At 38.0% G+C, this 72,089-nt stretch overlaps 1 long non-coding RNA gene across 1 annotated transcript; it reads left to right on the top strand.

Moving 5' to 3' along the window:
* The first annotated feature begins 41,786 nt into the window (after positions 1–41,786).
* LOC124869287 lies at positions 41,787–65,754 on the top strand. The gene is made up of 3 exons (XR_007038552.1): positions 41,787–41,865; positions 59,106–59,169; positions 65,708–65,754. It is a non-coding gene; the product is annotated as an uncharacterized LOC124869287 (long non-coding RNA).
* The last annotated feature ends 6,335 nt before the right edge of the window (positions 65,755–72,089 follow it).

The raw sequence follows: 72,089 nt of genomic DNA, 5'->3' as shown, positions 1-72,089 counted from the left end.
TTTGGAGAAGGAAAGGACACCTGATCAGTTCTGTGTTGCATAGAAATATTAAAACACTTCTTGTTTTCTAAGATATCACCAGCTAAAAACTTTTAAAACTTTTGAGAGTAATTGGTTTTGTTAAACACATTTCCCTTGGTAAAACAAACCTTTAAAATGAGTATGAAAAATTGGGTTATTTAGAAAGAATCTGATTGGACAGTGGTACCACACAAAAATTAAACTAATCTCATGTTTCCTAAAAGACTCAGCATGAAAAGGCCTTCAGAACCGTGGAGTTATTTTCCACCACAGTAACACGTTTTTTTTAAGCATGCTTTTTCTTTATTTTAAAACAGATCTGGTTTTTGTTTTGTTTTTGGCTTTTTAGCATAATGTTTGTCTGAAGCTTCTTATGAACTGTGTTAGAAGCAAATATGATCTGAGGTAAATTAGGAGCTGTGAACTAATAATTTTAAATCTGCAATACAGCTGTGATCAAATTGAGCCAAACAAAAAGTGAATTATAACAATAACTCTCAGGATTGTAGTTATTATTACAAAGTTACAGTACAAAGAATTGGCAAAAGGTTTCAGCATCAGTAAATTTGGATTCATTTAAGAGAAAACTGTTGCTGTGCTTCTAAATACTTTGAGATCTTTTTGGACTATGTGCACTCATTTTTAAAAAGGATCCTGACGATTGTCATAACAAAATTGATCAATTATAGCATTAAAAGATATGGCTGAGAAAACATATTCTGAAAAGAGATTGTTAAAAATGTCTTTGAATTCTTGAAGCTTCAAATTTGGCCATTTGTCTGTCTTTGATGTTTTGTGTTTGTTTTGTTGGAATTAATGTTTGTTTATTTGTTGCATGAAACAATAATCCATGTTTAGAATAATGTTTCTAAATCCCAGATTGATTAAAACTTTGAGTTTTCAGGAGAGTTAAGAAGAGAGTTTCTGAGGCTGCCAATCAGAGGTTAGTTCTTCCTGACTCCGCCCACCTACCAGGTTGGTTCATGCCTTTGTTGTCATGGTGACGCTCAGCACCTCCCTTCCTGAGTTTTAACACTGTTTAAGAGACAATAGAATCAAAATGCTTGTAGTGATTGTTGCCTTAAAAACATGTTTGTTTGTTTTTTGTATAATAATTAAGGATGTAGCATGACTTTTAGATTTATGTGTTTTACTATTAAAAGGTTAATGAAATAGTTTCAACTAGTTTGAAGAATTAGTTTTGCAAGCAGAATCATTGGTGATTTATTAGATTGACAGTTTCCCTGGTACCATTAAGCTAGCTGACAGTTCAAGATATGCAAAAGTAAGGAATATATATTTTTGATAAAGAATCAAAGTCATGACTTTATACTTGGTGGGAATTATTTATTAAATTCAAATTTGTAGGGTTTATGCATCTGAATTACATTAGATGTCCATTAATCTAATATTCATCTTTGTACAAGACAAATCAGGATGATATGTGACTAATTTCTAAGTGAGACGTTGATGAACTGAATAATTAAAGTTTGTGTTTTGTTGTTAATGGAACTGAATTGCAGGTAAAAACATCTGGATTTTCTTTATGTTGCTTTCGTTAAATTCATAGTGACACATAGTTATGTCAGAATTCATTTCTTTGGTTCTATGTAATGTGATCTTGGTTACTAGAAAATTTTTGTACAAACTTTTTGCTGGATTGTCGCATGGGTTGGACCCTGCGCCAGAAGAGGGGAATGTCAGAATAAAGTAACATGGGGTTCTAAAAGTTTTAGCACTCATGGGAAAAAGGGTAGCTCATACCTCCAGTGAGGACTTAGTGACAATGCGAGAGAGACGTTGTACTTTGTTTATATAAATGGTGCATAGCTCCCTGAGACCACATTCTGAAAACCTCTCTGAAATTATGGTGTTGATTCTTTTGTGAAATCTCCACAGATTAGACCATTTTTGAAATTCTTTTTGGGTATTCTGAAACTATGAAATATTGACCTGTAATCAGATCTTCCACAAACATCATGTCACATTTTTGATATTCAGAATATTTAGCTGATGGTCACTGCTAGTATATCAGGTGAAGTCAGAAGATCAATTCTTTTGATTTTGTTGGATGTTTTGATGAAGTTCATGTAGTTAAGCACTTAGGTTTGAGAATGGGACTTTGAATTGAGAATTAGCCAAGCATTGTGAAGGCCCTGTCTATTGTTCTCACTTATATGAGATTGAGACAAAGGACACAGGCAAATCTCAGTCCTTTTGAAGTGTTGTGTGGCAGGTCTCCTAATTTGGACATGGGGATATTGCCAAGAACATTTTCTTCCACATCTTTGTGTGAAGATAGGATGTTGTTTTACTGTCAAAACCTGTCCACTGTGTTTTCTCAAGTTTCACAGATGGTGAAGGCTGCATTACCAGAAACAGCCACTTCCACCCTCCAGTCCTTTATTCCTGGCGACTGGATTCTGGTCAGAGAATTTAGGAGAAAACACAGGAAGTCCAGGCGCTGGAATGGCCCATATCAGATCCTACTAGACACCCAGGAAAGCTGCAGGAAAGCTCATCTGGCTTCCAGGACACAAGTCATCTTCTAACTGGATCATCCACAGCTGAAAGGTGTGAGGACAGCGGACCACCACAAGACAAAGAACTAAGCTGATCACTGGCGAGTGATTGAAGAGGTGGTTGAAGAACACTGTTCTTACAAGGGCACAACAATCCCTTGGGCAGTGCAACGTTATTTCAGAATCTACTTAAGGCCATCGCATTGCCTGAAAGTTAGAAATCATAAGGTCATTTGCCTCACTGCACACACACACCACAGTGAGAGATTCTTTCCTCCCACTTTGACAGCAAGACTGACTCTGAGGAGGAAGTCTCGGATGCTTTTATCTAACTTTTATGTTTATTGCTTGATATTTATCATTATGGTATTATTACAAATTTGAATGTGTTCATTTCCACCGTTGCTTAGTTGGACTATGGAAGCCTAACGTCAAGCAGGTTAGAGTTCCTGTTTCTAAATATATTTCTAGAGGAGCTTCCTATGACCGCCCACCTGTACCAGACTGGTGACAGGCAGCTTGAAGCGCAGAAGCCACTCAGGAGAGGCAGCAGGATTTTTGTTTTTTGTTAAGTTGTTTATAATTTGTTTTCTTTGAGAAAAAACTGTTTGCTTTCAGTACCAGAAGAAAGGACATTCCACTTCAAGGTCACGATGCAGTTAAATGGAAGGTGGTCTGTTCTGATGCTAATGATTGGTATTGCAAGTATTTTTATAACTCTTGTGTTCATTTTGGGAAAGGTACAGCAAAGACAATGTGTGGTTAATCTGACTAATAATACTCATCAGCGGATTCGAAGAGAGATTCATCACTTTTCTGACTACTATGATCATACTGATAATGTTTGGTGGCAAATGATGCATCACAACTGTGAGGAATTATAGTGTAAGGGAAAGCAGAAATGCTTGTAGATTTTCTAGTGAGATTAATTTAACGTGTGCGTCTACGGGAACTCTTTATAGATTTTGGGGTAATAGAAATCCGATTAAAGATCCAGATATTTGTATTGCTCAGGAGGAAAGCACACATTATTTCCTTGGAAAGATGGAGGGTTGTGAAACTATTATACCAGTTTCATGTGCCTTGACCCACATTAATACATCTAGACCTTGTCCTGTCAGGACTGATCCTTATACTATTTCAGAATCTTTGGCTCCAGATCCTTTTGTGTTAACTTTTAATCTTACTGCTTTATCTGAGGAAGGTTTCACTGTTCTAACTACGGAGCAGCAGGCTATTAGAACGGTGAGTTTGCAAATAGAATGGCTTTGGATTATCTGTTAGCTGAGAAGGGTGATGGTTTTGAAGAATTTTCCTTTAGTTGTGATTATCTTGTAATCAGAAGAAGGGAGTGTAATGGAAATTCTTGCAGTAAGCATTTCACAGTGTATAACCTTTTTTACTCCTCAGAACATCTGTGTTAGAGGAAGAAGCTGTAAAAGCCATTATCAGAAGTTTGATGGTTCAGACCCATCTTTAGGACAATGTCAGGAAGGACAGTTAGGTTTGTTCCTAGATAACCTTGTCACTGTTGAACTGACGAAGGGTTGGGGTCATGAACATGGACTCTTTGCAGTTGAGATAACATTGTCTTGTTCTGGTATAAATACTGTGTGTAAATGTTGATCGGGGCTCTGTTCAACTGACTTGCTTGGTGACAGAGTCATTCAAACGCTGAATGCCTTTGAATAAAACTTATTAAGACAAAGTCCGGATTTTGTCTCTTCTTGTGAGTCAACTTCTCTCCACTTTGATAAGAAAATTCCACAACACATCCCTGTCGGGGGTGCTGGATAGTGCCCCATCAGCAGACTCCATTATTCTGCTGGGGGACTTGGGAAATGACAGTGACACCTGGAGAGGCATGATCGGGAGGAATGGCCTCCCAGATCTGAATCTGAGTGGTGTTTTGTTATTGGACTTCTGTGCTAGTCACGGATTGTCCATAATGAACACCATGTTCAAGCATAAGGGTGTTCATCAGTGCACTTGGCACCAGGACACCCTAGGCAGGAGATCGATGATCGACTTTCTTGTCGTGTCGTCAGACCTTCGCCTCATGTTTTGGACACTCAGGTGAAGAGAGGGGCTGAGCTGTCCACTGATCACCACCCGGTGGTGAGTTGGATCTGCTGGAAGAGAAGAAAGCCAGACAGACTTGGCAGGCCCAAGCGCATTGTAAGGGTCTGCTGAGAACATCTGGCAGAACCATAGGCCAGGGATGTATTCAACTCCCACCTCCGGGATGTCTTTGACTGGATTCCGGGGAATGTTGGAGACATAGAGTCCAAGTGGACCATGTTCTCCGCATCTATTGTCGATGCTTCGAGGATCTCCTCAATCCTGCCATCACGCATTCCCTAGTGGAAGCAGAGGCTGGGGACTTGGGGTTGGACTCTTTCATCACCCAGGCTGAAGTCACTAAGGTCGTTAAAAAGCTCCGCGGTGGCAGGACTTCAGGGGTGGATGAGATCCAGCCTGATTACCTCAAGTCTCTTGATGTTGTGGGGCTGTCATGGTTGACACGCCTCTTCAACATTGCGTGGTGGTCGGGGACAGTGCCTCTGGACTAGCAGACTGGGGTGGTGGTCCCCCTTCATAAGAAGGGTGACCGAAGGGTGTATTCCAACTATAGGGGGATCACACTCCTCAGCCTCCTTGGTAAGGCCTACGCCAGGGTATTGGAGAGGAGAGTCCGGCCGATACTTGAACCTCGGCCAGGAGGAGCAGTGTGGAACACTGGACCAGGTCTATACCCTCTGCAGGGTACTCGAGGGTTCATGGGAGTTTGCCCTTTCAGTCCACATGTGTTTTGTGGACCTGGCGCAGGCATTCGATTGTGTCCCTCGTGGTGCCCTGTGGGGGTTGCTCCAGGGGTATGGAATCGGGGTCCAGTCTCGGTACAAGCGGTGCAGGAGTTTGGTCGGCATTGCCAGCACTAAGTCGGACCTGTTCCTGGTGGGTGTTGGACTCCGGCAGGGCTGCCCTTTGTCATCGGTCCTGTTCATAACTTTTATGGACAGGATTTCTAGGCACAGCCAAGGGCTGGAGGGGGCCTGGTTTGGGGACCAGTGGATTTCTTCTCTTCTTTTTGCAGATGACGTGGTCCTGCTGGCCCCTCTAGCCAAGACCTACAGCATGCTGTTGTGGAAAATTCTTTTTAATGCTCTGACCTTCTTTTCACCCCTCTCACCTATGACCTCAGTGTTTGGTTACTTAGAGGAGATGGGTTCTAAATTCATTATCAGGAGAGTTTATGGTTAACATTCCCTGAAGTGTTGTATCTCAAGGGATGGTAAATGGGTGCCCTCATAAATAACTTTGTTACTTCTGACCCAGGGAGGGTCTAGGGGCTATATTTCCAAACTCTTTTAAGTTGAGAAAACACCCACATACTGGTATAAGTACTGTCTGTAAATCCTGTTCGGGGCTCTGCTCCACTGACTAGCTCAGTGACAGGGTCTTCAAATGCTGTATGCCTTTGAATAAACTTATAAAGACAAAGTCCAGTGTTTCTCTTGTTAATGAGTTGTCATCTGTCCCACTTTGATCAGAAAATCCACAACAATGCACTGGGGCAGTTCACAGCCGAGTGTGAAGTGGCTGGGACGAAGATCAGCTCCTCCAAGTTCGAGGCCAAGGTTCTCGACCGGAAAAGGGTGGCTTGTTCTCTTCAGATTGGTGTTCCTGCCTCAAGTGGAGGAGTTCAAGTATCTCGAGGTCTTGTTCATGAGTGAGGGAAGAATGGAGCGGGAGATTGACAGATAGATTGGTGCGGCTGCCACAGTAATGGGGGCGCTGTGCCGGTCCGTTGTGGTGAAGAGAGAGCTGAGACGAAAAGCGAAGCTCTCGATTTACCGGTCGGTCTACGTTCCTACCCGCACATATGGCCATGGACTTTGGGTCATGACCGAAAGAACGAGATCCTGGATACAAGCGGCTGAAATGAGTTTCCTCTGTAGGGTGGCCGGGCACTCCCTTAGAGATAGGGTGAGGAGCTCGGCCATCCGAGAGGGCCTCGGAGTAGAGCCGCTGCTCCTCCACATCGAGAGGAACCATGTTGAGGTGGCTGGGGCATCTATACCGGATGCCTCCTGGACGCCTTCCTTGGTAGGTGTTCCAGGCACGTCCCACCGGGAGGAGGCCCAGGGGATGGCCCAGGACACGCTGACGGGACTATGCCTCTCAGCTGGCCTGGGAATCCTTGGGCTCCCCCCGGAGGAGCTGGAGTAGGTGTCTGGGGAGAGGGACATCTGGGTATCTCTGCTGAGTCTGCTGCCCCCACGACCCGGTCCCTGGAATAAAGCAGAATACGACAAGTACGAGTACAAGTACGAGTACTTTCACAAGAGACTGTTCTGTCATCTTAGCTGAATATCTCCTGTCGTTTTACTCTAATCTGCTAATCGATAGTTTAACAGCATAATTTCCAAATAACTTTGAGAACTGGTAAAAGCACAGGGTCACATATTTAACAACACAAATGAAAGGTGTATATATTTTTTGACCCCCTGACACAGTGGTCAAAAATTACTACTGAACACAGACATGTAACACTGTAAAGGGGAGTTTAAAGTTACCAACTAACAATGCAAGTTATACCTCTAACTACTGCCAAGACTTGAGCGTTGACAATACAACTTTATTCTAAAACAAAATCTTATGTCCATCCACTTCCATTTGGCTATACAAATGGACTGTTGGGCAATGGCTTAAAAGCATTCACAGATAGCAGCACATTTTCTTGGATGCTGCATTGATAGCCTTTATCACAGCTTGTTCATATAAAACAACTGCACTGTCCATAGGCAGTTTGAACTGTTTTAAACACTTTAAGGTTCAGTATAAATGCAACAAAAACTATTTTGTTAGAAAAGCAGGGAGACAGCCTCAGGAAACCTTTCGTTCCCTTCTTATTTTAGTCAAAGCAGTTATTTATCACATTGGTGCTTGAAAACTAATTTTCAGTCTGCACGCATCTCCTATCTTGTCTTATACCCAGATAAACATTTTTAAGACATAGCATATTTTTTTCCTTATCAGCATAAAACAGTAAGAGAGTCAGAGATAATTGCATGCCACAGCACTTGATTCTCTGCACAACAAACGTCTTAAGCTACTTCAATTAACATCAGTTAGGATTAAAAGGATGATCACTTTTTTTGTTTAAAACTAGTGACAACTTTGTTCTTTTCATCATGAGGAAGCATAATTATTTCCAAACATGGGAAGTAAATCTTGAATTGATATCTTTTTCTATACTTTTTTACTGAAGGTGTTTGAACACCAAGACTATCCTGCAATATATTACAAAAACTATTTATATTTGGGTATGATTACTTACTTTTAACTTGTTAGGCATACATATCTTGAACTTCAAAGTCCAATTTTGTAATTCAAAGCAAATTTAAAACAACTCTTGAGTTAATGGCACTCGCCCCCATTAAAATCTTTGGAACAAAATCAAACTATAAGCAGCAGAGAATGAATTGATTATTTTTGGCTCGCGAATAGAACAGTTTAAGCACCTTCCAGTGTTCAGAGGAATCAATTTATTTTATTTTTGCTCATAATTAATGCAAGGGGCCTGGAAAAACTCTTACACCAAGCCAGCCCAGAAGACATATCTCTTTATAGATTTAGGTTTAAGTCAGTCTGTGCTCTGATATAGCTAAAAGAGTGAGGCAAACCTTTTTTAGCTTTAAAGCAGAACATCAACAATAGTGGTTCCAGTGATTTTTTTCCATTCAAAATCTCTTTCAAGCATTCCTTCTTTAAAAAAAAAAAAAAACAATCTTAGTTGATTTATGTTACTTGGCTTCCTTGTTATATATATATATATATATATATATATATATATATTTTTTTTTTTTTTTTTTCTCGCAGCACTAGAGGTCTTTATTTTTCAGTAGGCAGACAGGAAATAGGGTGAGAGAGAGGGGGAAGACATTCGGCAAAGATCTCCAGGTCCAGGACTTGAACAAAGGACAGCTGCTTCGAGAACTGTAGCCTCTCTACATGGGTCGCACGCTTAACCCCTACACCACCAGTGCCATGCCCTTTCCTGTTATATTTAGTACTGGACTTTGTATGCATTTTTTCATCTCAATAAAGTCGTTATGCAATGTAATGTAAGTTATGAAAACGTTTGTGATGCTTCCCAGTACGCAGACATACTTGAGTATTTTCAATAAACTTACAGCTAAACACCGACTTTACTCAGTTAATAGTATGTGAAAATGTATACAGGTAACTTCTGCTGACATATTCACTCTGAAACCCTTGTAGAATCCAGCCAAGAATAAAGAAAAAACATGTCTGGTCTTTCTCCTTCTCAAACTATGACTTTCTGAAAAATCGTTTCTCAGGTGGCCAAACGTCCGCCGCCACAACCCTCACTAACTCCTCTGAATCTAAACAGATTTCGTCTAAATGTCTCTAACACAGTCTGACACAAGGATAGGACTGTTTGATTAGTGAAGTGACCTTATTAATTCATGATCAATTTGTTTTCTCACAATGTGGCTGAATCTGCCAAGCTTCAGTACTATCCTTAGTCAAGATGCAAAGATGTAACTGGGGTTTAGAACATTTGTTTAAAACAGGCAAAAACCACAAGGTAATACCTTAATTTCAGCCTGCCGGTGACATGAACTAATCAATATTTTTTATGTCTAATCAAATTTTCTTGACAAGACGTGAAGGTATTTTTAAAATCGTAGTTGTATATAAGAGTTGAGGTTCTTCACTTGATTTGGATCTCAGATTATCTGTGCATTAAATACTGATGCTGGTGAATGATGATTTCAAGTCTACCCAGCTCTGACTGGTGACTGACTAGTCAAAAAAAGAATAATCCTACCTTTTTCTTGGAGACAACACATCTAAGCACTTCCAGGCTATGCTGTGCAACAATACTCTTTAATGCAGACTCTGTTACTGAGTGAAAAATAATCAAACTTAGCTGTTTTCAGAATCAGTGATGTGTTAAAAAAATTATTCAGAGTAAACACAGGGATGTAGGAAAGTATTAAAACAAAACTGCATTTTCTAGACATGTCTGTGTTAATTTAGGCTGTGAGAGCACATCACAGTGTGCATAGCAAAGTTTGTTTGTTTTATCCTTTTTTAGCATTTAAATTGTCAAGGAACATACTGGATTTAAAATGTTGGCATTCTCTTGTGCAGGAGTGGGCAATTATTTTTCCTCAAGGTCCACATAAACAACTGTGTATGTTGTCATGAGTTAAACCATCCACTAAGCCCAACTTTTTCAAGTAGATATATAATAAGCAGTAGATATATTTTTGTCCTTCAAATGTCATATTGCAGTTATATTATTAATGAATGTTATAAAATCTGAGGAAATTATAACAATATGTTATTTGTACTGCACTGGAAGCAACACACATTTTAATCTGAAGTGTTGCTAAACATTCAAACCATGCAGGAGGTTTTCTCAATACCACCAGATAAAAATATCACTTTGTATTAATAAAAGTAAAACTGTCAGTTGTATAATTTATTTCCAAATAGAACTTTGATTCTGATTTGACTCTGATTCAGCAGCAGTACCTCTCTGACCAAGTTTGTTAATTAACACAAAAATGACACAGCATTGACAGATAATATGTCAGGCACATGAGAAACAGAGTTTAATTCGTAATTGTAGAAAAAGCCACAATTTACCCACAGTAACAATAAAGCACTGATCAGTACACATCAAGTGTCCTGGATGAATAAATTGTTTGCTCATGGAAAAGTTCCTGTCTTTGGCTTGCCTGGTAAAAGCACTCAAGAGCTCTCAATAGCAGCTTTCTAAATCTAACCCTAGGCCCTTTTTTGTAATCCTTGTCAATGTTGGAATAAACATTCTTGGTTCTTAGCTCTTTGTTTTCTAATAAGCACCTAAAAATGTCCCTTCTAAATCAAAATAGTTTCCAAAAACAATTGTCTAAAGTTAATTAGCAAGGTCTGGTTTTTCCTATTACGTTTAGTTCAACCAATTCAGGTTATAATTCCTGTAATTTTCTACAAATTAAGCAGTTTTCCTTTAACTTTGACTGCTGTTAACAAATATTAAGTCTGCGTCTTGTAAAAAAACACATTCCGTACCAATATTTCATTGTTTTAGCATGAACTTTGAATTCTTAGGGCCACTCGCAATTCACAACTTTCTCTGTTTACCGGTGCAGAGCCTCCTTACAATGTCCCTGCTAACCCACTAACTGTGCTAATTTCTAATACAAGAAAAATGCTAACTTTGCAATAATTTTGTCTTACTGCTGCATTTTTAGGTAGGTATATTTGTCTGTCTTTAAAATTTAAAGTCTGCAATAGTGCTGAAAACCCAGTTTGAGCAAATGGAAAGTATTGGAACTATTAGCATCAGCTGACCTCACTAAGGACCTGAAAGCACACCGTGTGCATGAAGTTTGAGGTAATTTGAGCTTGGTCACTAGGGGATAAAACCCATTTTATACTATGGAGATGACTTAGTGAGTGGATTGCTTGGAGGACTTTGTTTTTTGGAAAAGTCTGTAAATGATCTTGAGCCATTTTCATGATAAGTGCTCCTTAGAGTACCCAAAAGACGCTGAGGACGAGGTTTTTACTATAATGGAAGAAATGGTGAAAGAACTGATGCTTTTGAAACCAAACGCTGATTAAGAAAACATGAAAATGAAGTCAGAGATTAGAAATGATGAAAGTAATCTGATTGATCTGCCTCCAAGATAATTGCAAAAACATATTCCTGAATAACACCATTCCATTTGAGGTACATTTTATCTCATTTTTGGGACCTGATAAGTATTTTTACAATGATGTCATGATTTCCCGTTGTTCTACTTCTTTGGGTTTTTGCTGCACAAACATTTAGAAAAGAATAATAAAGAGGTACAACAAGAACAGAAATAAAAGAGAGGTTATATCAACCCAAGAAAATAATGCAGTTTTGTTCCCAGATCTTTGAATCACAGCCTCCGTCGCTAAATTACTCAGTCATTCGAATATGCATTGTGTTGATGTGCTGCACACAAAGTGTAGATAATAGGTTTAAATTAGTGTTTATATATTTTGAGCCATAAGTCAGCAAAGCAGCACTGGTACACTATCTGCACTTGCACAAAGGCACTCTGATATGTTATTAGGATTTAGTGAAGGTCACCCATATGTTGGAAGCACTCTGAACATGATATCCTGTAATTGTAATTGATGATGGAAAAAAAAGATCCACGCGTGTTACTGGAAATATGTTAACAGACTTGACAAGCTTCATGAAGCTTACGACATATTTGTAAAACTAGCTGGAGATCCATTACTCAGATAGATTAGTGAAGTTTAAGGAGGTCTACAAGTTGTTGCCTGTCTTATATCTGAGCTGTATCGATAAAGACCTGACTGGACAAATGGGAAAATCATTTCGAGACATTTTCATTACTTGAGACATCAAATTACCCTCTCACACACAGACAGGCAAATTTTAAATCTGACATCATGATGAATAGCATTTCATGTCTTGTCCTTGGATATGCTTATTTTCTGAAATGGACAAATGATGTTCTGAATCTGTGGTGATGCTGAATGCAAGAGCAAAATGTGATCAAACTGCAATCAGGTACAAACACTTTTTGGGGGGCAGTGAGTGATGAGAAGGGTGGTGTGATGCATCTTTAGTCATTTCAAATTATTCAGTGCAATATTTTACAGGCGTCAAAAACATAGATGGTGTTATCAAATTAATATATATAGTTTGATGAATAATAAAAAAGCATTATACATTTGATTTGCATTTTTAGAAAGTATTTACTGGATTCAAAAAAACATTTTTGTAAAGATTAAGGTGGCTTTAAAAGCCATCACAAGGCAAAACACAAGGTGGGTAAAGTTTAATTTGCTATTCCAGAGTTCTGAAGATCCTAGTAGCACTGCACCATTGACCATAAAATTGAAACCAGCTATAGCAAAGCCTCTTTGAGTCCAAGACACACATTCAGTTTCGTTTTGGAAAAGCTATTAATCCAAACACTGATAATGGCTTCTTGCTGATGAACAGGGGCCTGCAACATGCATTCCACAATAGCTACACCATCCAATTATCTACAGATGTTAGCTGGACAGAATCCTGACCTACCACATCTGTTTGGTTGTGGGAGATCTCATTAAAGCATGCCTGTTAAAGGGCCACTTGACACATTTTACCACAGCGTGTTGAGCGTTAACAACAAACATTCCTGGCTGCTGTGAAAGTTTGCATGTCAGACCTGATCTCATCATCGGAAAGTCAACAGTTTCCATTACAACCTTTGTTTCATGTTATATGTCTCAAAATACTGGAGTGCAATAGGATGAAAATCATTTTGAATGGGCAAAAGGTCAACTTGATGATATAGAGTTAGGTGTGGGTTGTGCTTCACATTACTAGTTCACCACAGGATCACCACATTAGATCATGCACACTCACACCCATAGCCAGTTTAAAATCATACACTCCTCTAATATGCGTCTGAAAGCTTGAGTGCTTGGAGACAACCTGTGCATGCAAATTCAGGTTATGGAAACTCAACACAGAAAGCCTACCAACACACCATCATCAGCAAACCTGAGTCTATCTTTATTAGTGTTAGCAAATGAAAAACCATGTCCAAACCCATTCTAGATCTTTAGCTAATGCTTCATCGTTAACTGCTTCACCATCACTTTTCTCACCTGCCAGATGCCTTTTTGAGTATGAAACTCCTGAAAGTAAGGTTTCACAAGTAAGGTGAATTCTACAATTCATTGACAAATACAGTGTCTTACTAAAGTGTTCATACCTCTTTGACTTTTTTCAAACTTTTTGACAAACTCCAATGGACCTTTAGAGATTTTATGTCATAGATCAATACAATGTAGTTCACAAGTTTTGCAGTGTCTCCGTGGCTTGAGAAAATTATTTCATCATATTTCTTTTCTCTTCCCAATTATGAGCTACTTTGTCTTTTACATAAAAAAAAGTTTACATTGAAGTTTGTGGTTGTAGTAACAAAATGTAGCAGGAGTGGGAAAACGTTTGCAAGGCAGTGTAAATAACAGATTCTTATAGAGCTCAATAATTCTTCTCTTAACACTTTAGGCACTATCTCATTCAGTTTCATGTTCTCCAAAGGCTGCATAATTCACAATCAAAGTGGCATGAGTTTGTTTCACAAATATTTGGAGAGTTTGATAAATGTAATTGTTATCTGGTTGATAGTTTTGTCCTCTTGCCTTAAGTTGTCAGATCTCAATCAAATCAAATCTTTGAAAAAATGTAAAATCCTAATCACTGCTAAGGAATTGTATATACTAACTATAAAAATAGAGAAGCACCTAATTTTAAACTTTGACTCAAAGAAAAGACTAACACATTTTGTTTGGGAAACAAATAAACAAAGGAAGGTTAGTGATGTGTTTTTTCCTAGTTAGGGTGTTAGTCATTGTGAAAATGTTTCTATCTATTGCTATTTCTGTATGTTTACATTTTATACAGCATACCCTGTAGCTAAAATATCAGTAAAAGTGTTAGTACACCATAGTGATATACTGTTCTAGCATTTTTCAAGCTTTGAGTGAAGTAATTCAAAATATAAAATTGGGATATGTTCTGTACAGTCACCAGTATGCAGAAGTGAGGTAGAGGTATGAACCTGAAACACTGCAAAGCTGCAAATAGCTGGTATTAATTATGGTTTATTAAACACATTTATTGTAACTACACATGCCAACATTGTTCGCAGTGTTGGGGAAGTTCTGAGACATCTCTTAAAATAAAACAGGCTAGCTAAAATGCGTGTGGCATGTTGTAAAAAATAATCCCTGTTTGCTCCTTGCATGTACATATAACAGCATGGGTGGTCAGAGCCGAATCAAGAAGCTGCTTTCAGGGTGATGGTGAATATTTATATTGGAGGATTACAATCCTCCTCCTGTTTAATGTTTTAAAGAACCATAAAGTTTATTCAAAGTAGTCTTTCTTTGTCATTTCTGTGGATCAAACATATTTTATAGAATATTTCTAGATGCCATGATTTCCAGGGGATTTCATTGATTATATTAACAATGGAGCTAATGAGCAAAAAACCTTTGATACCTATTAAAGGAAAAACCTGCATTAATGCTTTAATTATCTCAGGGAACAGCACTGCAAGAATTCATGTAATGAAATTATTTATGTCTTTGTAATAAAACAGAGCACTAATAAAAAAACAAAACTAATGCAACGTGAGAACTACCATCTGGAGATTTAACAATTTAAGGCACATTTTGCCATACCTGCCAAAAGAGCCTAGTCTTCTTCCCTAAACAGAATTGCCCCTTTAAATAGAGGGTGGGGCTTCCAAATTCCTCATGGAGAACGTTCAGCCCTGTGGCATGTTTGAAAACCCAACTCTCATCCAAATTACAGAAACTGCAAAGCAGACATTTCCAAACGTCAAGGACACAGTAGGAGAAATGTGTGTGAAACCTCTTTTATTTTATTACACCACAAGGACACGTGATGTCAAGCAGAGTTCCCACGCTGATAATATAATTGGCTCCTTGTATGGCAGAAGCGAAAGCATGACACCGTGCATCCCATGAGGAGAAGAGCATATCGAGAAAGGAGTGGAAAATTCTTGCTGTGCGCACTTGCATGCCTTCATGACAAGCTAGCAAATAATTACTTTGTGTGTACGGGAAAAATAAGGCAAGCTTATGCAATGAAATTAAGAGTCTGGAGAGTTCAATAAATGAGAAAAGAAACTTTGAGATACTTGTAATGTTGGTGTAGAGGCTTGTCAGAGCAGAGACAGCACAAACAGGGCCTTGGAGATGCAATTGTACATTGTGCACTCGCAAACTGAACACCAAGACCTCTTACCATACCTTGCCATCATAAATCACTGTTCAGTTGGAGGTTTGTGATGGATTTACATACTCAGTTTGCAAACAGTGCCCTCCATTAGGATCTTGTAGGAATGGCTGCAACCAAAACATGACCTTTAAAAGCTGCTTTGTTGAGCAATTCATTCTTGCACACACTGCAGTAACACAGCCTCCCAGTCCCCCTGTAGAATTAAGTTGATTGAGCATGGCCTAAATTGGATCAACCATATCTCGCGTGTAAGGAGCCCTGGGCCTGTTAAATCGCCTGGAATATGATGCAGCCAAATACTGGGCTGTTTAGTTGGCAAGACAGTTTTTGATTCCAATGCCTGAGAGAGTTTTGAACCCATAGGTCTCTTCAGCTGACTGTTGCCATACAGCGTTTCTAATTTCCTTCTGTTTGCTTTCTATCAAAACCAAAAGCTCTAAAATTTGCACTACAACATCATTTACATGAAATTAATGACTACATTAAATCGGAATAGAAGATTTAAGTATTTTCTTTGCTGCTGCAAATACAGAAATCTAACTAATAAAGCTTGCCATACGGGCAATAAGTAGCCACATTTTATCCTCGTTTCTGCATTTCAAGAAACTGCAGATCTCATTAGTATTGGACATCCAGAGGGGATGTGTCGATGGACTGCAGTAGGTTATCAAAAGCTCTCAGCCTAACAACCCTCTCGAGTAACATTACACGAAAGAGCCAAATTTACAGTCTTGGTGGCGCCACGCTAATAACTGTCTGCGCCAATAAAACAAAAAAAAGCTATTATTGTCAATCAGAGATCAGTGCAGAAAGCTGTTTGTGAGAAAATGAAACTCAAATCAGCTCTACAAAAACTGATGTCAAATATTAAGATTTATTGCTAATCCTCAACTTCTGGACCTCCATTATGTGGCTTTATCATTGTTTTCTCCCTACTTTTTATACTTCTTTCCCAATGCAGAGAGAGAGATGGTTGATTCGGCAGCCTGCAGATGGAGATGTGCCATGGGAGATTTATTCCCAGCACAGTGAGTCAGGGCTCCTAAGATATTAATTATGCCCCAAAAAAGGGACCAGAAACAATGAAATATAATAGAGTGCCATTAACAATTTATATTCAGCAACAGACCAAAGCCTTTTTTAGAAATTCGTATTTCAGCGGAGGGTCTGTCATTTCCCTATTTCATGAAACTTCTTTTAAACATGTCTTCCCTGTGGTGTTTGATTATGGAGAACCAGGAGGGTCACTGAAAAAGAAATACAACCATTTCAAATTCAACTTTTAAATGATATCATTAGAAAGCCTCTTTGAAAATAGTTTTGTAATTGCACATTTTAAATTGAATTACTAAAGAGGAATTGTAAATTGTATTTATTAATTTATTATTAAATAGTGTAATTTAAAAATGTATTTTCAAATCCTATATCTAAATGTACATTTAAAAAACACAATTCAAAAATCTGATTATAAATATCTTTCCATATCAAGGTAATTCCTTTTTCCATTTCCGTTTTCTTTTTCAGCTTGCATTTTCAAATCCTTTTTGCAATTGCATTTTCTGTTCACTTTACCCGCTCCATTTAGTATTTCTGTGACCCTTCTGATCCCTGACCACACTAAAAACCAAATTAAACCAATCACAGTTGCTCCTCAGATGTAACCGTGTCTCTCATTGGTTAGACAGCCAACAGTGTTGTGATCCAAGTCTGGCTGTCTAACCAATGAGAGAGCCGGTTACATCTGATGAGCAACTGTGATTGGTTTAATTTGGTTTTCAGTGTGCTCATGGACCAGAAGAGTCACGGAAAAGCTAAATGGAGATTGTAAAGTAAAAAAAAATGCAATTGCAAAAAGGATTTGAAAATACATTTTCAAATTGCAGTATTTAATAAAAGATGAATAAATAAAATTTACAATTCCTCTTTAATAATTAAATTTAAAATGTGCAATCACAAAATGCTTTTTAATTTTTAATTGTATCATTTAAATGTTAAATTTGAAATGGCTGTATTTCTTTTTCAGTGACTCTCCTGGTCCTCCATATTTGACTGGTTGAAGGTAATGATTAGTTGTAGCACTCAGAATGTCCAATGTGGATGCAAAACTTAGGCAGAAACACTCTCGTGTGATTTCTTGTGTCAGGGGGTAAAATCCTTTACTTTTTAAAAATAGTGTCATTAATCTAAGTGGCCACCACTTTAAATCATCAACAGATACCTATTAAAGGATGACATACTGAAGGTATTTTGATTTAATATATCTGAATGGATATTTTTGTGGAGTGACTTTCTCTCTCCCTGAGGCATGACAAAAGGTAAATTTATGTTTTTTGTATGTTTGTTTAAATATTACATAGAATGCCTGTAATAAAATAATTACACCTCTTGAACATATTTACATTGTGCCGTAGTAAAGCCACAAACTTGTACTTGTACTTTATTGGAATTTTATGTAGATGATGCATAACATATTTTAGCTTTTTGGCTTTTTTAATAAACAGAAATCAGAAAGCTTTTGCTTTCTTTTGTATTCCACCCTCTTTACTCCAATAAGAACACCATGAACACCTTTCCCACAGTGAAGCATGGTGTAGGCAGCATCATACTGCAGGGATGCTTATCTTTAGGAGCACGGGGAAACTGCTAAAAGTTGATGGGCGCTGAATATAGGGCAAAACTGGAAGAAAACGTGTTAAGGGATGAAAGAGACTTGAGACTGAGGCGGAGCTTCACCTTCCAGCAGGACAACAGTTGTAAACATACATCCAAAGCTGCAGTGAATGGTTGTGGATTAAAGCACATGTGATAGATTGGCACAATCAAAGTCCAGGCCTAAATTCAATTGAGAAGCTGTGACATATTTTGAAAACTGTTGTTCTGATAGAACTTCGAGCATCTTGCAAAATATGGTAAATATCCACATTCTCTGGATGTGCAAGGCTGGTAGGGACATGCCCCACACAACTTCTAGCAAAATGTGACTTAATACTTTTTATAATATAATTAAAAAAATATTATTGCTAAAAATTTTGATTCTGACCCTTTTTTTCAACCTCTTTAAAATTATGTGCTACTTTGTGTTGGTGTATCATATAAAACCCCTATAAATGTCATGAGTTTGTGGTAATGTTTGTGGTTGTAACTGGACAAAATGTGACAAAGTTCAAAAGGGTTTGGAAACGTTTGTGAGGAATTGTATGATAAATTCCCTAGAAGAAACCATTTGGCTTTAGTTGTGTTCCCAGCCATCAGAACTGTTGATAAAATGTTAACTGAACTGTAATCTGTACAAAGCTCTTTTGTGATTTTGAGAGCAAATCAAAAAGATTAAAAGAATAAATAGTATAAAAAATATACTTTTTGAAAAGTATAAAAACTATAAAGAAAACATCATCTGTAGAATGTTGATCCATGTTTGCATAGCAGAATTTTGTTTTATGCTTATATGCAAAAGGGTCATTTTATTTATACCCACTATTTCTAACAAAATAATTTTAATAAAATGTGCAATCAAACATAAAATGGCTTTTATAAATATGTGTGCAGTTCAAAAATGTTTATACAACTCTTTAACATCTCTGTAAGGCATAACTGCATAATGTGCTATTTTTACTCTAGTGATTTGTGTTATTGGAAAGAGGCTTTCAAGTACAAATGAGCTCATTTGAAAAAGTCCTTGAATTTGCTGCTTGCAAAAATAAGTCTCTGATCTGCAAGGCTATTTGAGCCGTTTTAGCTGCATCTTTGCGGTCAATTACTGACAACAATTATCTTCATTGGGGTATTAAACCATCACAATTTAGTCAATATGTATCGGATGGATAGATGCCTCACCATACAGTGTGTGATTTGACTGCTTATAAGATTTGTGCATGATTTATTCCGAGTGCAATCATGGCAATAATGCGGTAATGGACTGAAGACAAACAGACAAATAATGAGACAGAGAAATCAATAAATAAGAAATGGGCATGAAATGAACGCATATGCACACAATTACACTCACACACATGCACAGACAGAGGGAGAGCAAAAAAAGTTGGGACTTTGCAGGCAGATGGGTCTTTTCTGTAATCAGCAGTGTGATGCAGTCTGACAAAGAAAGATAAAATATATATATATATATATATATATATATATATATATATATATATATATGCGACTCATGCAATTACTCATGTCTGTCTACTAGGGGGCCGCCATCAACCCATATGAAAACAGGGATGAGAGATAAGGAATGATTTTGTGTGTGGAGCAAGTCCTGCCAGTGGTCATTCACCGAACAAAGGAGATCGCGTTCTGACAGATCACCACCACATTTCTGGTTCAGTTTTACTAGCAACCATCAGATCTGATTACTGCCCGACCTGTAGAAACAAAAAAAAAATCACTTATTAAGAATCTGTCTGACAGCATGGCAAAGGCTACAAGATCTGTGAAACCAAATCCATCATTAGAGAACAGGTGAGAAACAAACGCATTGACGTCTATCAGTCTGACAAAGGTTACAGAACCATTTTTTAGACTTCTGGAGTCCAGTGAACCACAGTGAGAGCCATTTTTACAAAACAAATGGAGAGAATGAAGCAGGACAATAATTGGAAGCACACCAGCAAGCCCATGTCTGAAAGAAAACAGGTTTTGGAGGGGTTTAATCAAAGTCAATACTTTAATCCTATTGAGATGGTATTGCATGAGCTTACTAGGGTGGTAAACTGCTGTCCTTGAGCATCGGTCCTACAGCTTTCAGTCGTGTCCCTGGTCCAACACACCTGAATAAAGTGGCTAAATTGCATCCTCAGCATGTAATCAAGTTCTTCCTACTAATAACCTTATTATTTGATTCAGGTGTGTTGAAGCAGAGAAACATCTGAAAATTGTAGGACACTTCTGTCCTTCATATTTGTTTTATGATATGTAAATGGGACAAAAAGGCATGAACAGACAAAATTTGTAATATGTTTTTACAGCGCTGTATATAATGATTAAATTATATACGTATATATAATAATAAATTAGAATATGCATTCCAATGAGGGTGTCAGGGCATTAAGCTCACTCTTCAATAATTTATTTGTATTGGCCAGCTGTAATATTCTCATCTTAAATGTTGTGTTTTCATTAGCTGTCAGTAAAAAATCATAATTAACATAAATATATATATATATATATATATGTATATATATATATATATATATATATATATATATATATATATATATGCATATATATATATATATATATATATATATATATATATATATGTATATATATATATATATATATATATATATATATATATATATATATATATATATGTATGTATATATAAACAAGGGGTTCCTGTCTGCATGTTTGCATGGATAAGTTAAAGTCTTTGCAAATCTGTGTTTCACTGAAGAACATGATCCAAAGTCAAAGTGCATCAGAGACCAAAAGACTGATACATATTTTCTTTTGTTTTGACACTTCAAATATCAAAAACATAAGTGATCTGATGAGTTTGCAAAAGATTATCAAAGCTAAGCAGCAGAGAGTGTGTCTTTGTCCTGCTTGCCTCACAGATCCTCTGATGTTACAGGTAGCTGCAATTAATTTGACCAGCTGCTATGATAAAAGGGGCAGAGGACTCTGACTGGTTAAAGTGAGGCTCCAGAATTTTAATCAGCTGAGGGGATGGATCAAGAGCAAGCGGATTCGTTCCAGAGATAAGGTAAGGACCACTAGATTGAATAGTATAAGAAATCTGAGGTGGAGGCTGATGGGCGATGGAGTGCTCTGCCGTGTATGATAGGGGTGAATATGTCACCTGCCCCAGCTTTATTCTCCGCCGGGAAAAACCATTACGATGATCGATTCGTCCTTGGTATCAGTTCTCTTGTTTTCCTGTCTCCCGAGGAAGGGTGCTGATCGGCTGGCAGGTGGTAAACAAAGACGCAGTTGTTTCTTAAACATTGCCATCTGAGAGTTTGGCACTATATTGTGTAAAGGGTGCACTGCCATAAGGACAGCAGTGGGATCATTATGGCATCTGCGTTTAATCTTTATAGGCTTCACTGCTGTCATGAGTACAATAATTACCCTATTTATCATTACATTCAAAGTTGTCTTCAGCACAGTGTGAATTACTGTCATTGAAGTCTCCCCATGTTGTTCTGCGCTGCCTTCAACATAAAACCACTCACAGTTGTACTTAAGAACAGCTCATTACAGTGCTTTGAAAAGAACCCATTAGTCCCCTTACATATGTCTTCTGGTTTTGCCTTTTTCACGCTGAAATGTTTCATATCATCAAATTTCAAACATTAGACAAAGATAATGTAAGTAAATACAATGGAATAAACTTTCCAAACCATTCTGGCCCTTTATGTAAACAAGTAATTGTACTCTATGTCTACGTGTTGTGCCACCCTTGGCAGATCAATTCAATTCAATTCAAAGATACTTTATTGATCCCCGAGGGGAAATTAGAATTCCAGTACAACCCATCCAAACATACATCATGACACAAGACAAGGGGGGACGGGTCACCGAGGCTTTGCTGCCCACTCACAGGCGCTGCCCTTGCTAGATGAGAAAAGAGGCCACATTAGATATTAAGATAGTTTGAGTCAGGGATTTGTATAGGATCTTCAATTTGTTAATTTTGTAAGCCTTTCATAGTTAGACTGAATAGTATGCTTGAGATTATTGTCCTGATGGACAAATCAAGTGTTCTTAAACTTATGGTCATGAATTGATGGCCAGATATTCTTTCTCAATTTCATGAATTATGGCAAGTTATCCAGGACCTGAAGAAGCAAAGCACTCCCAAATCATCTCAAAACCACTGCCGCCAACAGTAAAGTTGGTATGATGTTGTTTTCTATGTTTTAGCCCATTTCATGTCTTGTGTGGCAGTAATCAGACCTGGATGAGGCTAGTAAAATTTTACTTCCCAAAAAATGCTATTAGTTAATTTATGATTAAAGGGGGCACTTACTTTTTTATAAAGGACTAGATGGTTTTGGACAGCTTTTTTCCCTTGATAAATAAAATCATCCTTTCAAAACTGTATTTCATATTTACTTATGTTATGTTTGTCTGATATAAAAACTTGTTTTGTTATCTAAAACTCTTCAGTATTAGGAAAAAGCAAAAACAGAAGAAATCTGTAAGAGGATGTATACATTTTTTGCAGTATTATTCATAGTATTATTTTGTAATATTCATAAAGATAAAAGATGCAACATATGTTTGGTGTGTCTCACAGATAACATGGCAACTCTAAATAATCCCCATGCAGTGACCCTATGAAAGCCCTAAAGAGTAGATAGTGTGATTTTGTATTAACCAAGGCTAGAGCATTCATCAGCTGGAAGGAGCTGGGAAACAAAGCATTCAGAGAACTAGGTCAGTCAGACTATTCCTGTCACTGAGCATGAATCACTGCCAGGAGTGAGAAAAAGAAACAATATAATACAAGCTATTGAGAGGCCCAATCTGAGTGAAAATTTTGAAAATTATTTCTGTCACTCGAATTGACCCAAATGGTGTCACCTGGTTTTAGGTCTCTTTTTAAAAATTACACAAATTTTTTCCTTCTGTTACCTTTTCTCTGTCATCTTAATAAAAAAGAAAATCTGCACTTCTTTTCTAACTTACAATTGTTCTACACTTAAGTGCTATAAACTTTCCAAATCATCCTGGCCCTTTATGTAAACAAGTACTTGTACACTATGTCTAATAATGTGTTGTGCCACCTTTGGCAGATAGAGTCTGGGATTTGTATAGGATCTTCAATTTGATAATTTTGTAAGCCTTTCATAGTTAGACTGAATAGTATGCTTATGATTATTGTACTGATGCACAAATCTAGTGTTGTTAAACTTATGGTCATGAACTGATGGTCAGATATTCTTTTTCTGCACCATGTTTCACTATGTCTTGGTGGCTTATACGAACAGATGGACAAATCAAATATATATATTTTGCTGCATCGCTTTTGCACATGACAATACTTTCCCTGAGCCTACATCACCACTGGCCTGCCTCCAAGGAATGTTGAAAGCAATCTGCACAGCCTGGAAAGGCCCAAGGAGATGAATCGGAACAATGCCTCACTGGCCCTCACTCCCACTAAGAGCCGAGAGCTTTGGGTGTAGATAGATAGTACTTTTTCCTTTTGCAACAACCCCTTAGCAATTCCTTTGAACTGTCAGTATGTACACTAAATGTACATTGGTGAATTTGCCTCTTTTTAGCCTTAGGCCACATCTGAATCAGCGTGCACATGCTGTTGTAAGATTATTAGCAGATTTGGCAAAAATATATACTGTATTTGAAAACATGAAGTTTTTGTGATATTTCTATCTCCTTGTACATTATATTCACACAAACAGTCTTAAAAAAGTAATACTACCCCTTGAATCTTTTCTCATCTTTTTCTCACCATACATTTGTATTCAGACCTATTCTGATACCATCTTAGTAAAACCTGTTCTGGTGAAAATAAACTATTTAGGGAACATCAATGAATAAACTGACAAATTAAGTCACCAGACGCTTCAGGGATAAAACTATGACAGAGTTTTAAGCAAGATATAGTTCATTCCATAATTCAGAGAGGAAAAGAGTATGAGTAAGGTCTGGTAAGGAGAACATCAATTAGAGAATCAGCTAAGAGGAGTGAGGAGCTACAGAGATCCGAAGCTCAGGTTAGAAAATCTGTTTGCAGGACTCCTATTTGTCAGACACTCTGCAAATCTGGCCTCTATGGAAGAATGGCAAGAAGCGAGCTATCACTGAAGGAAAGTCATAAGAACTAATGTTTGCAATTTTCCACAGACCATGCAAGGAACAAACGTAAGATGTGGAAAAAGGTGCCACATGGCATATTGCCTAAATTTAAAATGCCATGTGTTACAGAAATCTAACACTGCACATAATATTCCAAACATGATGGTGGCAGCATTATGGTGTAGGAAACCTTTTTTTTAGAAGGAACGTGGAAATTGATCAGAGTTCATGAGAGGATAGATGAAGCTAAATACAGGGCAATCCCAGGGGAAAACCTTTTAGAAGCTGTACAAGATTTAAGACTGGTGGGGTGATTTACAATCCACTAGGAAAACACACATGCAATGAATAAATTCATGTGTTGGAATGTCCCAGTCAAAGTCCAGTCCTACGTCCACGTAATAATCTGTTGCTGGTATTCACAGATGCTCTCTGGCTTTTCGCAATGGGTGGCTCTACAAAGTGTTGTCTGAACACAAAGGCACATCACAGGTTTCACATTTTGTTTGTAAAAAAAAAAAAGAAATAAACCATGTATCCTTTCCTTAGATTACCTTGTGTTGCTCTTTTACATAAAAAAACAATGAAATGCGTTGTAGTTATTGGTTGTAATGTGACCAAATGGAAAAAAGTTGAAGGGGCTTTGTTAGGGCTAATACTTTTGCAAGGCATTATCTCTGTTAAAGACATCAATTGAAGGCTTCACATTTTCTAAATCATCACGTGCTACTTAAAATAATCTGTTCATATGAGATGATTTGTCAAAGAGAGTTTCTATCTGCTTATGTTTACCATTGTTTTTCTATTCCATCCTCACAGCATGAAGTTTCCAGCAGCTCTCTGTGCTTTATTTTTTCTTCTCCTTCGGTTAAAAACTCAGGTTTACGGTTTATCTGGGCTATCAGCATCTGGCATTTATTACAGAGGGATGGGAGTGCAAGCTTGGTGGATTATTAGGATTATGGCTGGATTGTGGAAGAACAGGAGTCATTGGAAGGTTAATAATAGCAAAAATTCCTCTTACCCACATAACAGCTGATAGACACGCCTGCAGGCTTTCACCTACATTAGAAATGTCTGAGCCTTTCCTCTGACTTTTTAGAACGCTGTCTTTGGGGGGGTGATTCCAGAACAGCCTTCTCTGAAGCTGCTATAAACCTAACATGTGTGCAAAGGTTCAAACAAAGTAAACAGACTGATTGTGTAGATACAAATGTGTGCACCTTTTTCTGTTATGGTTCCCATTCTTTTCGCATATGATGTTTTCATTAAATGTGATGTTTACTTGTCATTTCTCAAACACATTTAAGGCTTTAAACCCTCATCTTTCTATCCTGTAGCACATCAGCCTCAGAATGTGTTCGACTATGTTCATGTAAACTGTGTGCGTACATGCTATTCCTCATGGCAGATATAAAAGGATCTCTAATCCAGAGCGACAGAAAAATAAACACAATCCTTAATCTCATTGATCCCGACACAAAATCATTCAATTATCCCCCACCAACGAGTTTGGAACCATGCACAGAGGGAGATGCAGCAAAGGTAACAATCTTTTTTTTCTGTCATAGCCTAATAAGAAAGTCAGAGCTCATCAAAAGATGATAATGAAATACCACATGCTATCAGACAGATACTCCTCTTAATAGCTGGTTTATAATAGTGAAATGATGGCAGGCCGACAATGCGCTATTTAACCTGAGGTTGTCATACTTGCAGTCTATAAACTGCTGACCTAAATGTGACCCCATTTCTCTTGTATTGCTAACCCACTCCTTGGCAAAATATAAACCGATCCAGCCATGGGCTGATTAACTCACGAATGGCTGGGTTATGAGTTTGACTTAGCAACTGGCTGCGAATTTTAACCCCAACCATGATTTAGAAGGATTACAATCTAATGTTAAGGCTACTACAGATTGGGTTCAAATTGAGTTAAACTATATATTATGATAATGTGAATCATTGAAAACATTTATGAGAAAAGATTTGTATTATGTCATACGAGAAATTTGTAGATAGTCATTTCAACTTATTGTTTTAGAGTGTGTAAAACATTTATTAATGTTTTTACCTGTCAGTATAAATCCAAAACGCTTTAAAATTTCTTATTTTATTATTCTGATGTTGGAGCCAGAGTCTAAAAGGTGCAAAAAACATCTATGTCTAAATGTGGTTCAAAGGTGGTAGGCTTTAATTGAATCGACTAACCAAGCCTTACTTTCAAAGCCTTTGTTTATGCTACATTTAAACAGGAGCTGTGGACTAAAAGAGTCCAACTTGCATAAAACGAAAAATAGGATAAACTGACAAACCTTAAATAGCCTCAAAAAGATTTTTTTAATGTAGTTCATATATGTATCAAACAGGCTATTTTTACTGTTCCCTTAAAGAATATTTTATAAATGCCATATAAAGAGTATAACTAAATAATAATTGTATTTGTAGTTTTTATTGCTGCATGATAAACTGAATTATTGAACTAAATTAATGCTGTAGAAACCAACACACCACAATGCAACCCTGCAAGGGGTGGTATGGAAAATGAGTGGGTAGATGGAACATGTTTAACAAAATGTTCCTCTCACTGGCTACTGCTTTGGATCTTTCAGATATCTAAGCTGTAGACACAAAGTTAATCAAATATTGATAGTCATTGTATGTTTAATAAATGCAACTTACTTATTATAATGATGACTCGTTAATATTCTGTCATTCAAAACAATTCTCCTTTGACACTTTTCTGGGAATTTTTATGTTGCTTGCTCATATTTTTCTCTAAATCTTGCACTCTTGTAAGGCAACCCTGTCTTATCCTAGCGACCCTGACAGCAAGACTCAAATGAAGTCTAATCAGGTTGTTGTGTGGTTCAAAATGGCAGACTATGATAAGAGTGATTCTTCTAGTCTTGTCTCTAACTTAACAAATTGGTTCAGACCCAATGTTTGGGTAAAACTACCTAACTCCAACCACATGACCCCATTTTTCTTTTGTATTAGTAGCACAGGACAAAAATTTAGTTAGTGTTATCATGGACGGAGACTCCTGGTGGAGGGGCAAAGCATTTACAAAAGGTCTAGGGTGAGTAGTGAGAATGAAGTGAAAGGGGACAAAGGTGATGAGAGCTTCACTGATACATGCAGCACTAAGTGATCCAATTTAACAGCTTAAAGCCTGCTACCTATTATCACAGAGGAAGCCTGCTTTGTTTTTGTTTTTCTGAAGCTTCACCATAGAGCGAAGACCAGCTCTGATATCAGCGTGACAGCTACAGGGTTCCTGCTGCCTGCTCACTGATTTAGGGCTTGTGTTTTTTATTCTGTTCATTAGAGCTTTCTAAGCAGTTGGAGCTCTTGTAGGTTCGTGACATTTCAGCAAGTCACATCAAAGGCTTTGGCAAGGAGGGGGTGCGTGAAGCAGCTGCAGGGGGTATAGAGCCTAAGGTTGGAATTGGCTACATACACTTTCACATACACTCAAAAAAGGATGGCTGAACAAACATTCCTGCAAATGCACCCTTTCCGTCATCTTTAACATTTCCTCTCAAGCCAAAAATAAGCACATAGCCATACTTCTTGGACTGGCAGTGACCTTTTAAAAGCAGCTACAAGAACTTGTTCTGCCTCTGGAACCTCGCAGGCTTCACAATTCCACCCCTGTAAAGCAAATGTTAGTTTTAGAAGTTAGTTTGATCGGGCCAACACTGTTCTGCGGCATGGATGGTGGAGGAGCTAGTTTGATGTATGGCACCAGATGCCTGCTGCCAGATGTTGTACAGGCTTACATGCAGGTCTGGCATGGTTTTCAGTGCTGGCCGTGAACTAATTAATCTGCTCCCGCCCTGATTTCACGGAAGGTCACAGAGAAAATTTGCATGTTTGTGAATATCTGACTAATAGACTCCGTCAAAAGACAGAATTTTATAAAAATGTTAATTTTTTTCTCTTTTAAAGTGCCAATTTCCTTACATAGCTCAAAATCAGCCCATGACTGTCTGAGCACGGGCTGAGTATCATCTTTGTGGGAGTTTATTATGACCAAAGAGCATGTTCTGCCAGTGAGAGGCTAAATTGAAACAAGATGTGCGGGCCCCTTGCTCCTTTGAAGGTGTTCCACATCATAGCTCTGATTCTGAAGAGACTCAGATCACCACCATATAAGGACACTCTGTTTACCTTAACCTGCCTTCGTCTGCTCACCAGATGTTCTAAAGTTTTTCTTTCATCTCATCATGCAAACCTTATTTTCCTTCAAATACCAAGTTTGTTACTTTACATTATGCATGGATGAGAAAAGAAGAAACTTTCCCCTGCTGGAGGAAGAAGGGGCTAAATTTGAACATTGTTTAATTTGCCTTTACAAAGCCTGTCGAGATTTAAGGCTTTTCTATGAAAAGGATTTCCAACCTCCCTGCCTCGCCTGATGAAGACATTGATATCATGGAGAAGAGAGGCAGAAACCTGTAAACATTGTCTCAATTAAGTCCTCAGCTCAAGCAAACTTGCCTACACATGTCAGACTGTGTGTTATTCTAACAGAAGTGTTTCCTTTGGATTACTTACTAGATTATTGCTGATGATGGCTAATAGTTGTATCAAGTACTTCTACTTTGACTGAACACAAGGACACCACATGCACAGAAAACTGGGAAATTTGTAAAATTCATCATTTTAGATACCTGTTTTAATATTTTTATTCTAAAGTTGGAAATTATTCTAATTCAGTTTTCCTAGTATTGCATTTAAACTGAAAGAACATCTGGCTTGAGGTAAGGTATACGCCTTAGTTTCCTTTTTGTCAGACATAAACATTGGCACAACTACTGTAAGTAGGAAAATCCTGGTTACTCCTGATTTTTTTATCTTCACCGAAATACAAAGAACTGATATAAAACACATAAGCAGGAAGAAAGAAACAAAAAAAGGGTGATTTACTTAAGTAAAAATGACATATCATATAAACATCACACACAAAATAATTATTTTGGGTTTGTTAAATGATTTATATTTCCTAGATCCAGGTATAGTTAAACCCAAAATTATTCATACCTCTATCAGACTTAGGTTTAAAAATTGTCTTTTGATTCTACCATCATGTTTCTACTATAGGTAATATTAACATTTTGGGGTGGTTAATTGAGAATCTGAGGAGGGAACTCATGATTAGGGCCCTGGCAAGGAGGCCTTCCAACCTCGAAGAGTTTTGGGCTCACACGAAAGAAAAAGCATCAAAAGACCAGTGGAAACACACAAAATATGGGCAGCAATTATAGAAAGGGTTTATTAATGTAAAGCTAAAACAGATTTTTTCAATCAATCCTAAAAAAGTTATAAATATTGCTTAGCAAGCCATTTTGATAAAATGTAAATAAAAAATTGATGCTCCTTTTCCATGTTTCATTACCTTTTGTATCATTAGTTTCTTGGTTTAAGGAAAATCATTTTAAATCTACATTTGCCATGGGTATAATTTTGGGCTTAACTGTAAATTTTATGCTTAAAAACAATGACTGAAACTGAAAATATAATTAATAAAACTCCCCAAATATTTTCTGATCTCTTTCAGCATTATTTTGTTGTTTAAACTTGTTACCTCAATCTTACTTTTTTCTAATGGTGTTTAACTAAACTCAGCAGGTGAAGCTAGTTTTCAGTTTGTTAATGAATGAACTAATTTAGATAAGATGGGTGCTGGTCATATTGCTCTTTTGCCATTTGGTGCTTTTCAGTTTTTGTTGTTTCATATTCAAATTTTTGGTTCATCTGGTACAACAGATTTCGTACTAACTATTCGCCAATTTATACCCTCTTGATGATGTTTTGTACCCACCGTGACTCACATTCCAACGGTGATTGAAAGTACATCTCTTTGACCTCTTCATATTTTACTGTAAAAGAATGTGAGAATGTAAGTCAGATATATATTATTCATATCCAACTGGCCAAAATGAGAATTAGACAATGGAAACAGAGTGTATTATAAAATTTTCAAAAATAACATGCAACCAAATTGTTCAGTAGATTTAGGAATTAATATGATTATTTATTTGCACTGTTCATGGAATTACTTAATTAACAGGAGAAATAAACTGATATACAATGATTAAGACCACAAGTATAATATGGTTTGTTTACAGGTACCAAATGGGAGGAGGCTGGGAAGAAATAGCACTTCGTGGGTACAAAGAAGAGGGAAAAATTGGTAAAGTGGTCAAGCAACCTGAAACCAGGTAAAACAAATTATTTTTTTTTAACAAGATTGTCCTTTTTATTCCTGTCACATTGCAGAAATGTTTTTACTTAGTGTGAAATAAAGAAAAGTTACCAGGGAAACTTTGTTTTGATCATGTGGATTAAAACCAATAAGGCTAAGCCCCACCACAACATTTAAATCAACACCAATGGATTATTTTGACTCAAGATATTCTAAAAATCAAAAACCTGCCTGCGGCATCACAAAAGAAAGCCCTTGTAGCCTTGTAGCAAAATAACTAGATAAACATATAAACAAAATTCTGGGTTTAAATCCCTGCTGGGGCCATTGTGTGTAGAGTTTTCATGTTCGTCCTGTGCACTCTCTCTGGGTACTCTTCTGAGCTGTTTCCACCTTTAAAAAAGAAGCATGTTAGATTAACAGGCCACTTTAAATAGTCAATTTGTGGAGACATCATCGTTTGTCCTATGTGTCTCTGGGTTAGTTTGTGATGCACAGGGGACCAAGACTAACCCATTAATTGCTGGAGATAAGCAGCAGTCCCACATGACTATACAAAGATAAGGCAGGTATAGAAAATGCATTGACACATTTTTATGTTAAGGTAGTTTCTTCTGTGCATTTGGTATTGTTCTAATTAAATCCTGAACAATCTGCCAAAGAGTTTTCTAATGTTTGCTGGAAATTCCCTCCCTTCTTTAATCAGCAGAAGCGATTTTTACTGTGAAGGTGGTAATTTCATTACCTAGAATGAATTATTAACCTTAAATCTGGAGTTATTTTGAGTTGAATGAGCACCACTGCAATGCTGTGACAGTAAGAGCTAGTAATTATGAGACCTTTAACCAGATAGAGGAAAAAGAATAGAACTAGAGGGCCATTCACTTTTGTTCCCCTTCTGCCACTACCTCCATTGAAAAATGAAAATAAAGTGACTAAGTATTAAACACGTCAACATTTTTTCAGTAAAAATATTTCTGATTGGATCAGTAACATTAGTCACAAGAGTCACATTACATGTCAGTAACAACCTAAGTAACCCACACAAACAAAGAAATTCGAGCAAATTACTCCATAAATGAAGTCATAAGTAGAAAATTGGGATGACAGGAAACAGGTATACAGTACATTATTTGGACCTCTTCTACACAAACTGTCTTCAAATCTCAGCTTTTCTATACAGTCTAATCATCAATTCTTTCCATGTATTTTCAACTGGATACGAGTCAGGTGACTGACTGAGCCATTTGTTTGTCTGTCTACCTGTTCTTCAGTTATATAAAGTCTGCCATTAGCGTCTGGTGTAAATCAGGACAAACTATGTTGGTTCCACCTGCAAAGCTCACTTTTGGCATGTTGCTTTTGGGCTTATTATCATGAATCACTTAGGTAGTCAAAGTAGAACAAACCAGAGGATGAAAACAGACTCAACACACAGGATATAGAAGGTAAGTGAGGTTTATTTCTAGGCTAGGCTTGCCTAGGAAACTAAGTTGGAGTAGTCCAGGAACCAGGAGAGGAGGCCAGAATCCAGGAATCCAAGGAGAGAGTGCTGATGGTGAGTATATTTACAGTGCAGTCCTTAGGAGGGAATATTACCAGGTGCAGGCAGGCAGGTAGGCAGATAGGCAGATAGGCAGGTCAACAGGTAGACAGGCAGGTAGGTAGGTAGCCGGGCAGGTAGGCAGACAGGCAGTCCATATAACAGTGGTTATGTTCCAGCAAAGGCCTGTACCAGCAGCTGCCTTAAGAAGCCCCGTGAGCTCATCAGGAGATGAGTTGCAACTGCTGATAACGAGCTGCCAGAACCAACCAGGAGGAGAGGAGCTGAGATCCTACACTTATGTGAACAACCATTCTTCTTCCAAAACAGTGTGTGTAATGTCATCCAAGAAGTTCAGCTTCTGCCTCATCTTACCAGACTATATTCTCCCAGTATTTCACTGGATTGTCCAAATCTTCTGCACCAAACATCAAACAAGTTATAACATACTTTTTCTTCAGCAGGGGAGTCTCGCACAGTAAGTGAGCATAGAGGCCATTGCAGTTGAGTGCATTACTTTTTAATGGGAGTAGCTGTGTCTGCTGTTTCCAGCTCTTTTTGAAGCTCTCTTTGAATGCTGCCTGGCACTTGGATGACTCTTTTGATTATTCTTTTGACTTTTTTGTCAGAAATCTTATGAGGGGACCAGGTTCCAACTGGTTTATGGTGAAATTATTTCCTTTCCACTTCTGGAATATGGCTTCAAGGGCACTCACTACAACATTCAGAATCCTAAAAATACAGCTGTAACCATTGCCACAGATCAGTCCAACATCAATAGCTGTGGTGGTGCAATTAATGGAAAAGAGTAATGACGAGTGATGTAAATCACAGAGAGGGTTGGAGGATTCCTTGCTGTTTTTCAACAGTGAAAGTTTTGTGTGAAGGTGTCTGTGCTTTTACCAATCATACCACTCTGTGCAAAACTTCAAGTCAGAAGCCTTTGTATAGGCCATCAGTTAATATTAAACCTGCTGATATTGATTTGCACAGAGCAGCAAGACTGTTTTCTAAATACTGACAGTTTACAACTGGTTTCTTAGTTTTCCATGTGTTTTTGTAAATCTTTTGCTTCATATCTTCAGTTTTTATTCCCTATGCCATTTCAAATGTTTTAGTCATAACTTCATTTATGGACTAATATGTTTTGGTCTCTGTGTATGTGTGGATCACTTGGGTTGTTGCCAACATCTTGTGTGAATTTTATGTCTTTGACCCAATTAGAACCCCGTTGGTTCATTTTTTCAAGTCTAACTAAAGACTCTTTCCAAATGGCTAAAACAACATTCTTACATATAATGCATGACATGCTATCTGTTTCAAACAAATAACTTCTGTATGTTAGGAATTAATATCATTATTTTAACTTACACGTTCATTTTTGAAATCTTATTTTTTTCAGAACATTCAGTTCAACATGGACATCTACATTCTTAACATTTAAGCATTTGTCAATACTTAATTTATTAAAACTGTCAACAAACTCTTCAGATAATTTTGAAAATGTGCAATATTCTGTGTTTCTTTTACATCTCTGTTATCTAACTAACAATGTCTTTTGGTTAATCCAGGAATCTTTTCCGCGGCACAGATAAAGCTCACACGTCCTCTGATTTTGGAGCCTGAATCTGGTAAGGCCCAACACAGTGGTAGCAGCTAGCATAGCTACTGATGGAGAAACGTGCCGAAGTGTGGCATCAGAAGACCAATCCCTAATCCCCACTCTCTGTTAACATTCCTTTTAGAGCTCCATGTGGTTTGTTAAAAAAAACCTTAAGGCAAGGAGGGTTGAAGTCAACCTGCCTATATTATACTGTATATTGACCATGAATTTTGCTATTGAATTTCAATTGTCAAATTTCAATTGTCAATATGAGATTTCTGAAGGAAAACTAAACTAAACTTGAAAATCATTTAAATATTCAGTGGTCTAGGTTATGGCTTGTTCTAAGCTTCCATTTAATCCCTGCATAAGTTAAAGTGTAGTACTGTAATTATGTTGTCTGGCTAAAGAACCCAAAAGCTTCTCACATCAGCAGGGAGAACATTTCAAAGAAAGGAATGTCTGGGAGTCTGGCTTTGATGTAAAGGGTATTGTCTGGAGAGTATAAAAACATAAAAGGTTTTACTGGGCATTTGACCACCCAGATTTGCTTGTCCTACTCAATGTTTTGTGGCAGGTTCAGGACCCTTACATAGTCACAGCTAAAAGACATGATAAAGTTTTCCTAACCTAAGTTAGGCCACAATAATAAAGGAAAAAAATCAAAGTAAGGCCCTAAGTCATTGTTCACCTTGAATCCTTTACTTTTTCAAAGAAAGCTTATACCTCACAGCTTCAGGTTCCTTTCTTGCTTCCTTTCTTTTCCACAATCTTGACATACAGTAACATTTAAAGTGTGGCTACTCACAGCATAATAAATCAAAACAATCCTATACTCCTTTTGTCTTTCTCCTGGATTTGATATTACCTGAAACCCATGCTGACATCCCTCTTTGTGCTGGGATAACAGTGGCGGCGTTTTCAAAAGGCTGCTTGATTAGGCAGAGTGCAGTATTTGTTGGGCCCTGCGGCAGTTGTCAGGCTTGTCTCTGCACCACTGCCTCTGCTGGTGAGATTTATCCTGTTTGTTTTGGTACAGTAGCAACATGTTTCCCTCTCTGAGCAGATACGCACCTTCACTCCTTTGAAAGGAAAACAACCTCTCACGGAGCAAGGAGAAGAAAGGTTCTGAGGCAGGTACATATTTTGCTTCCAGGAAGGATTTTTCTCTTGCATATCCAGCACGCATGCAGCATATTTGGTTTTCCTTTATCTGCTCTACTCTGAAGGCTTTTTTTCATACGTTCAATTTATGTAAACATTGCTTTCTGCACTGACATCTGGCAGCACAAGAACAAAATGCTGCAGCAGCTTATGTTCAGTGAGCTCTGATAATTCCACCGTGCTAGATGCCATAGCAGTGTGTGCAAGAATGTGAGCCAGTGCATATCAAGGATGCATATAAAGTCAATTAATCACGCTCCAAATGCATTTAGGTGAATGCTCATGTTGGTGATTGTTTTGCAATATAGTAGTTCACACATATTGCTAATTTACAGCTTGAATCCATAATGTTCTGCACATCACCTTTATAGCGACAGGTAATTAAAGTTATAGTTGGATTTCATGCCCTTGCTCTCTGTGGATGTGGTAGCCTACTGTGTATTTACTTCAGAAATTACAAAGACGTACCAGCTAGCAATGCCCAAACAGATAATTGCTTTTGTGTTTAAATAGGGAGGTATTGTGATTTGCAACATATTTCTCTGTTGAACAGTATGAGAGCATTTCAAATATGTTTCACAATAGTTACTTTGTTAAGACAAAGAATATTCCTTGCGAGTGTGAATGAACAACCGTAATGAACATATACAACAAAACCATTTCTCTTAGACAAAAATGACCACAGGCCAGCAATAAGAATACATGGAGACTGTTAGAGAGACTGAACAGTGCATACAAAATGTGAAAATACAAATAGTTTTTTTTTTTATCAAATTCAAATAAATTCCCTTTAATCATGTACATCTCAAACTGTTTTTCACATGCTATCTCAAGTTGACAGCATTTGTGCAGACTTATAAATATGAAAGTGACGAATAAATGAAGAACTTAATATACTGAGTGAATGCGATTAAATCATATAAAGGGGGCATGTAGTTTTCAATTTTCTGATATGTTGTATTTATTTAAAGAAATATTTGAGTTCTTGGATTCTTCTCTCCATTTTCCTGTCTTATTTTGACAAAAATAGCAAAACATTCTTCATAATACTGGATTAAAAACATAATTGAACTTAATGACATACAAACCTTTGTAAAACTCTGTCAGTACAACTAAGAAATAAAAAACAAGGCTCTTATGCTCATATTCCTTTTGAGCTTCCAAATATATTTTGCTTTCTTTTGTCTTAGACTTCCCTATAGGTGGCAAAATCTAGCTCTACCACCATTATATCAAGTATATCCCAATCCTTCCTTTTCTAGGAGATTTTAGGTACTTTCACCAACATTGCAGTCATTTGACTTTGATATTAGCTTTAGAACCCAATTTGGAGGCCTTTATATCAGCCTTATAGAACAATAAGGCACTAACTTTAACTCACAAAACTGAACTTATCTAAAGAAAACATGGTTTTGGTAACAAAAATGTGTATTTTACTGTACAAGAAAAAAAACATTTTCTACTAAAGAAGCAGATAATGTTGCTTTATAATATGAACAATATGGTTACAGTGCTATTGCTAAAACTTGCAATGACAATATTAATCGTGATATTTTAGCCACTAAAATCATACATCAGGTGTGAACATTAAGGGCCATGTACCAAATAATTGCGTCCAAGCGGTCTATTGTGATTGCAGCATTGCACAAACTGATATTGCAATGACGACTGTAAATTGATAAATTGTGCAGCTCTGGTCATAAGTGTCATAATATCAGGTAAAATTTAGCCAATGATGCATGATGTCCCCTTATTGGAATTAATTATTTTCAGTTGATAATTTACATTGTCCCTCCCAGCATACAAGCAGTACCTAAAAATGTGAACAATTACAATAGTTTTTAGCTGTTAATCGGTGTTCAAATATAGATTTCTTTTACATCTAAATGTGTTGTACTATAGAACGACTGGTTGTCAGCTCAATTAAGACATTTTTATGTGGACTTACACAGCATACCCTGTAGGTGTCAGGGTATGGATTGGCAAACTAGAGTCTAAGGAAGTGACTTAATGTGAAAGTATATCACATGCACCCACATACATAGAAAAAAACATAAGCATGAAAGTGTCATTACTAAACTATATCTGTGTGTTAATGTTTTGCATTTTTGTGTAAGTGGAAAACCTTTAAATCCATAACTGTTCACATTCTAATGATGTTTTTTTTGCATATACAGCAGGGCAGATAATTTAGGGTAACTTCTTTCAAATGTGACAGGTGCTCCTAACAGAGAAAGCCTCAAGAGGAAACATCTGTCCAGGCCTTCCCCAACTTTCCTAATATTCATTAAAACCCTGTGCGCCTTGCACAGCAGGAACCCTCCAGCCCTCTCTATGATTCACATCACATGCCAATACTGTCTCCCACTAATGGCGCCACCATGGCTATTGATGTTGCGCTGTCCAAAGTTACCTATGGGCCTTTGCCTGTCTTCTCTCTGCAGGGGATCAAGTGGCAGTTAAAGCTGAAGGACTGTTTCCATCCAAAGATGCGCTGATGAAAATGAATGAAAGTCACTTTAATGTGCTCTTTGCTTCAGGAGGGAAACTGGTACTTAGTATTCAGCATGAAACGAGGCAGACGCTGCCTTGTCTCTTCGCATGTGCTAACAAATCTAGAATGAAATAGCTGAAACTGGAAGGATGGGTGCATTGCTGTTTGTGGCTAATCTTGCATAGTTGACAGTGTGTGTCCACAGAGTGTGAACTGTTATGGCACAGAAATCTCAGCAGCTGCTCAGTGCTAATTGTGAGCCTCAGGTGAGTTGGCAGCTGATTTCTCTCCAACACCTGAACAAGTCAGAGTAAAATCATCATCAGAGTGTTGGTGTGGAAGTTCTAAGCAAATATATGCAGATGTATCCCAATATGCTGCTCTGAAAAATCATATTAAACAATTTGGCCTGATTTTTTTAATGCTGCAGAATAAATTGAATTTGACAGAGCAGGGTTAGTGAGCAGGAGACATAATATATAACCGCTTATTTATTGTCAAATTATTTAGATTGAAATAAATTGCACATACAGGGGACTCTAATTACATTTCTAATTGACTGTGACTCTTCCAGTGTGCCTGAGCAAAGTGAGGGGGAGAAAAGGTAATGTGGTTTAATGTCTGCTACACTGTTGTCCTGTGGCAATGACAAGGTTTGTTGGAGTTTCTCTATAACTGCATGCTGACCTAACGCAATAACCATCCAGGGCTGATTCTTTCCAGAACATGGGTACTTTATCACGGATGATAAAAACTGTTCTGGTACGGCCGGAGGGGGAGGAAAAAAGGAGTGGAAGGTTCTATTTAAAGGGTGAGCTTTGGCAGGTATAAAGGCCAGAGATGGACAGTCATCCTTTTTGCATCATCCTGTAACCCAGTTTTCATTCTCTCAGCCAGCATTCAGCTTCAATTGTCAAGAAAATTGGCAGACTGCAGAATGAAAAACAAAGCTCTACCTCAGAGGCCATGTTCAGATATTGAAAAAAAGTAAAGGTCCTTACCAATAACATGACTAGAAAAAAAAGATTTGAAAATAAACACAATCATATAGCTTTGAGCATTTTATTAATCATAAAAAACAACTGAGAGCACTTTATTGACTTGAAAAAGTGTTTATGGTAATTTACTATATTACAAACACAAACTTCGATATATACATTCATATTGAATAAATTAGAATTTGAGCTCCGATGAGGCTTGTTTAGAAGATTAAAAAACAACCTTAAACCAGGTATTAAACATACTTGCCTGCCCATGGTGCTGGGTGCATACTTTTCTTAGGTGCAGTTCCAGCGTACATGTGCCTGAACATGGCCTTGTCTGGTGTTTCTGGACCTGCATGCAACAGATCATCCCAAATGATTAATCTCAATGGGGCTAAATAAAAGGCAAACCCGGAAAACCCATTAGAGGCTGCAAAAGACTTGAGACTGGGGCTTAGGTTCACTTTTCAATAGGGGAACAACCCTAACTAGAGCTAAAATGGGATGGTTACACTTAAAGCATATACTGATGTTTAAGTGGTACAGCCAAAGTCAGAACCGTCAAAGCTTAAACTGTATGTCCACAGAAGCTATTCTGGAATTAGGAATGGGTGAACATTTTATTATCTTGATGTCAAAACTGGTAGAGATATACTTCAAATGACTTGTAATTGCAGCAAAAGATGGTTTTACAATGTATTTAGTCAAGATGAATGCAAATGAAGTATTTCCTTGGTAAAAAATGGAAAACTATGTATTATCTTCCTGCACAATTATGCACTCCTTCATGTTGGTCTATCACATAAAAGGTTAAGGTGGTATAAATACTTTAGTAAGGAAATTTACACCAAATGATGAAATTATGTAAAATGAACATAGATAAGTTCTTGCATTGTGATGTTAAGATCGTTCTAACATAACTTCACCTCCAGCTGAACCGCTTTTAAATATACAAGTAAATGTCCTGCAGTGGTTGGGTGTATTGTGTACCCTGTGGAGCAGTTAACCGCAGCGTAAACTGCCCTTTATATGAATGCTTAATGAGCTGTCAAACGTTATAACACTGCTCATCACTCTTCTGACTTTGGGAACTGTGGGTGTGATACAAAGTGTGTGGTATCTGTCGGGAAGGACGGTGTTTATCTTACCTGAGAATTTTCCCGTTTCGGCAGAAGAAGGAACAGGTTCAAACTCCTGAAGCTGAGTCTTGAACTTTTCACACTTTTCACACACACAGAGACACACGGTTGCCTACACTCATCCTTTGAGCACTGTAAATAGAAATACTCGGCCTTGTGTTACAAAAGATTCAACCTTGATACTATAAAAACTAACCAGGTGGGCAGAGTAAGGATTTTGTGTCTCGGTTTTGAGCTTTAGTAGTTAATATACCTCCCACTGTGTGCTCTCATTTATTAGACAGCTGTTGAGAACTGTGGGAACCTCTTCTATTCAGGAAAATATTGAGCTGTTTCCAGGGTCTCTCCAGTCCTACTGCGCTAATGTAGCTTAATGAACTTTCTGACATGAGCTACATATAATATTTTGGCTGTGTCAGTTGGTAATTATCAATACACTGGCTATCCAAGCAGCCACCAAGTCTTTCACAATAACATGGGAAATGACTTCTTCAAAATCTATGACCTTGTGGTGTCATGTAATTGATAAAATGACACGTAATGGCCATAGACTAGCTTCTCGTTCAGTGATTTATCTTACCAAGATGAGGTTTCTGACACCAGCCAGGATTTAGCCTTGAGTCTTTTTTATAGATCTTCATGTTTTCTCAGTAGGCAACAGATAGCTTTTCATTTTTCATTTTTCTTTATTTCATTCTTGATAACATAAAATTATCAAGAATGCGAACAAATATATTTATGCAATTCAAGCTGTGACTGTGGCATCAAATATATTAATTAAAATAATATTATCATAATTAGAAATGCACCAATCAATCAGCTAGAGCTCAGAATAGGCAAATGTTGCCCTAATTGGCTCTGAATGGGGATCAGCAAGTCAAATAGGACACAAAAATCAGATTTTTTTCCCCCTACTCATTAAATGCAATAACTCCCGCAATTTCCGGTCTACAAATACATCATCTAAGTACACGTACTTTGATGCAGTTTTTTCTAGTTCACAAAAAGCCTGCAGAACAGTGTTTCTCTTTTTCCTTTTTCATGTGTTATAGTCCACAGAATTGGCAGGTCAGACCTAAAAGAAAAATGGAAATCGGTATATTGGTATATCTAATGTTAATGCTAAAAATACTCCACATTAACCAACTGTCTTTCTATTGATTGCATTAACAGAATAAACTCAAACATGAAGGTAGAATAAATGAAACTTTTTGGCAAATCCTTGACATTATGTTGAGTTTGTAAATTTATATACCACGTGATATTCGTCATTAATTCTGTTCTCATCATACAAATTCCATTTTTGGCCTCTAACCTTCCATATCTTAGAATCTGCACAGATGCAAAAAATAATGATTGCTCTGGATTCTCTTGCAATTAATAGTTCAGACTAATTTTCAAGCTATAATTTTTTCAGGTTGCAATTCCGCACATTAAATGTCACCAGGACATTTATTTTTGTAGGGTTGTGAAAAATGTCATGATTTTTTTCTACATTTAATTCAGACAGAGCTGCATAGGTTATATTCTGTAATGTTATGTGTATCAAAAGAATCTACAGGGGGAAATAATTTATTGGATAAACTGATTCATAATGGGATGATACGGGTCAGGCTGTCAGATAAGGATTTTTTTTTTCTTTATAAAACAGACAGCATCTTTGTTCCTGCTGTGCATGGCAGAAGTTGCAGAGAAACAGAAATCACTTGTGCGGGTCTGCTTGGCAGTGATCCAGTGGACATCTGCTGACAAGGAGACTGGAGCTGACAGTGGACTTCCACACATTAACACAGCAACACTCACTGATGACACCTTACAGCACCTGATAAAAGCCCTGGAGCCTGGCCCTCCCCTCACAGCTTAAGCTGTCCAAAGGAAAGACATTTTGCTGTGTGTGCGTCCATGTGTGCAGTAAAGACTCTGCAGCCAAAGGCTAGTTGTGAACTTTAGATCTTTCAGACACAGCAAAAACCTGCAAGAGGGATATTATGAAAAGAAAGAATGCTGCAATAGAAAGTAGAGTAACAACACATATAATTTATTTATTTGGTACAGTTTGAGGACAGACGGACGGACGGACAGACGGATCGATGGACCGGTGGATGGACGGATGGATCAAATTTGTGCTGATATTCTATGTTTGTGGTAGTCCTGCCTGTAATTCATCAACTTAAAAAAAGAAAGTCCAAACAACACCCATTACCAACCAGAATAATGCTACCAGATTCAAGAAAAGCTTAGCCAAAGACAACTTGAGATAGTTGAGATGTGCTAAATGTGTTTGTGCATCATAAATTTTTTGCTTCTCACTTTAGTTTTTGAATATGGTTTTGAAAGAGTTTTGTTTAACTTTACCTACAGCAATGTACAGCAATCTGCTAAGCCAGCAACTACCTCCCAGTCCCTGAATGACTTTCAGGCCCCAACAACATCTGCTGTGGTGGGATTCCAAGCTGAGAAACAGGACAGCAAGAACTAGAGATGAGTATTGTTCACTGGGAGGTGACATTGCAAAATCCAGACTAAAGTAAGGCATGCTGCTTCGTCTGCTAAAGCAGTGTTCTGGTCAAAGAGAAAAATGATGTGTTCATCTCTGAATCCTCCTCTTCTTATTTTTGTTTATTTTTCCTTCTTCCAAAGTTTTTCGCTCAAATTGATTAGATATAATTCAAAACGTTGTAAAATCTTTCTTTACCCTCCAGAAAGATAACTCAAGAAAACCTTGGATAAAAGTTAAACCTTTTCTTTTTTTTGGCTTGGATAATACTTTGAAAGTGTATTTCTTATTCAAAAAACTCTTCCCACTTAAAAAATAATGATTGTTTTATTGGGGGTTTACTACTTTTATTTAAATAAATCATTAGGAACTATGAATATAAATATTAGAAACATAATCATTAATTATGTGTAATCAGTTTGATTGATCAAATGAATCAGACTTCTGATAAATATTCTATCATAATCTTTGAGACTTTTGTTTTGAGTTATTTTACCCTGAATGAGAAAACCTTTGTGAGAGCAGACAGCAAAGAAAAGGCGGAGGGGTGGCCACTTTGTTTAAAGATTTATTAGAGTGTCAAAAAGTATTTCTGGGAAAATTTGACTCTCTTGAATATTTGGCTCTCCAGGTAAAGAGCCCGGTCCAAACCATGTTCTTGGATATTTGCAGGCCTCCTAAGTCAAAAACAAACTTTTTCAGTGAATTTGATGAGCTTTTATCTGTGATATGTATTGATTATGTTTAATTATTGTGGGAGACTTCAACATTCACATGGACAATCCTGAAGACAGAAGTGCAATAGATCTATGTGACACTCTTAGAAATTTTGTTTAACATGTTTGACTCAACATGTTAAAGAGCAAACGCACAAACAGGGACATATTCTGGACTTGATCATCACTAAGGGTCTAAACAAGGTGTCTGTAACTGATGTTGCCCTATCTGACCACTTTTCTGTTATTTTTGAAAGCATCATCTGTAATGACTCAGTTTGCCAAAGAGAAATGATAAGAAAACGCATCTTTAAAGACGGTGCAGCTGAAACCTTTAACCAGATTTACTCTTCTACCTCCGCTTTGCCTTGTAACACTGTAGATGAGTTGGTAGAAAACTTTCATTCTAAAATCTCGGACATCATTGATTCAATTGCTCCAATTAAAGTGAAACTCGTTTCTGGGAAGAAAATGTCTCCATGGAGAAGTGCTCCACCAGTCAGAAGTGAAAAAAAGGAGTGTCGAAAAGCTGAACGCAGGTGGCGAAAGACTGGACTCCAGGTTCACTATATTATCTATAAAGAGAGACTATACAGATATAACCTACAACTGAAAAATGCAAGGGAATCTTTCTTTTCTGAGATCATCAGCAAAAACATTAACAATGCTCGTGCATTATTTGCCACGGTCGACAGGTTAACAAACCCTCCTGTAACTGTAGCATCTGAACTCCACTCTACCAGGGCCTGCAATGAATTTGCTAACTTCTTCACTGAAAAAACCCAAAAGATCAGAGGGGCAGTCAGCACATCCACATCAATCCAGTACCAAAGTTGTCTCCAACTAAAACTGATTTTGACAAAATTTCCCAATTTCACCAAATAAACTACAAAAACGTAGAATAAATCGTACAGCAACTATGCTCTTCTGCCTGCTGTCTCGATATTTTACCCACAGCTTTCCTTAAAAAGCTTTGCCTATAATAACATCTGATTTAACACAAATAATAAACACGTCCCTTTTGTCAGGTGTTTTCCCACAGGCCCTGGAAACAGCAATTATCAAACCTCTATTGAAAAAGAGCAACTTGGACAAGCTGCTACTACAGAACTACAGGCCTATATCAAACCTCCCCTTCATCAGCAGGATTATTGAAAAAGCTGCGTTTCAAGAGTTAAACAACTTCCTAACAACGACCAACTGCTTCGATGTCTTCCAGTCAGGCTTCCTGCTCACCACAGTACAGAGACTGCTCTTGTCAAGGTGTTCAATGACATCTGTATAAATGCAGACTGTGGAAGAACCACAGTACTGGTATTATTGGACCTTAGCGCAGCCTTCGACACTGTTGATCACTCCATTTTATTAGAGCGCCTGGAAAACTGGGTCGACCTTTCTTGTACAGCATTCAATTGGTTTAAATCCTACTTGAAGGACAGGGACTTTTTTGTGTCAGTAGGTAACTTTACATCAGAGACCACCAAAATCACACATGGCATTCCCAAGAGTCCATCTTAGGGCCCCTCCTATTCAATATCTAGATGCTCCCTCTAACTCAGATTTTAATAAACAACAACGTAAGTTATCATAACTATGCAGATGATACACAGCTATACGTTACGATGTCACCAGGGTAAATGCTTAGAAGAAATCAATGCATGGATGGGCCAAAATTTTCTTCAGCTGAATCAAAAAAAAAAAAGAGTAATAATCTTTGGACCAAAGGAAGAGTGTTTAAAAGTTAGCACACAGCTTCAGTTCATACAGCTAGAAACCACCAGTCAGGCTCGAAACCTGGGTGTAGTGATGGACTCAGACTTGAATCTTCAGAGGCACATAAAGACAGTAACAAGATCGGCCTTCTATCACCTAAAGAACATCTCCAGGATTAAAGGACTAATGTCTCAGCAGGACCTTGAAAAACTAATTCATGCGTTCATCTTTAGTAGAATTGATTACTGCAGCGGTGTCTTCACAGGTCTGCCTAAAAAGTCGATCAGACAGCTGCAGTTGATCCAGAACGCTGCGGGCCACGTCCTCACTAGAACTAAGAAAGTGGAGCACATCAGCCCGGTTCTAAAGGCCCTACACACTGGCTCCCTGTAGCTCAGAGAATAGAGTTTAAAATACTTCTGTTAGTCTATAAATCACTGAATGGCTTAGCACCAAAATACATTACAGACTTGTTGTCAGTGTATCAACCACCCAGACCTCTCAGGTCTTCTGTTTCAAATCTACTCTGCACACCCAGAACAAGAACCAAACATGGAGAAGCAGCTTTTAGTTCTTATGCCCCACTAATCTGGAATAAACTCCCAGAAAATTGTAAAAGCGCCGAACCCCTAAGTTGCTTTAAATCACGATTAAAAACCTATTTGTTTAGAGTGGCCTTTGACTGTGCTATCTAAACATTATTAGTTACATTTTCAGTCCAATTTTCCTTTCATTTTCTTATCCATCATTCTATTCTCTTTATTTTATTTTTAATTTTTTTAAATTACCTCTGTTGTTTGATTTTTTGTAACACTGTAATGTTTTTCCGTATGTACAGCGCCTTGAGTGCCTAGTTGCTGAAAAGCGCTATATAAATAAACTTGACTTGACTTGACTTAACACAAAACCATCACTAACAAGATACTAACAGATGTACACGTTAGCATAGATGTAATCTTAGGAATGCACATAAACTCAAATATTACAGATTGAGAACCAAGAGGTGACAAAGAAAACAGCAAATAAGGAAGTAAGATCTTTAGAGAATGCATCTGACATATTCACAAATGTAGCCTTTTTTAATCTGACATTGTTCGCTAGTAAGCAAATGGGGAGGTTCACACAGATCTTGGATATTGAGATCGTCTATTTATGTTCATTTATCTTATGTAATCTGTAGATGTTAACATTCGGGTTGGACATCAAGTTGGTATAATTACAACAATGCTCCAGGAAATTAAAGTATGTCTATATCTCAGTTGCTGAGTCAGTGATACATAGCAGTGAACTGAGGTTTTGTGTGTTTATATGTGCAAAGAGGGGAGGGGGGGGGGGGGGGGGGGGGCATTAACAGATTCTGTGATGATTATTTTTTGTCTTTAGAATTTAGTTGTTTTCTTTTCTGTGAAATTAAAAAGCATACAATACTCTTCATTCACAGACAAAAGATTGCTATTCACAGTTTCACCTCCTAATTCAGTGACCATTGAGAAGCTGCTGGAGGCCAGAGATATTTTTGGATGAAGCAACACTTATCTTCTCTTTTCAAAACACTATTCATCATGTGTAGTAGTAAACGGCCAAAAAGCATAACATGTGATAAATAAGACAGATACCACATCCTTCAAAATAAAAAAAAAGTAATGTTTGGTTGCAGTAGCAAAATGTCACATTTTAAATGTTGCTGCAAACCTGAAAAACTGAGCTTTGTGGATTTAAAAAAAAAATCTTAACAACCTCTTCACTGTGCTTGTTTGTGACAATTCCGGTTGTTTTAAAAGGTTGAATAAATGTACTGATTGCAAATATAGACAACGTTTGGCAAGTAGCTAGTTTCTTGGTGCTGATGTATGAAGATCAGCCACCTGAATGCTATGTCCCCTTGTCTTTCTCATTTCAAAGAGTGCCTAAGAGAAATCGGACTTTGTCTCATTTTTACCAGAGTAAAAGACACTCTAATCAACTTAAACATTAAAATCTAAACTAAGAAACGTTTCAATAGTATTTATTTTGTAGTAATACTAACTCTGCTAAAAAATGTAAAAATGATTATTTATTAAAAATAATTAATACTTAATTTGATATGTATTTCCCCTGTTAATTTTTGTAGGTTAGATTTTTCTGAAGATTTCAGTGTGGGTTTATGCCAATACATTGGAACATTTTAATTACTTTATGGGTCTGTACACCTCTTTATCTGGGGTGCCAATATTGGCAAAGGGTACAATAAAATTAGCAAGCTATCCCTTCAAGAAATGTATTTTAGTATTAGCAAGGATTATATGGACACGTCAACACATATTCCCTAATAATTATGTCCAAAGCACAGTCGATGTTTATTCTACACGGTTATAAGGCTACTTGTATGGAAGTATTTTTTTTCCAGCAATCAAACAAATCAGGATAATAACCAAAACATCACAACTAAATCATTACAAGAATTTCACAACGATTTCTACAACAAAATCTACATTTCAAGTATGTTCTCTACAATATTACATAATGTTCAAATGCAGTCTACTAACAGTTCAATGCTAAGACCACCTAAAGGTTTGCATTGAAGTCCAAGCTTTAAATGTAATTCTATTAAATCTCTCATCACATCCTGCTGATGAATTTGCATTTTTATACATCTTCTGACAAATCCCACGGGATACAGGCCATTAAGAACCTGGGCTAAAGGTACTATACATGAATGCTAAATGAGCTGTTAAACAAAATCAGTCTTCTGATATTTCCTGTCTAAAATGCTTGGCAAGACCTGTCCTACTCACCCTGATGTACTGCTACAAATCTGAGTGACAAATCTGAGAGCTCTGTGATTATTGTGCTCATGTATTATCTTCAATATTTTCTTTGATTTTCACACAATATGTTGTTGCACATCATGCTCTAAAATAAAACAGTTAAATTATAGACACCAATTAAAATTGTTTGTAGATTAAATTACAGTTTAGTGAGACAACAACGCTTTTATTAATAAATCATATTATTAAATTGTTTTTATAAATAGTTAGTTGCAAAGGTTACAATGAAAAATGTGAAGATAAAAGACAATGAGATTGTATTAGATTGTAAATGGTTAAGGTAGTGTTATAAACTGCTCTGTATATGTACAGTAGGAATCAAGAGAAATTTAGTAGAAACTAATCTTTAGGCTTTTTAAAGTCGTACTGTATATGGTTTTAACCCTTTTTCAACCAAACTCCCTATACCCCTGCTTTTTTCTGCCTCCATCTTAGAGACACCAAGCCTAAATTAAATGTGAGGCTGTGTCTTATCTGCATGGAATGACTGATGTACCAAGTGGCATCGTGCTCCTTAAGAAGAGAACATCTCAGAAACATGTATTACATCATAGCTAAATCCCCAGCGTTATTACTACTGCAAGTGTCCCTTTGCAACATTATTTTGAAGTCACATTCGATAGTAGTGAAAATAATCAACTGTAAAAACAAAAGCCATATCTTCAAGAAGCCATTTGGCATCAAATGTTACTGATTCCTTTTTATGGATGCCAAGATTCCACTATTCCATGTAGTTAGTTTATGTAACCTGTGACAGAATTTGAAATATGGTAAAATTTTTCTTTTCTGTCGACAAGGATGAAAAGTTATATTCAAAGGTAATGCATAAAAATGCACTAAACTAGAGCATATAATGTTTTTTGTAACAAATATTCTTAAAGAAATCATAATCTACATTGAGTTTATTTTGAGTTATGTATGAATTTTGCAGTTAGCGATGTCCTGATTAAGATGTTTTGCCCCTAATATCAGTCTGAGACATTTAAGATTAACCATTTGCCAGTGCTGGGTCTTTATCCAGTACCTGCATTTTTTTACTGCATAGACATAGAATAAAAAAAAAATACACACCATAAGTACAATAAAGACATTAAGCATAGCTCTACAGACATTTGAAGTACCTGAAATGACCAGCTATCATCCTCTCAGTAGCCGTTCTTACTGTGAAGAGAAATTCCTCATGCCAAGCTGACTACTGTGTGTGTATGAAGCATCCCATTTGAAATCCCCACACCATGTTTGGTTTGTTTTTTTGCATTATAACATGAAATGACAAGGACATGCTTTCGATCGATTCCGACGTGGGCATAACTACTTTCAATTGAGCCTTATAGGGAGTTACACTATTTACTCTGAAGCGGAGATTGAGAAAGAAAAAATAAAACTGATCACTCTTCGCTGTATATCTGTTTTTTACCTTCTGCTCATGATCTTACCTTTAGCCTCCACCCTCTGACTGGAAGTATTATTGCCACTGTCTGTGTGTCCAGTTATGGTGCACACAAAAATATGGACTCCATGTGTACTTCCACAGACACCCCTGTTGACCTCAGAGGGTGAGTACAGATAAACAAAATTTCCGCCACGCAGGCTTTGTTATTGAGTGGACAGGAGAGCAGACTATTAACTGTGCCTCCAGCAACCCTTAAAGTTGTCGAAAACCTAGATACTCCACCTCAGCAATGGGCTGATCAGCCCTCCTACAAAGATGGGCTGGTCACCTGTTTTATGATCCTTATCACCAGTGATGTATGGTCAGGGGAGGCAGGTGAGGCAGAGCCTGATAAAATACATTTAGATTGCTATAGTCACCCAGTGGTTTATACTGTAAAATATTTATTTTTCATTTAGCTTAACCAATTTTGATTGTTTTTTCTTCAAAATCGCTGAATTTTCGCAATTTCTAACTGTGTGTGTGTACTGAGCGATCATAAACAACAGAGAACAGATTCGAGGTGAGGCAGAAAACTAAAGCTGTCTTCTTTACAAGGAGGAAATTGAATGAAAACTTCAAACTACAGTTATATGGAGAGGAAGTGGAGAATGTTGGATCATTCAAATATTTGGGTGTGATATTTGATGCACGCTTGACATGGAGAGATTATATTGACAGGATTGAGGGAAAATGCAAAAAAATAATTAATGTCATGAGGTGCTTGGCAGGAAGGGAGTGGGGAGCAAGTTGCTTAGCCCTACAAAAGAATATACCAAGTTATGATTAAGTCAGTATTAGATTATGGGTGTATAGCATATGGAACAGCAGCTTCTTCTCCCTTAAAAAAATTAGATGTGATCCAAGCACAGGCGTTGAGAGTGTGTTGTGGTGCTTTTAAAACTTCCCCAGTGAATGATTTGAAGGTGGAGAATGGAGAAATGCCATTAAAGTTAAGGAGAAAATAGATCATGACAAACTATTGGGTTAATCTCAGCAGTCATGGCAAATTTCACCCCACAAAACAATTGCTTGAAAACTGCTGGGAGTATGGAAAGTGTCAGATGGATCACTTTGGGAAGGGGGGTAACCGATTGGCTAAGGAATGTGAAATAGATGGTCTACAGATTTGTCCTGCAGTGGCGTACCCAGATGTGCCCCCCTGGTTAATGATATAACCTTTGGTTGATTGGTACCTCTTAGACAAAAAGAGAGAAAGGGAAAGAAAAGAAGATCTTTTCATCTTCTTTAACCATTATGTGGAAAGCAAATATTCTGATTATGTTCACATTTTCCCAGATGGAACCAAGAATCCAGAGACAGGATTGACAGGATTTGGGGTGTCAGTTCCAGCAAGGAGAATTGCAATTAATAGACGCACTCCAGATGGGTTGGGGGTTTATACTGTGGAGCTGGTGGCAATCTTGGTGGCATTACGATGGGTAGAGCTTGCAAAGTTAAACAAGGTGTTAATATGCTCGGACTCAACCTCTGTCCTCTCAAGTATTAGATCATTCCATTCAAACAGTAGACAGGTTATTCTCTATGATATACTTGTTGTTATTCTCAGAATTCATCAGTGGGGGGATTAGTTCAGTTTCTGTGGGTGCCAGCACATGTGGGGATCAATGGGAATGAAAAAGTGGACAAACTGGCAAAGAAGCTCTAAAAAAAGTACAGTGGAAATGAGGGTTAAATTGAATAGATCTGAGGTAAAGAGTATGATTTGGAAACACACAAATCAGGAGTGGCAAAGAGAGTGGGACAATGGAAAGAAGGGAAGACTGTATAACATTCACAGCAGGATAGCAATCCAGAGTGCAGGGAGGGTATAGGAAAGAAGAATCTGTTATTACAACAATAAGGATAGGACATTGTTGACTAAATAGTACACTGTACATAATAGGGAAACATGGGACAGGGAGATGTAAAAGTTGCCAGGAAGAAGAGATAGTTGAACATGTGGTTTTGAGGTGTAGAGGTTACAGTGTATATATGGAGATTTTGAGAGAAATATTTAAGGAACTAGGAGTAAAAGGATTCACGTTGAAAAGTAGTTTGGGTTTGGGAAGTAAAGCACAATTTCAAGTATTGGTGTCCTTTTTAAAAGATACAGGGATATATTGGAGGGTTTAGGTAGTGGCTGACCCATACTCTGGAACAGTGGGTGGTGGTAATGCCCCATGAAGTTGGTCGCCAACTGCCGTAAAACTTAAAAAATAAGAAGAAGGTTATGTTGATGATACTCAGCTATATTTATCCGTAAATTCTGATGAATCCAATTAGTTAGGTAGACTACAGGCATATGTTAAAGACATCAAAATGTGGATGACATTATTTTTTTTGCTTTCAGACAAAGTAGATGTTGTGTTTGGATCAGAGTCTTTGAAAAAGGAACTGCTTAGTCAATTATTTAATATAGATGGAATAAAGTAAAGAACCTTTGTATTATTTTTGACAAGGACATGTCATTTAAATCCCATATGAAACACATTTCTAGGATATGCTTCTTTCGCCTCTTGTATATTGTCCACAAAATGCAGTTAAAAGCCTTCAGTTGATCCTAAACGCTGATAAAAATAAAGAGAGATATTATTCCTATTTTAGCTTCCCCTTATTGGTGACCTTTTCAGTCCAAAATAGATTTTTTAATTTTCCTTCTCACATATAAAGCTCTTAACAATCAGGCTTCAGAGACCTGATTGTGCCACATGTTCCTAACAAAGCACTTCGCTCTCCGACTGCAGGTTTGCTGTGGGTCCTAGAGTCTCTAAAAGTAGGACGGGAGGCAGATCGTTTTGTTATCAGGCTCGTCTCCTGTACAACCAGCTCCCAGTTTTAGTCTGTGAGGGAGACACCCTTTCTACATTCTCCTATAACTTTTTAAGTTTGCTGTTTTGTTTACTTTATGTTGTCTCTCTGCATCAACTACTGCTGCCAACAACTTCATGTTCTCCTTCTACAGAGGATGCACTTGACCCTGTCTTTTAGTGTTTAATCATGTCACTCTCCTAGGCATAGCTATTGCTGAGCTTTTACTGCAACTCACTATGTGTGCTCTCTTTCATCCTATAGATTTTAAAACTGGCTCAGAGCTTATGTGCGTTTCTCTCCTAGATAAAACCACTAAAGGAGCTACCACTGCAATCAACTTTTACTTTTCTTCAACATAGAAAGTAATTGTGGATCAGTGCCTCTGTGTGTCTTCTCAAACCCCAAGTCAGTCATAGCAGATAGCTGCTCACCCTAACCAAGGGTCTGCTGGAGGTTTCTTCCTGTTATGGTGCGTTCTGACTGAACGCGAATGACGCGACAGGAGCGAGCAAAGCAACGCGAAGGATGCGAACACCGCGATTAGTGCGAGTAGAGTGAAGCAAAACTGTCGATGTATGCGAAGCGCGCGATGCAAACTGTGTGATTAGGGCGAATAGAGTTGAAAAATCTAACTTTTCTTTTGATTTCCGTAGCGTCGTCATACAAGTATGAAACTCACAGCAGTTGCTCAGGGTACATCTATGTACATGTAGGAAATTATATTTTATTCATAAGTATTTAATTTTAAGATGCATATGTCAGCAAGCCTGATTTCTAGGTCGCCGATCAGATGTTATTACATAATTATCCAATAATTGCATTATGTTTGCCATGGCTACCATGCTACATTCTGTTGTCATATCAGCTCTTGCCTGGTGTATTTTGGCGGTCCTTGTCTATATGTTCAGGCACACAAATGTTTATTATATTTAGAAGATATGAACAGTACAATTTATTTGTTTTTCTATTGAGCTGAGATTTATTTACTCACCGAAGACAGATGAACAGGCGTGGATACTGCGGGGATACAGCCTGTGGATTGTGTCCTGGAGACAGATTTGTCCCCCAACATGAGGAAGCAGGTCCTCAAACTGGGTCCTGGATACCGCTAAAAGCAACAGTCATCCAGATGCTGCTCCTGGAGTAGGTGGTGGAACTCTCCAAATTGGTTCCGTCTCTGGTGAACCCAGGGACGCCGAGGCCGGAAGCGTTGTTCTTTCCATAAATAAACCATTGTGACTCACTCCATGTTGAATTGAAACTGGCAAGCAGGAGATAGAAGCTCCTCCTATTGACAAGGCCGACAATGCTGACATTTGTCGCTCACCTGATATTTGCTGGCGAAATGTCAGGTGAGCGACAGGACACGAATGAGGCACAAAATTTGCACCATTAAAGGGAGTTTTTTTTTTCCACTGTCTCTACATGTGTGCTCAGTATGAGGGATTGCTGCAAAGTCAGTGCAACCTGTCCACTGTCATTACATGCTCATCCAGTAGGAATGAATGCTGCAAGTCACTGACTCGATGCAACCTGCTGGGTTTCCTTAGAAAAAAACCTTTTAACCAATTTGAATAATAAACTGAATTTGACTGCATGGTTTAATAACTAGGATCAACTAGAATGTATATACTTGACTTAGAATCTGCATGATGGGATTTAATTGACGTATTTTTGAAAAGGACCTTGAGATATGTGTTGTGAATTGGTACTAAAAAATAAAATAAAAATAAATAAATAAAATAAATAAATAAACTGAATCTGAAAACCATTACTTCAAGAATATAATGTCAATGACATAAAAAGCAGCACTCACAGCTTCCTGAATTGAAACTAAGGTAGAGTTTGAAACAATAAAGCAGTGGGCTTTTTAAGCCATGTCTCTGCTCTTGACATTTATGGAGCCAAATTGAAAGGAGTGTTGGATAAGATGTGATCTAGGCATTGGTGTGGTTGCTAATCAGACCAGGCCAAGGAGAGTATAACTCTTATTACAAAAGCTAAAGTAGTGTTTTGTTTGACACCATAATGGCCAAGGCATAAGATGAAAACTTGTGGCATTTTTCATTTTATTTGTTGGCTGTGGTTGCTGAACATCAATAATCAAGGTTTATGAAAATGACTTTTGGTGTGATATGTTTATCTTAATCCTGGTGAGATCTCCAGTTACTTGTATTTTTCCAACATTGTGCTCTACTTGAACGATTGTTCTACAGCTTGAAAGTATAAAATCAAACTAACATAGACTTGAACGTAATACTCGTTCTCTCCCTCTCTGCATTACTCCCTCCTTTTATGTCTGTGGATCTAACCACACATCAAAGCTTAAGCTCTTAAGGCCCTGTGGTGAGCGCTTACATGACCCAGCAGGGTCTGCATCTCGCTGAGGTGTCTGCATGTATGGCAAGTTTAAAGAGTCACTAGGACCTTCAGCAACTTACAATCTTGTCAAAGTGGGATTATGATATGTGCTTCTCTTTTATATCCTTGAGTCCGAAGGCGGAGTTGGCCTAATACCAATCAAAACAACCAATTGTTGAAGAGATAACTCAATTATCTGGAGTGGTGTTGAAGACAGCTAAAAAATGCAATTTGACAAAGTTACCAATATATAAAGCTTTTAAGACACAGTTGCCAGCAAGTGCAGGTTAATCGTAACCAGGTTTAGAACATCCCATTTGTAAGGGGAGTTAATATGTTCATCAAGAAAATGCAGGATATTTATTGAATGCAACTGAATAACAGTCCATCAAGAAAATGTCAGAAAAGGGCTTTATTCATCGTAAGAATCTAATGTTAATATTGTACATATCATGCACCACAGTAAAATAAATACAAAAAATTTATGTCTTTCATAAAATTGTCTTAAGATGGTGGTTAGAGGAACATCTAGGGGTAAAACCAGTAAGGGTTGAAAGCCTGTCTAGTTGCCTTAAAGCTTGCATAATTTCCATCGTTTACATTTCAGTACTTAAGTTTTCTAAGCATTTTGCTCAACTAAACACTTGCAACAGACAAGAAAAAAATATGTTGTCCCTGTTATGCACTGTGGTTGATGACACATGTGATGGATTTATTGTTGGACCATATGGAGACATAATTTCACCTGCAGCCATATTCATGCTGCTGTTCTATATTCCATTTTCTCTGTGGCAGATTGTGGATGTCACAGTGTAGTTATCCATATAGTGAGCAAAGGGGGATTTTGAGTACAAAACTGTGCAGATTTTAAAACACTTTGAAAATGCTTGATTGGCATAATGAATAATTCACAAGTATAAAATAAACAACACACAATAAAACTTATGCTTGGTAACCTACAGGTTGAAATTGTTTTGCTAGTTTTGTAAGATAAAGCATCCGTCTGTTGACTGAATTTGCATGTCTTTTCAAACGGATAAAAATAGGCAAAGATGTTCCTCAATATTTGAAATGTGACAGAAGGTGCTGTCTGAAAATTCCATACACATTTGTCAGTTTATTTATAAACTTATTCACAGCAAAAGTAATCTCAAGGCAATTTATACTCACAAATTCAATTCCATACTTTCTAAAACGATCCAAGGTATAATATATTGCAGTCAAATTCTGTTTTTATGCCAATCTGAGAAAAAGTTGAATGCACTTAACTGTAGATTGTACCTTTTTAAACTTAAAAAGATATGATTTCTTAGCTTGGAGAATTTCATCTTTCTTTTTTGTTTGTTACACATAATTAAAAGTTTACATGATTCAGCCACACAAACTCTTTCTTGGTACATTCAAAGATCTGATGATAATAATGAAGCAACCAGGAACATGGTGAATGTTAACTGATAAGCTCAGTAGCAAAATCTACATATAGTTAGCAGCAGTAGCTCCCTTAATGGCTTAGTCCAGGAGAGAGACAGGGTTAAACACGAGACAGTGGGGCAAAGTGTACTATCTGCAGTGAGAGTACAGGGATGAATACACACTTATAGGCAATCAGAACACGCATCTATTGTATGCTAATATGTTTAGCTGTAATAGTATTCATTATGTTTGCCGCTGCCAACTGGTAAAAATGAGTTCAACAGAGATGTATTTTCTGTATATTTTAAAACAGATCTTTGCTTTCGAATCAAAAAATACAAAATGACACATATAAAAATGAGTGACAAATAAATAAAAAAACAACTGCACCTTAAAATTCAAGCTCAAACCCAACTGTTTTAAATTGAGAACCTGCTATTCCTAACTTGGTGCATTAGCAAACAATGGAATTCGCTACACTCAAACAATTCATTCAAATACAAAATAAAGTTTTGCCAAGAAACTTATAATGTTATAAAAAAACAGCATTTTCGTTGTTATTTTGGCAACAGCCATTTTTTCATAGCATATTGCAGCCATCATCTATGTGGCAGATTGTAAATATCACATTGTTTTTATCCAAATGCAGCTCTACGAGGGTTTGAATGAACACAAAAGTGTACAGATTTTAAAACACTTTGAAAACACTTGATTGGCAGAATGAAAAATTTATTGGGTCTAAAATATACAAGAAAAAGACTTATGCTTTGTGACCCACTGAAGCTGTTTTGCTAGTTTTGTGAGTGAAAGCATCAGTCGGTTGTTTGTATTTGCATGTATTTTAAGACAGATAAAAATAGGCAAAACGTTCCGAAAATCGTCCAGACCAAATGAAGCCCCTGAGAGAAGATTATATTTAGTTATATGAAATAACATTTCTCTTTTGGGGGTCTTTGAGATGTGACAGAAGATACTGCATAAAAGGAAGAAACAAGTCACTATTTTTCTGGTTCTTCAACTCTTAGAGGGCAGGAGAACAGTTATCCATTGTCTCCTGATATGTTTAGCTGTTGTAAATCTACTTTTATAGATGGTTGCTGCTGCCACCCTTAAAAAGAGAAATTGTGACTGCAAATGAAGAATAAAGTGCTAAAATGAATTCCATTTTCTGTACGTTTAAAGTTTTTTTAAATTTTGGATTCAACAACAAAATGATAATGATCTATGATATAAGCATGCTAAGTAGAGTGGTCTTTCTTTGTGTAATTGTGCGATACCCTTTCAGCCTTCTTAGATCATGGCTACTAGTGCTTTGGTTGAATAAGCTGATTATTAAGTAGCTGACTGGGAGTGGGAAACCAGCATGGCTGGAGCTAAACAGGAAGCAAGGGAACTATCTAACCAAAGGGAAAAAATCTTACAGATGTAGAAAATAATCTAAAATATACAACGAGCAGAATACAAGAATAAAAAAACTAAACCTGGAGGAATAAAGTAATAAAGCACCACCTGCAGAACATAAACAATAATAATCACACGGAAAAGAACTGGATAAGGCGAGATGCTGAAGATAAACCCAAAAGAAAAGCTAAACCTAAACACCTACACCTAAACCTGCTTAAATGCCCAACAATTAAGAGGGCATGTTAAACTATGTTACAGAAATATCAAGTTATGCTTTGGGTGTCAGTAGTTGTGATGAGAATATGTAAAGAGAATTTTCTTCTCCTGATGTATAAAAACAATATATTAAAAAAAATATGTATTTTAAGTTTGAGTGTGGACATTTATTAAACCATTAAAACATTTGTGTAACGATTCCACCTTTTGTTGCCCTGGGTTATGTTTTGAAATGTCTGACCAAAAAACAATCACACAAAAAAAAAAAAAAGAAAGACAAGCAGCTGTAAAACTGAATTAAAAATCCATGTAGATTGCATAGTTCATTCTGGAGAGCTCATAGACTAAAGTCAGGTTTATTTGATCCCTTTTAAAAACCTTTTGACCTTTGAAGAACATTTAAAGTCTAAACTGTTGAAATTGAAATTCATGAACTCATTCTTATCTTCAGAAATGTGTGCCACAAAGCAAACTTAACGGGTTAGCCAGATATTTAAACCTAAAGCGAGTATTCAGTGTCATAATGATCACTGTCTGTGCCAATATCTATGCATATCAAATCATCTGCTCCAGTTACACTTTTTGTCAGCATTTGGAAATGAATTCTCTATAAGAGATGACATCATTGAACTGACCCTTGGCACATGACAGCTTTTGATTGACAACAAATAATTAGACAATCAAATGTTGGCATTTTAAACACCGATATGAACCACCAACAGGGATCAGAGGTTTTCAGACCTATTCACACTAGGCCACATGTCTTTGATCTTCCACTGATTCCAGTGGTGAACTGCTACTATATGCATACGGACATTGATGTTTCATCTCAAGATGCCCTCTACAGACAGCATTACTGTGTGTCAATTTGAGGCTAAATCCCACTCTTTCATTCATTTAATGTACATTTGAGATACTCAAGCTGCTTTATTCTGTCTGACTGGCTGTCATGTTACAAGAAGAGCAGGGAACTGTGAATATTCATTATTGATTAAAAAAAAGCGCACCCAAAGAAGCCATCATTATGCTTTACTTATCATCCATGTGCCTTTAAATTTAGTAAAATGAGTCTCCTGTGTGCATCCTGCAAACATAGATATCTTTTTATTCTAAAGTAACAAACACATAATAAAGAGTGATGCACCATAAAATAAAACAAAAACCAAAAGAAAATGAACAATGTTAAATAACAAAGTTTTCACAGTGGTTGGAGACAGACTTGAAAAGGTATGGCTAAGGTAGAAATTGGAGCTGTGCACTTATTGAGAACTGTAACTACTTGTTTATTTATTTTTTTTTTAAATTCTTAATAACAAGATATTTAGCTTGATATAATAAAGAGTAGATTAACTCCTCTGAAGGCAAGTGTACTGTAATCGGTGTCTGAATGCATCAGTTTTAAACAAATATCTAGTGTTTTGTTGCATCTAGCTAAGGTTAAGGCATGTGCAAAAACTTTTCTTCCTCTGAGTGGACAGGCACTGATGCTCCAGGTTTCGATGGTCAAACAGAAACTTTGTTCTCATATGTCTCAGAAGAAAGTAGCTTCCAGAGTGTGAAGAGTTGAAGGAAGCTCCCGAGGTATAACAGAGGTTGATTCAGGACTTCCAGAAGCCTGAAACTTAGAGCAATCAGTTGTTCACCGATCAGGTTCACTTCATTTGTCTGGGTAAAAAGGCAATAGATGAAATCAGGTTCTCAATTTCGAGACACAGTCGGTTCAGGGCAGACAGGTTGATCCCCTTTTTAATGCAGTTGATCAGCTAGGCTGTGTCTCTGGTCCTCTGCTTCATCTGTAGCGTCTTTCTCCGTCCGATCTTGTTCACTGGTCTTCTGCGAGGAAACAACCAACTAGTTCCTCTCAGTGCCATAGAAAGAGAGAGTTACGACACTCCCATTGACTTCTATAGAAAGAATGGAATGCGGAAGTCATGTGGGTCATGGAGCTGCTAATAGCTAATCGTAGTGTTTCGGAAGGATTGTTTATGATAAGTTGATGAAAACACAACATTATTTTGCTATTGTGAAGCTTTAGTTGACTGTTCTGTATCGCAGTGTAGCAATTATATTTTATATCGCCAGGTTTAGTTAATTAAGCATGTTAACGCTTGTTGTATTTTAACTGCAGCTAGCAGTTTAGACGGGTCTATCTCATTGTGTCTGATTCAGCATTTTAAAATGTCCATTACAGCTTACATTCTTAATGTTAATAATTTTCACATTTTTATTGTAATTCCAACTACTAAACTAGCACATCTGGAAAAATACTGTGATATTGGCATGGTTAATTTAGTTACAGTTATAGATTGTTTGTCAACGATGGCCACATAAATAGGGACATTATCATTAAATGTGATTGTGAAGATGAGTCATTTTTGTATTATTCTTTTTCAGGTACACCACACGAGAATGGCTTTAGTGAACTGCTGAACCATGTTGCATACAAAGCACCACAAAGGTAACAAGATCTCATTGTTCTGTCCTTAAAAATAATAAGAGCTGAATCAAGATGTTTGAACAAAATGATTTTAAGACCTTCACAAAGTTGGTATTTACAGCAGGACTGTTACTTAACATTTGTTTTATGTTATTAGTTTTGCATTTGCTAGTCATGGGTGAAGTTTAAGTAGATATTAGAATCTATCTCAAGACAGAACAGGAAATTACAAATTATTACTGGAACATATCAGCATCAAAACACAGTAGAACAGTAACAAAAACTTTTTGTTTTTCCTGAAATTTACTAAAGATGCCAAGACTATGTATGGATATAACCTATGCAGAATCGATGAAATTAAATGTAAGGTGACAAAAAAAATCCCTCCAAACATACCATCCATATGTACAGGTATTGAAGCTGTCCTGGGTGGGGAGGTGTTTGCAAAGGACAGACCAAGTTCTTCCGTGGTAACAGTCAAGGTGTTTGCTGAGGGCTTGCTTGTTGGGGTGCAAGATGATGTTTGACATTGTTTATTCTTCGTGTTTTTCGCCTGGTTTTTACTTCCGAGATGTCCAGCATTGGCCAGAATTTTTTTTTCTTTCATTAAAGATATGTTTTGCTGCTATTCTTAGTCTCAGCCTGATGAATCTGGTGGTTATTTTTCTTTGCACATCGTAACATGAAGGAAGCATGCTTTCTAATAGATTTGCTTCTCTCTCTAGAGCTCCATGACAGACTGACTGGACCTTGTTCTGAGACGTTTTTCAACTTCCTTGACCAGACTGAAAGCTTCATGTGAAGGTCGACACAGCACTCCTGGTTTGAATTCCTTCAGTATCAATAAGGCACTGTGCTCTCCTTCCAAAGTGTCATCATTTTGCTTAATTGAACTTGAACATCCATCACAGATGTTGGAATATTTGATGACTTTATTTACAATGTATCCTGTAAGATGGTACAGAATACATGTTTTGCTGTTGGTGAGGTCAGGAGTATCTGTGTCTCCATCTTGTTGTACTTCCTGCCAACATAAAACACATGCATGTGTTGCAGCTCTTGTGTGACCAGGCAGCGTCACATTCCCAAACAGCTTCCCTGTTCCTAGGTGCAGCTCCACACTTTCTTTCCCATTGTTAATTTTTTCTTTCGTAGGACTGCATTAATTTTCTTGTGTCTGTGAAGTTCTCCTTCAATTGTTCTTATGTGAATTTATTGGTTTTCTAATTCCTCCCTCAGTTTTTTCACCTCGATTTCCTGATTGTGTTGCCTGTTGATGCATACCCCTCGCCCTGTTGACCCTGGGTCATCAGTTCCTGGCATGTCCCTGTCCTCAGAGGCTATAATTTCATCTTCTTTTTCCCCTTCACTTTCCCCCATCTCACTTGCCTCATTTCTGTTTCTTCCTTCCTTCATCTCTGAAATTATAATGGCACTGATAGCATGAAGATTACGTAAAAACTTTGAAGTGTATTATGTAACACGGTTCGTACCCAAGTTTACTTTAGAACTATATGTGTGATCACTAGTCAGTGGATCAACATGCAGTGGAAGTTCTGCTGGACTTCTCATTGCAGAATCCTTCCTCGTCTTTGGTTCTGGGCGATGAAGAAAAAGGGTTGGAACGGCATCAGCCCTCAGTCTCATTTGGCCTGACTGTGCCTTAACAAACTGCCCTTTTTCAAAATGTGCCTGTAAAGTGATTTATTTATTTATGTGCTGACTTGCACATTTCATTAGGTTCTTGAGCATTTTCCAGTACAACATGTGATCCCAGAAGGAAAATGTTTGAGTGTGCAGATTGAACTTACAGCACATAGTTTCCTGTTTTTGTGACCTCTGGTGATGGTGAGGTTGCTTGTACTGACTTGAACCAACCATTCTTTCCGTCTTTCATGATGTTTCAGGAAGCCATACATACGGTTCCCTTTCTCTGACCAATTGGTGCATCCAAATGCAACATACCCAACCATGTTAACCTGCTGAACCTACTAAGGAGGTGTGTTTGTGTGCGTGTGTATATGTACATCTATCTGTCTGTCTGTCTGTCTGTCTGCATACATGTGTATATATACATATATATATATATATATATATATATATATATATATATATATATATGTATATATACAGGGTTTGGACAATGAAACTGAAACACCTGATTTTAGACCACAATAATTTATTAGTATAGTGTAGGGCCTCCTTTTGCGGCCAATACAGCGTCAATTCGTCTTGGGAATGACATATACAAGTCCTGCACAGTGGTCTGAAGGATTTTAAGCCATTCAGGATAGTGGCCAGGTCACTACGTGATACTGGTGGAGGAAAACGTTTCCTGACTCGCTCCTCCAAAACACCCCAAAGTGACTCAATAATATTTAGATCTGGTGACTGTGCAGGCCATGGTAGATGTTCAACTTCACTTTCATGTTCATCAAACCAATCTTTCACCAGTTTTGCTGTGTGTATTGGTGCATTGTCATCCTGATACACGGCACATCCTTCAGGATACAATGTTTGAACCATTGGATGCACATGGTCCTCAAGAATGGTTCGGTAGTCCTTGGCAGTGACGCGCCCATCTAGCACAAGTATTGGGCCAAGGGAATGCCATGATATGGCAGCCCAAACCATCACTGATCCACCCCCATGCTTCACTCTGGGCATGCAACAGTCTGGGTGGTACGCTTCTTTGGGTTGAGGTGCACATTTAATTCTGCTGTGATTTGGGCAGCTGTGGTTTTATGTTTTTTGGATACAATCCGGGTTAGCACCCGAACATCCCTTTCAGACAGCTTCCTCTTGCGTCCACAGTTAATCCTGTTGGATGTGGTTCGTCCTTCTTGGTGGTATGCTGACATTACCCTGGATACCGTGGCTCTTGATACATCACAAAGACTTGCTGTCTTGGTCACAGATGCGCCAGCAAGACGTGCACCAACAATTTGTCCTCTTTTAAACTCTGGTATGTCACCCATAACGTTGTGTGCATTTCAATATTTTGAGCAAAACTGTGCTCTTACCCTGCTAATTGAACCTTCACACTCTGCTCTTACTGGTGCAATGTGCAATCAATGAAGACTGGCTACCAGGCTGGTCCAATTTAGCCATAAAACCTCCCACACTAAAATGGCAGCTGTTTCAGTTTCATTGTCCAACCCTTGTATGTATATATATATATATATATATATATATATATATATATATATATATATATATATATATATACATACATATATATGTGACATAATGTGATCTTTTCTCCAGAATGTTCTGAGTCGTTTGCATATCAGACGTGATATCATGAACTCAGAACCTGAGCTGTCTGCTGACCTCTCCTCTGACCTGCGCCCTCGATTCAGCCATCAGCTTCGTTCCGTAAGGTACAACTTTCACTTCCCCAATTTCTAAACATCTGCTCTATTCCTGTCTCACTCAACATTACACTTCCTCTTAAACAGAGGCTTTAATTCTTACATCACTGCTGCTCAAACTTTTAGTTACAGCTTTTTCTTCATTTACAGTTTAAAACCATTACTTCAACTTCATCCTTTTTTATTCATGCAACGCAATTGATTAACATTATATCTCTTTCATATATATATAGCTGATTAAGAAATTCTAAAACCTTAGTGTTTTACTTTAGTCATCAGTTCACAATCATATTTTAATAATATGTGTTTTAACTTGATAAACAAAAATTACTCATTTCATTTAATACTTGTTGAAAATAGAAAATCATCATACATCATTTCTTTCGTTACACTTGTACTTATACTTCTGCACAGGGTAAGACAGTTCATATGTGACTCCATATAGGCCTCTCCAGTCTTTTAGTCCCAGAGTGTAAGAATATACTTATTTTACTTTTTATTGCTTTAACTGTGCATTTGATAATTGTTGCATGGATTACATGGAGAGATCTCACCCTATTTTGACACCCCTTCTTGAGATCAGACTGTGTCTATGCCCATGGTCCCAAAAGTCAGAGAAAACCAGGGTCTGTATCATAAACATACAAGGAGAGGACCTCATCTTCCAAGACGTCTGACTAATATGGTGATCGAGGGACGTGTGGCGGGGATCAGGCTTCGAGAATCTCAAACTCATCAATGAATAAAGGATGCACCAAAAGGGGAGATGACACAGACTCCCTCTGTAGGACAGGTGGTGAGGGAGACCCATCAGAAGCGGTGAATTGCTGCCATCCATGGGTGACAGTGTCAACAGGGCTATGCAGAGGTGAGAGCATGGGGGTAAGGACAGAGGGGGGGGAGAAGTGTTGGAAAGAGATTGCTGACATGAATTCAGCCAGCAATTCATCAGAAAGTTGTGGAGGATCCATGGTGTTTTTCTTGGTGTATTGAAAAACGATGGTTACACAATTCTGATAAATCTGATTAAAAAAAATACACAACAGGGGTCATCCGGGATCCCTTGGCAGTAAAGAAAGCCGCGGAGTAAAGGAAGCGCACGCGGGGTCGATCCGACCCCCTTTGCCACATTACCCTGGTGATCACTGGGGAGAGGAGTGTGATGGTGAGAAAACGGTGATGTTGTGTGGACATTGATTTAAAATTTAAGTTGGATTATAGTCCTTTTATATTTATTTGAAAGGTCCTTATGTATAGTTATGGTTCACAACTGCAATCATTAATAACACTGCACTTTTCAATGCTTATGATAAAGTCGATGTATGATTAAAGTTTGATATGGAGTGAAATTGAATGTCTGAGAGGAATCATGATGCAGCGTGGCCTCAATTCCCCACCTCACTGTCTATGTTTCCCTTTTCTCCAAAACGAGCGTACGTATGGGTCAGAGTTTGCGTGTGGGACCATACATTCTCCTGTCAGGCTTGTCTTTTATAGATCATAACGTTTACGTGGAAAGTGATGTACGCCAGTTTCAGGTCCCGTTTTGTGCATACGCCACATTTATAAATGAGACATCAGATGTCCATGAGTGCTCCAAGTGCTCAGACGATTATTAGTATAATTCATGAAAAAGTAGGTAATGCAATCAGTTTTGATTTTGTTTTAAGCATCTGGCATTTCAGGGTAAGTGAAATGTATAAGTTCAGAATAATTATTTGCTCAAGATTAAATAATATTAATGTAATAAAATGTTTTATTTGTAGTGCACTTAACATTTAAAACATTTCAAAGTGCTAACCAATCATTAACAAGTACAGTAATATTATTGGGCCATTGCTGCATTATTTGAGGTGAAGATGTATAAAATGCTGCAGCAGTGGTTTTCATGTAAGAGTTGCAGTGTTTATGCTTTGAAATGTTTTGACATGGCATAGCTGGTTATGAACTTATGTATGCTACAGTGTTAAATGTGTAGAAAGACATTGCTAAAGTGTTATTTACCTCATTTTTAATCCTCATATTTTAGTTTAAATTTGGTGTCTTTTACCAGAGTAGGATTTCTTCGCTCTGATGGTAGAAACATAATCCACAGAGATAAATCAGTTTAACATTGTTTATGCAAAAAACAGAATTTTTCTTCTGCTTTTGAAAGACATATGAATGTACTGGGTTTATCAAAAAGTAACACTATATGCAGATTTAACTGGGGCAAGAAGAGGGTTCTGAAGGCTTTTTTTGTTTGGAGTGTACATGTTTGTCATGCGTGGCTACACTTAGTTCATCAATATGCATGTTAGGATAATTGGTGAATGGAAATTGAAAATTGATTGTAGGAGTGATTGAGTTTAAGTGTGTGTGTGTGTGTGTGTGTGTGTGTGTGTGTGTGTGTGTGTGTGTGTGTGTGTGTGTGTGTGTGTGGCAGCCCTGTGATAAACTGACAATCTATCCAATATGAACCCAGCCTCTTACCTGGGATGGCAGCTGGAATAGATCCAAGCTGCCGTGGCCCTGACCAGGACAGAATCAGTTTGGAAAATGAATGAAATCATGTTTGTCCTAAGTAGGTTCTAGCTGCACGACAGCCTCATTATCCATCTCTTAAAAGGCTTTAAAATCTTCATGTACACAGAAAAAAGAGCTTTAATCCCCTCTTTGTTTGCTCTTCTTCTTCTTTTGCTCCCTTTGGTGCATATAAATCCAACCAGCACTATAACACACAATGAAAACCATTTCTTTCATGTTTTTCACCTGGTTTTTACTTCTGAGATGTAAATGGTAAATGGACTGAACTTATATAGCACTTTTCCAGTCATACAGAATGCTCAAAGCACTTTACACTAGAGCCACATTCACCCAATCGCACTAACTAACGCTCACACATTCCTACACCAATACACAGATCAATAGGCAACTTGAGGTTAAGTGCCTTGCCCAGGGGCACATTGACATATGGCAGGAGGAAGCTGGAATCAAACCCACAACCTTCTGATTGCAAGACAACTACTCTTTCTACTGAGTCACAGTCACCAATGTCCAGCATTGGCCAGAAATTTTTTTCTTTCATTAAAGATATGTTTTGCTGATATTCTTGGTCTCAGCCTGATGATTCTGGTGGTTATTTTTCTTTGCACATCGTGACATGAAGGAAGCATGCTTTCTAATAGATTTGCTTCTCTCTCTAGAGCTCCATGAAGGAGAACTTCCATGACAGACTGACTGGACCTTGTTCTGAGACGTTTTTCAACTTCCTTGACCAGACTGAAAGCTTCATGTGAAGGTCGACACAGCACTCCTGGTTTGAATTCCTTCAGTATCAATAAGGCACTGTGCTCTCCTTCCAAAGTGTCATCATTTTGCTTAATTGAACTTGAACATCCATCACAGATGTTGGAATATTTGATGACTTTATTTACAATGTATCCTGTAAGATGGTACAGAATACATGTTTTGCTGTTGGTGAGGTCAGGAGTATCTGTGTCTCCATCTTGTTGTACTTCCTGCCAACATAAAACACATGCATGTGTTGCAGCTCTTGTGTGACCAGGCAGCGTCACATTCCCAAACAGCTTCCCTGTTCCTAGGTGCAGCTCCACACTTTCTTTCCCATTGTTAATTTTTTCTTTCGTAGGACTGCATTAATTTTCTTGTGTCTGTGAAGTTCTCCTTCAATTGTTCTTATGTGAATTTATTGGTTTTCTAATTCCTCCCTCAGTTTTTTCACCTCGATTTCCTGATTGTGTTGCCTGTTGATGCATACCCGTCACCCTGTTGACCCAGGGTCATCAGTTCCTGGCATGTCCCTGTCCTCAGAGGCTATAATTTCATCTTCTTTTTCCCCTTCACTTTCCCCCATCTCACTTGCCTCATTTCTGTTTCTTCCTTCCTTCATCTCTGAAATTATAATGGCACTGATAGCATGAAGATTACGTAAAAACTTTGAAGTGTATTATGTAACACGGTTCGTACCAAAGTTTACTTTAGAACTATATGTGTGATCACTAGTCAGTGGATCAACATGCAGTGGAAGTTCTGCTGGACTTCTCATTGCAGAATCCTTCCTCGTCTTTGGTTCTGGGCGATGAAGAAAAAGGGTTGGAACGGCATCAGCCCTCAGTCTCATTTGGCCTGACTGTGCCTTAACAAACTGCCCTTTTTCAAAATGTGCCTGTAAAGTGATTTATTTATTTATGTGCTGACTTGCACATTTCATTAGGTTCTTGAGCATTTTCCAGTGCAACATGTGATCCCAGAAGGAAAATGTTTGAGTGTGCAGATTGAACTTACAGGACATAGTTTCCTGTTTTTGTGACCTCTGGTGATGGTGAGGTTGCTTGTAGAGGGTGACACGGGAGTGGATTTTCTCTCCTGTCCCATCCCGCTCCCACAGAAAAATGTCTTGTCCCATCCCAATCCCAGGCCAGCATAACGAAAAAAATCCTGTCCCGTCCCACTCCTGGTAAATTGATTCCCACTCCCATCCCGCTCCCATTCAGAACGACTCCCACTCCTGTGCCACTCCCATTTTTGTTTTCTTCATTTAGTCTTTTGGCAATTTCTTTGTTTGAAGGACCAGTTAGGCCCCTGTTTTTAGTTGTAGTAAAGGCCAGTTAAAGTAAAAAGAATAATAATGAAGAAATAATAAAATATCAAACAAGGAAACAGACCATGCCTATCTTAGTTGAATAAACAAAATGTACATAGTTGTATTTTACTCATTTATTAAGTGATTGTTTCCTTTGAACAATGACATTACTTTTATGTTTCAAGTTGCTGAAACGAAAGAAAAATTAACCTAGCAAGATAACTGTCCTTGTTGAACAAAAGGACAAAAAGGCATTACCTTCACAATTTAGAAACTGTACCTCAATGGTTCACAGCCCTGGTCCTCAGGGACCCCTTCCCTGCAAGTTTTAGATGTGTGTCTGCTCTAGAACACCTGATTCATATTCTGACATGACCATACAGGCATCAAGAATGGAAGGTCAAACTGGACAAAATTAATACAATAAAATCATCATTAAATAAATAAATGTTGTGAATGTCCCATAAGTGAAGTAAATGTAACATGAAAGAAATGTAACATTAAATGTGCCATTAAATTAAAGGTACCATTTATTTATTTAATACATCATTAGAAACAATAAATGTAACATTATATCGTGAAATGGACTATTATGCAATTAAATGTGCCACTGTATAATTTTAAAGACGACATGACGTAATTAGTGGTACACTTAATATTTAATGATGTATTAAATAAATTGTACATTTAATGGTACATTCAATTTTTTTCTATTTCACAACATATTTATTTAATATCTTCCCTTGATGAAGCCTTTCTACGGAGTCCGCGAGGGGACATGGGGGAATTGTTTTCTCTTTTGCGTTCCCACGCAATAGTCTTTGCGTTATTTCGCAATACTTTGTGGGATAGTTTCCAAACCAGATAACTGCAAAAATGAAACAAACACTACACCCGTTTTGAGATTTGTTTGAGTTTTATTTTGAAATCAGCCTTAAATAAAATTATCTTCAAATCAGACTAAAAGACAGTTTTTATCCACAAGCTGTCAAACAAACTACTGAACAATAAAACTGCACAAAACCACATCTGTGACACTTTGTTTGCTTATTACTGCTGCATGATGCGTACTTTGTTTTGTACGCCATTAGTGTTTTTGTTTTTATCGTGATTTGAACGGTTCTTCTTATCCTAAGCATTTCATTGCATTGTTTACTGCGTGTTAACCTGCATATGACAAATAAACCATATCAATGACATATCAGTGTTGTTTGTTTTATGAGCAGTTTGTCATCTGTGCTGCTGTTCCAAAATGCCGAACGCAAAAGTATTGCGTGGGGACGCAAAAAAAAATTAATTTCCCCATGTCCCCTCACGGGCTTCCGTACCTTACCTCTTAAATCTTTACTGCACATGCAGCAATTTTGTTGGTCAGATGAGACTTAACACATGTTGGTACTTTTGGTTTGATGAATGAAGAGATGCAGGGATGATTTAATCCAGAATCTGTTTTACAAGTGTCCCTTAATCACTGGTGAACTTGATTACGACTAAACACGTTTTACAAGCAGCAGACTGCGTGTTAACACCGCTACATTCAACTCTCCTGAAGTTCGGTAATATTTGAGACTTTCCTGTCAACTCTATGAGTTTAATAGATAAGTCCTTATTTCTGACTTTACGTTACAAATCCAATTTTACCACGTCCAGTTCTCCACCTGCGTTTGCTCCCTCCATTCTGAACGCAGGTGGAAAACATCGATCAGAAGCACTGTTGGCTTGTGGGTCGTGTAGTTCGTTTGACTCACATTATAGTATAGGCTTCTTGGAAAAAAACTACACAATGGCGGCGTCGATTCAAGTTTTTTTTCTTAAAGTTTATAACAAAGTCTCAGTTTTACATTTCCAAAGACAATTGATCCTAGTTTGTTTTCCCTCCTATTGGTTAGCTCCCGCTCCCGTCTGCTCCCGTTCATTTTTTATCCTGTACCGTCCCAATCACGTGATCTTTACTGATGCTGTCTCCCATCCCGCGGGATTCCCGTGGGAATCCCGCGGGATGGGAGACAGCATCAGTGACCTGTGGGACTCCCGAAAAAATGTCAGCCTCTAGTTGCTTGTACTGACTTGAACCAACCATTTTTTCCGTCTTTCATGATGTTTCAGGAAGCCATACATACGGTTCCCTTTCTCTGACCAATTGGTGCATCCAAATGCAACATACCCAACCATGTTAACCTGCTGAACCAACTAAGGAGGTGTGTTTGTGTGGGTGTGTATATGTACATCTATCTATCTGTCTATCTGTCTGTCTGCATACATGTGTATATATATATACAAGTCCTTCTCAAAATATTAGCATATTGTGATAAAGTTCATTATTTTCCATAATGTAATGATGAAAATTTAACATTCATATATTTTAGATTCATTGCACACTAACTGAAATATTTCAGGTCTTTTATTGTCTTAATACGGATGATTTTGGCATACAGCTCATGAAAACCCAAAATTCCTATCTCACAAAATTAGCATATTTCATCCGACCAATAAAAAAAAAGTGTTTTTAATACAACAAAACGTCAACCTTCAAATAATCATGTACAGTTATGCACTCAATACTTGGTCGGGAATCCTTTGGCAGAAATGACTGCTTCAATGCGGCGTGGCATGGAGGCAATCAGCCTGTGGCACTGCTGAGGTCTTATGGAGGCCCAGGATGCTTCGATAGCGGCCTTGAGCTCATCCAGAGTGTTGGGTCTTGAGTCTCTCAACGTTCTCTTCACAATATCCCACAGATTCTCTATGGGGTTCAGGTCAGGAGAGTTGGCAGGCCAATTGAGCACAGTGATACCATGGTCAGTAAACCATTTACCAGTGGTTTTGGCACTGTGAGCAGGTGCCAGGTCGTGCTGAAAAATGAAATCTTCATCTCCATAAAGCTTTTAAGCAGATGGAAGCATGAAGTGCTCCAAAATCTCCTGATAGCTAGCTGCATTGACCCTGCCCTTGATAAAACACAGTGGACCAACACCAGCAGCTGACACGGCACCCCAGACCATCACTGACTGTGGGTACTTGACACTGGACTTCTGGCATTTTGGCATTTCCTTCTCCCCAGTCTTCCTCCAGACTCTGGCACCTTGATTTCCGAATGACATGCAGAATTTGCTTTCATCCGAAAAAAGTACTTTGGACCACTGAGCAACAGTCCAGTGCTGCTTCTCTGTAGCCCAGGTCAGGCGCTTCTGCCGCTGTTTCTGGTTCAAAAGTGGCTTGACCTGGGGAATGCGGCACCTGTAGCCCATTTACTGCGCACGCCTGTGCACGGTGGCTCTGGATGTTTCTACTCCAGACTCAGTCCACTGCTTCTGCAGGTCCCCCAAGGTCTGGAATCGGCCCTTCTCCACAATCTTCCTCAGGGTCCGGTCACCTCTTCTCGTTGTGCAGCGTTTTCTGCCACACTTTTTCCTTCCCACAAACTTCCCACTGAGGTGCCTTGATACAGCACTCTGGGAACAGCCTATCCGTTCAGAAATTTCTTTGTGTGTCTTACCCTCTTGCTTGAGGGTGTCAATAGTGGCCTTCTGGACAGCAGTCAGGTCGGCAGTCTTACCCATGATTGGGGTTTTGAGTGATGAACCAGGCTGGGAGTTTTAAAGGCCTCAGGAATCTTTTGCAGGTGTTTAGAGTTAACTCGTTGATTCAGATGATTAGGTTCATAGCTCGTTTAGAGACCCTTTTAATGATATGCTAATTTTGTGAGATAGGAATTTTGGGTTTTCATGAGCTGTATGCCAAAATCATCCGTATTAAGACAATAAAAGACCTGAAATATTTCAGTTAGTGTGCAATGAATCTAAAATATATGAATGTTAAATTTTCATCATTACATTATGGAAAATAATGAACTTTATCACAATATGCTAATATTTTGAGAAGGACTTGTATATATATACACATGTATGCAGACAGACCGATAGACAGATAGATAGATGTACATATACACACCCACACAAACACACCTCCTTAGTTGGTTCAGCAGGTTAACATGGTTGGGTATGTTGCATTTGGATGCACCAATTGGTCAGAGAAAGGGAACCGTATGTATGGCATCCTGAAACATCATGAAAGACGGAAAAAATGGTTGGTTCAAGTCAGTACAAGCAACTAGAGGCTGACATTTTTTATGCTAATATTTTGTGAAGGTCCTTTATATATATAAGTTGGACCTGTTCCCAGTGCATGTTGGACTCCGGCAGGGCTTCCCTTTGTCACCGGTCCTGTTCATAACTTTTATGGACAGGATTTCTAGGTGCAGCCAAGGGCCGGAGGGGGTCGGGTTTGGGGACCAGTGGATTTCGTCTCTTCTTTTTGCAGATGACGTGGTCCTGCTGGCCCCCTCTAGCCAAGACCTACAGCATGCGCTGTGGCGGTTCGCAGCCGAGTGTCAAGCGGCTGGGACGGGGATCAGCTCCTCCAAGTCCGAGGCCATGGTACTCGACCGGAAAAGGGTGGCTTGTCCTCTTCAGGTTGGAGGGGAGTTCCTGCCTCAAGTGGAGGAGTTTAAGTATCTCGGGGTCTTGTTCACGAGTGAGGGAAGAATGGAGCGGGAGATCGACAGACGGATCGTTGCGGCTGCCACAGTAATGGGGGCGCTGTGCCGGTCCGTTGTGGTGAAGAGATAGCTGAGCCGAAAAGCAAAGCTCTCAATTTACTGGTCGGTCTACGTTCCTACCCTCACCTATGGCCATGAACTTTGGGTCATGACCGAAAGAACGTGATCCCGGATACAAGCGGCTGAAATGAGTTTCTTCCGTAGAGTGGCCGGGCACTCCCTTAGAGATAGGGTGAGGAGCTCAGCCATCCGGGAGGGGCTCAGAGTAGAGCCGCTGCTCCTCCACATCGAGAGGAGCCAATTGAGGTGGCTCGGGCATCTATAACGGATGCCTCCTGGACGCCTTCCTCGGGAGGTGTTCCAGGCACGTCCCACCGGGAGGAGGCCCAGGGGACGGCCCAGGACACGCTGGAGGGACTATGTC

This window comes from Girardinichthys multiradiatus, chromosome 6 (assembly GCF_021462225.1).
Source record: "Girardinichthys multiradiatus isolate DD_20200921_A chromosome 6, DD_fGirMul_XY1, whole genome shotgun sequence".
Lineage (NCBI taxonomy): Eukaryota > Metazoa > Chordata > Actinopteri > Cyprinodontiformes > Goodeidae > Girardinichthys > Girardinichthys multiradiatus.
The sequence above is the reverse complement of the archived record's forward strand: the minus strand, read 5'-3'. Positions and strand labels throughout refer to the sequence as shown.